We start from the raw sequence: 72,089 nt of genomic DNA on the forward strand, positions 1-72,089 counted from the left end.
CGCTAATGGTACTAAGAAATAGACACATGCACTTTTACATCAGATTAGTTAGGCAGAGGAGAAAGCTTGGCATTGCATTCGATTATAGTTGATCTACTGTTTTACAAAGGGTGGCAAAAACTTTGTGGCTTATCCAAACAAAGTAAAAGAACTATACATGCACCACTGTTCTGACCCAAATTGATGCAAACACACAAGCGTGGGCATTGACCAAAATATATTATGTGGTCCAATGTTTTACCAATATCACTTTTTTGTAACAAGTTTATGATCAAATAAATATTATGAGTTTCTTGATATGAATTGTTTACATTTTCTCAAATCCATAGTTTTTTGTTTTGTTTTTTTTTTAAACAATGTTTGCATCAGGCAACACTATCTAATACAGGGATCCCCAACCAGTGACTTTTGATGTTGCTCCCAGTGGCCTCAAAGTTGGTGCCCAATTTAATTTGTACTGCTAAACAGAGCCTCTAGTAGTCAGCCAATCTACATTGGGCTACTAATTAACCAATCTGAGACCTTATTGGTCACCTACTAGGAAAGTTTTTGTGCTTGTGTTACTCCCCAGCTTTTATTTTTTTTTTATTGAAATGTTGCTCACGGGTAAAATGTATGTATGGTTGATCATACACAATATCTGCAAAAACTAAATACATTTTCAGGTATTTGCCACACTTATTTTCTGCCAGCAACAACAGCATTTAAGCACATCATCAACATACAGGTCACAGTTTTGGCAATGTGAATATAATGGTTTAAAACATTTTTGAAGATAAAAAAAATAATGATCTAATTCAAAGAATGCTGAATCTACCAAGTTTTTAAATGTGTTCTAAAAAAAGATGCACTTTCCAAGTACCAAATCTTGATCAAGAGAATGTTCCTTGCTCTTCAGAATACCATCAACCAAAACATTTTAATAATCAAAAAAGCATTATATTAATACTAGAATGAAAACAGAAAATATATAAAATAAATGTATTCAGTGTGGTTCGATGCTGACACCTCTGTATGCAAACACATAAACAGAAACAAGAATTTATGCCAAAAGGGAACATTTCAGAAAACTAAGGAAGCAACATAGCCAATTGTACTGCATCTGTCATATCATCCTATTCATCGAAGCTCTTATATTAAATCTTCTCCATTTAGAGATAATGGGCACTAACAGCATCCTGGATGAACCATTTTGCTGAACAATGGAAGATTAATAATTTAAAGCTCATTCAAAAGAGATTGATAAAAACTATGAGGCAGCAAAAAGAAATCTAAATGAATGTGCAACAAGTAAAGATCTTGGACATTGACCTTTTTCTGGATATACAAACTGATCATTTAAGGGGTTGAAAAAAGACCAGAGTCCAAGTCCAAGTTCAACCCTTCCAAGTAAACCCAGCACATACAAACCTATACTGACCAATCTATACACTCACATACATAAACCCTATATACCAACATCAATACTAATTGTAGATTTTAGTATCACAATAGCCTTGGATACTATGCTTGTTCAAGAACTCATCCAAACTTCTCTCTTATAGGCATTAACAGAATCTGCCATCACAACATCATTAGGAAGGGCACTCCCCAACCTCACTGCCCTCACCATGAAAAACCTCCTACTAATCTAAAGGGGTGGCCTCTGGTGTGCTGATCATTTTTATAGAAAAAAAAAAAAAAGAACATCCCCTATCTGCCTATAATCCCCTCTAATGTACTTGTACAGAGTAATCATGTCCCTCACAAAAACCTTGACAGTCTAACCTCATAGTTTAAATCTTCCATCCCCTTTACCAGTTTAGTTGCACGTCTCTGCACTCTCTCCAGCTCATTAATATCTTTATTAAGGACTGGAGCCCAAAACTGCACTGCATACTCAAGGTGAGGCCTTACCAGGGACCTATAAAGAGGCAAAATGATGTTCTCATCCCTTGGGTACATACAAGACAGCACTTTATTTGCTTTAGTATCCACTGAAAGACATTGCCTGGAATTAGACAACTTGTTCTACAACAACTAAATCTCCAGATACTTCTCAATTTAGGATCACCCCAACACACTACCATTTAGTGTATAACTTGCGTTTATAATTTTTATACCAAAGTGCATAATTTTGCATTTTTTACCATTGAATCTCATTTTCCATTTTGCTGCCCAGTTTACCAAATTTGTCACATCGCTTTGCATTCTGCATGGAACATATAGTTTTGCACAATTTAGTATCATCAGCAAAAAAAGAAACAGTACTTTGTATGCCCATCTCCAGGTAAACAAGTTAAAAAGCAAAGTACCAAGGACTGCCCCCTGTAGTACTCCATTAACCCTGGCCCAATTAGAAAATGTTCCATTTACCACCACTCTTTGTAATCTATCCTTCAGCCAGTTTTCTATCCAATTACTAATTTTATGTTGTAGGCCAATATTCCTCAATTTTATCTTTCTTTCTGTGAGGTACTGTATCAAAAGTTTTAGCAAAGTCCAAGTAAATGACATCCACTGCCATCCAAGCATTGAGCTTTCGGCTCACCTCCTCATAAAAGACAACTAAATTAATCTGGCTGTGTACCTCCTTATAAAAGGCAGATGCCTTCATTAAAATGCTTTGCTAAAGTATTCACTTGGCAATTTTTGTTTTTTTACATTCCAACCTGTAATTTAAATGTTTCTTAATCTTATTTCATGTGATGAATCTGCACAAAATAGTCTAAGTTGGTGAAGTGAAATAAGAAAAATATATATAAAACAGAAAAATAAAAAACTGAAAATTGGCATGTGCATATGTATTCACCCCCTTTGCCATGAAGCCCCTAAGGTTGATGCCACACGTGGCGTTTTTTCTCAGCCTAAAAACGCTGCACAAGCCACACAGCCCCTGACTATGGTGTTTTTCAGCCTAGTACTGGTGACGTAGCAAATCCCGTTTCCATGGTGCTACTAGTGCGAAATAGTAAAAAATGCCACGTATTTCCGCTAGGTCTGCCAGCTGCCTTTGTGTATATATAGGAATAGCTTGCTGTGTCAATACTGGCATATTTCGGCCAACGCTTGAAAAATCCGTGCTAAGGCATTTTCTAGCGTATTTCCGCATTGTGTGGTTTGCTTCGAGACTTTTCAAGTTATTTCTATGGATGATGATATCGGGCGTTTTTCAGCTGCTGAGAGAATTAGAAAATACGCAGCGTAAAAACGCCACGTGTGGCATCAGCCTTAAAAGTCCTGGTACAACCAATTACCTTCAAAAGTCACATAATTAGTGAAATGAAGTCAATCTGTGTGCAATCTAAGTGTCATATGATCTGTCCGTATAAACACACCCTTTCTGAAAGGCCCCAGAGGCTTCAGTACTACTAAGCAAGAGGCATCACACCATGAAGACCAAGGAGCTCTCTAAAGAAGTCAGGGACAAAGTTGTTGAGAAGTACAAGTCAGGGTAGAGTTATAAAAAAAATATATTTCCTGCACCAGGCAGATCCAGATGCTGATTAGACACCACAACGCAAGGCAACGCAAAATATAATTTTTTGCCTAATAAAAGAAACCAAAATTCTAAGCAGCTTTGCAATATCCATTTATTACAAGTTTGTAATGGTTTTTGAGTTATTTGTTTATATAATTGCTATTAGAAGCAGTGTTTGCCTGTCCTTTTCTATTCTCTGCCCTGGTGGGGACTGACTGCTGAAACATTGTAACCCAAGCAGCAGACTGAGAGACCTGTATTGCTGGAGGAGACCGACCTTTGCAACATTGTTTAAAATGTAACAACCAGGAGTTCAGCAAATGCTGCTTTCAATAGCAATTACATTTACAAATAACGTTTAAAGCGCTACATGTTTTTAATTATTTTACATTGAAAAGTTGCTTAGAATTATGTTTTCTTTCATTACGCAAAAAAATATTTTTGGGGTTGACATGCCCTTTAAAGTGCACCAGCTATCCTATGTAATGACTTTACAATCATCTACAATGGGCTGATTTTCGATTTAGGGCAGGGGTACATGGGGAGATTAGTCGAGCTGCAACAAATCTCCATTGTTGTGGGCGACTAATCTCCCCGCAATGCCATCCCACCGGCTAGAATGTAAATTGCCGGTGGGATGGCATACGCGGCGCCGCGATTTGTCGAAGTCTCCAAAGTTGCCTTGAGAGGAAACAGGTATGGTGGTCTTTATTACATTGTCTGACTAAATATTGAAAAAAAACTACCTGCAAGAAGTTATTCACACTGAGAAAGCGCTTGGTAGATTTCTTAAAATTTGAGCACATTAATGGTAGTTTGGACTCCACAAGAGCGCAACTTTCTTAAGCAGACCTTTATTTAACCCCCCAACCAACCAGACTAGTGTGAGTGGTTAAGATTGCCCATTGGGGATCCTCTCATGACAGCCCTCCTCAGTGACTTCAGTTTGATGTAGAAAGAAATTTTCTGATACATTCTGGCCTTCTGCCAAATCTGATGATAAAAAGGAACCACCTCTAGAACCGAGAAAGCCAGCATTAGTGAAAAAAGCTTGGTAAAACAGGGAAAGGGAACTCTAATAGCTGGAGAGAAACTTGTACGAAAACAGACAAATTCTGAATCATAAATTAGACTTTGTTTCATTAAATATAAAAATTGGCACACAATTAAAACAGTTTATAAAGAACGTGATTGTGATACTAATATCTACAGTTAGTACTAGTGGTTGTATTTATAGTTTATGTATGTGAGTGTATAGATTGGTAGGTGTGGGTTAGGTGTGCTGGGTTTACTTGGATGGGTTGAACTTGATGGACACAGGTCTTTTTTCAACCCTATGTAACTATGTAACTATGTAACTATATTTAGAAAAGTGATGATCATAACTCTAGTACTGCCACTATTATTTCTATCTACAGCACTGTCCAACTGGTGGCCAGTGGCCCCCCCCACCTGTCTGGATGCTATGACTGCTTACCTTTGCGTAAACTTTAATTGGTATCAGTAAATCCCTATAACCATTCACCTCCCTCCCCACACACTACCCAAGTGAATGAAGAGGAATTCGCAAAACTTTTCTCTCACCTTACTACCTGCCCATTGATCCCATTCCTTCCTAACTCCTACGCAATGCCAACCCGTCATCTATTTAAAGTCTCACTCTCTACTGGAATCTTTCCCTACCAACTGACACATGCACTTGTAACCCCTATTCTTGTAACCCTCCAATCTTAGTAACCTCCAACCTATCTCTCTGCTCCCCTTCATCTCTAAACTGTTCAAGCGCCTAGTTTACAACTGACTGACGCTATTCCTCTCTGAAAATAACCTGCTGGTTCCCTTACAATCTGGATTTAGACAACACCACACAGAAACGGATCTAACCCAACTAACTAATGACCTCTTTATCAGCTAAAGCCAAAAACCCCTACTCACTACTAATACTTCTTGATCTCTCAGCTGCCTTTGACACTGTGGATCACCCTCTTCTCCTCCACTTTCTTGGCCTTTGTGACACTGCCTTCTCTTACATAGTAAGTTGGGTTGAAAAAAGACATACGTCCATCACGTTCAACCATAATGCCTATATATAACCTGCCTAACTACTAGTGGATCCAGAGGAAGGCAAAAAACCCCATCTGAAGCCTCTCTAATGTGTCGCAGAGGGGAAACAATTCCTTCCTGACTCCAAGATGTCAATCGGACCAGTCCCTGGATCTCCCATAACCCTGTATTCCCTCACTTGTACTGAGAGCTATCTCCCATACCCCTGTATTTCCTCTCTTGTACTGAGAGCTATCTCCCATAACCCTGTATTCCCTCACTTGCTAAGAATCCATCCAGCCCCCTCTTAAAGCTATATAATGTATCAGCCAGTACAACTGATTCGGGGAGGGAATTCCACAACTTCACAGCTCTCACAGTAAAAAATCCTTTCCGAACATTTAAACGGAACCTCCCTTCTTCTAAACGGAGTGGGTGCCCTTGTGTCCGTTGGAAGGACCTACTGGTGAATAAAACATTAGAAAGGTTATTATATGATCCCCTTATATATTTATACATAGTTATCATGTCACCTCTTAAGCGCCTCTTCTCCAGTGTAAACGGACCCAACTTGGCCAGTCTTTCTTCATAACTGAGACTTTCCATACCCTTTACCAGCTTAGTTGCCCTTCTCTGGACCCTCTCTAACTCAATCATGTCCTGTATGAGTCTTGGAGACCAGAACTGAACAGCATATTCTAGATGGGGCCTTACCAGTGCTCTGTAAAGGGGAAGAATAACCCCCTCCTCCCATGAATCTATACCCCTTTTAATACAGCTCAAAACCTTGTTTGCCCTTGCAGCTGCTGTCTGGCATTGCTTGCTACAGCCAAGTTTATTATCTACAAGGACTCCCAAGGTCCTTCTCCATTATGGATTTGCCTAGTGCAGTCCCATTAAGGGTTTAAGTGGCTTGCATATTTTTACATCCCAGGTGCATGACCTTACATTTATCCACATTAAATCTCATCTGCCACTTAGCTGCCCAGATTGCCAGTTGGCCAAGATCCTGCTGCAAAGGACACCACATCCTGGATAAAATTGACTGGTCTGCAGAGTTTTGTGTCATCTGCAAACACTGATACATTACTCATAATACCCTCCCCCAAGTCATTTATGAACAAATTAAACAAAAGTGGCCCCAGTACAGAACCCTGAGGGACCCCACTGAGAACCTTACTCCAAGTAGAGAATGTACCATTAACAACCACTCTCTGTACCCGATCCTGTAGCCAGTTTTCTATCCATGTGAAATGACTTCACTAAGACCAATAGACCTTAGTTTAGAAAGCAGTCATTTGTGGGAAACGGTATCAAATGCTTTGGCAAAATCCAAATAGATTATATCTACTGCATCCCCACTGTCCAGCTTCTTACTTACCTCATCATAAAAAGCAATTAAATTGGTCTGACATGACCTGTCCTTCATAAAGCCATGCTGATTACAGCTCATAATGGCATTCTCCAGTACATAATTTTGTATGTGATCCCTTAACAAGCTTTCAAATAACTTGCCCACCATGGATGTCAAACTCACAGGCCTATAATTGCCAGGCTGAGATCTTACTCCCTTTTTAAATATAGGAATGACATTCGCCTTCTTCCAATCCCTAGGTACCATACCTGATGAAAGAGAGTCAGAGAATATCAGAAACAAGGGCCACTGTAATTCTGACCTTAGCTCTCTCAGTACCCGAGGGTGTATTCCATCTGGCCCCGGTGCCTTGTTTACATTTATCTTGTGTAACCCGTTAAGCACCATATCCTGTGTCAACCACTGTGTACTCGAATAGATAAATCCTCTGCGCTCAGCCTTCCAAACTTCATGCATCAAACCCCCAGCAATAGAGCCGCACTCTCAGCCAACGTCCAATCGAAAAATATATATAGGAGGGAGCACGAGACAAAATGCAAAATTTCTGCAAAAAAAGTGTTTATTTTTATGCCATACACGACATGTTTCGGGCCCCTTTCGTGCCCTTTATCAAGTGTGATAAAGGGCACAAAAGGGGCCCGAAACATGTCGTGTAGGGCATAAAAATAAAAGCACTTTTTTTGCAGAAATTTTGCATTTTGTCTCGTGCCCCCCCCCCCATATATATTTTTCGATTCAACCACTGTGTAGTTGGAGCTGAGGCAACAGTGCAGCTATTGGGTGGGACTTGGCACTCTGGCTCCTCTACTGTATACACAGAAGAAAAGAACTGGTTAAGCCTTTTCTGTATCCGCTGTAAACATATTGTTACTATAACTCAATGGGGCCACACCCTCAACCTGCATCTTTTTACTATTAATATACTTAAAAAACTTTTTGATGCGCTCCTCATGTTCTATCTTTGCCTTCCGGATTGCTGTTTTACAACACTTGTTACAGTGTTTATATTCATTAAACGCAGCTACTGTCCCCTCTGACTTATATTTCTTAAAAGCTTTCCTTTTTTTTCCCTATTAACTTCTTTACCTCAGTGTTAAGCCACATAGGGCGATTCTTAACACTTCTACTTTTTCTTATTAATGGAATTGAGAACAGTAATGATTTAATATCATTTTAAATGACAACCATTTCTGCTCTGTGTTTTTATCAGAAAACATAATGCCCAATCTATGCCCTGAAGCGCTGCCCTTAAGGAGCTAAAATCTGCCTTCCTAAAATTTATTGTCTTTGTTGCCCCCGTGTAAATTTGTTTCCTGCACCAAACATCAAATGAAATAACATTATGGTCACTATTACCCAGGGGTTCAACCACTTGCACATTTGCTATACGTTCTGGGTCATTAGAGATCACTAGATCCAATATAGCATGGTTCCTGGTTGGCTCCTCAACAACTTGTGACATAAAGTTGTCATGCAGCAAGTTAATAAACTTGTTCCCATTTACTGTCCTGGCAGTACTATGGCACCAGTCAATATCAGGGTAATTAAAATCCCCCATTATAATCACTTGCCCCAAACTAGCAGCCTTTTCTATTTGCAACAGGAGCTGAGCCTCCTCCTATTCGCTTACATTAGGGGGTCTATAGCATACCCCTACAATTAATTTGGTAGATTCTTTACTATCTGTGAGAAGCTCAACCCATAAGGATTCAGCTCCCTCTGTTACCTCTTGGTTTTCATCTTACCGCTCAGATCGAACTTTCAGTGTTTCTTACAATGGAGCATCATCTTCTCCCTTGCTTCTTTCTGTCGGGGTTCCTCAAGGCTCTATCCTGGGCCTCTCTCTATACTTCCCTCACTTGGCAAACTAATCAATTCTTTTGGCTTTCAGTACCACCTCCATACTGATGTTACTCAGATCTTTCCTCTCCTAATTTCAACCATGAACTCATGTCTCTTCCTGCCTGTCCGCTACCCCTACTTGGATGTCCTAATTTTACCTTAAATTAGACCTCTCAGATCAAATTCCCACACGGTTGTAGTGCAAGAAAGATTGATTCTCTTTCTTGCACTACAACCGTGTGGGAACTTGATTGCTGGAAGGTTGACTTTGGACCTCCCTTCAGCCAATCCTAATTCTGCATGGTGTAGTGGAATTAAACTTTGACAGAAGCATCCAAGCACAAGCACAAACCCCCTTTCCAGCCAGAATTTCAAGGCCAACACCAAGGGTGTAGGGTTTATTTACCATTAGGTCTTTCCAGCAGACCTTGCATCCACTCCAATAAAAAGGGCTGTTTACAGTGGGAGCTGTAAAGTTGTGGAATTATTTCCCTGACCTGCTACCCAAACTGTGCACTTTTCAGTGGGTAGGTCCGCAATTCTTAAGAAACCTGAACAGCAGACACCATGGTGGCTGCAGTGCGCAGAGGGCCTGACAGGTCAAAATAGGATAAAAGGTTCCTGGATAATCAGTCTTCATGGCTAGTCTTAGCAAAGACATCTTACAGGTGAGGTATAACTCCGATTTCCCAGTTCCTAGTCAGGTACTAGTCCTGGTGTTAATGCTACCCACTGACTGAAGAAGCCTACTCCTACTTCTGGTACTAAAGACGGCCTTACACAGGCAGATTTGAGCTACCAAATCAGTCAGAAGGATCAGCCTAACTATGTATGAAGCCCTTCAACAGGGCTCTACCTGATGTCTGCCAAGGAGGTCCATTTCATTGTTTGCAACTCTGCCAGGATATGATTTGCAGAAATCAGCAAAAAGTTTCTTTCTTAATTTAGGATAACCTTTGTACTCTGAGATGACAGCCTGCTGGTGTGAACTATCCAAGTTGTCCCCTATAAGTCTGAGATCCAGGGTTCCTGGCTTACAGTCTAAAGGAGGGATTGTGTGTGTGTGTGTGGGGGGGGGGGGGGTCAGTTATTCAAAGGTCTCTTGGGTATGGCACTGCACACTCCCTGAAACATAAGACTTAAGTCCTAATTAAACAATGTTGAAAACCAGAGCTCTATGGCAGGACACACAGAACGCCTTTTCAGGAGTCCTTTGGATATACGTGTGCTGGCTTAACCACCCAGACATTGAAAGAATGAGCATTATAAAGAAATTCAAGTCATTGTGTGAGGCAATATAGCAGCTCCACAAATAAATTATATATTATATATATATATATATATATATATATATATATATATATATATATACACACACTTACCCTCAAGCTATGGATGAAGTAGGTTTCCTTCAATAGCTGGGCTGAATTCACCACGAGCATCTGGTAAATACCTTTTCACAGAGTGGTTAGACTGTTGCCAAAATGTATCCTTAGTAAACATCTTGGACACACCCTATAATCCATGTCAGTAAAATACAAGTGACACAAAATAGTACTAGTACTGTAGTAAGGCATTTTCAGAGCATTTCCCTATACACATCAAATTAGGGGTGCATATGAAAATAAATGGATTATCTGCCCAGCCACTACCATCCATGTGGTAAGTACACAAAGAACATTAGGCACACAAGTTATCTGAGAACATATGCTATATGGAATAAGTCATGCTGCTTTTGTTTATTTCTGTTCATTCATATTAATTCCTTCTTTAATTATTATATTTAGTTGTTAATCTAAAGGCCCCAAAGAACCATTCCCTTTAAAGGCAAAATTATCTTGTATAATGCTCTTATGAGGTAAGAAAATAGTTTCTTGAAATCCAGACAGTCAGTACATGGACACTTAAAAAGTGCACCAAAAAGGTTCATTTTCCCTTTTAGAATAATAAACAGCTGACATGAGTTACCAACAAGAAGGTATTTCTGAAGCATAAAACTTGTAAAGAAAACAAAACATAAAGCAAAGTCTGGGCAACACAGCAAGGAACTTAAGGTCAAAAGCATAGATGAAAGACATCACTAAGAAAAACAAGAAAAGAAGAAAGTGTAGAAATGGGAAAAAGAAGCAGACAAAATATGCTTGAAAGGTTATGTGCTGGAAAGTTGTTTATTTTATGGATTTCAATTCAGCACCCTACACATTTGGACAAATAAGAGGACCCAAATTATATTTTAAAAAGGTGTCATATGCAATGTAAATATATTACAAAAAGGGATCCAACACCTACATATCATATTTTTAGCTAAACTACTTTTTAATGCCTCAGGTGTATTGATGCATTATTAGCTGCAAAAACAAATATGATTCCATACTGTAGATGTATGCATTTTTAACATTGCTGATGCTGCAGTAGCAGGCAATGAGGGGTTAAGAAACGCATACCACCCCCAACCCCACCATTAGGAAACTAGGCTGATAATCAAAAATGGAAGAGCAAAGTTTATTTTTTTTTCTTTACTACCTGCATACAAAAAAAACATATTGCACATCAAACAACCAAAACAAAAATAAAAATACCATACTAATGACTAACATATGCAGTTTTTACAGGATAAACATTCTGGAAATTGATCTTTTCAGTAGTTAGGATTATGCCTTTGTGGACATGACTATGTTCAGTTTAGTGTTTATAGCTATGTTTGATTTTAAATACTGTACAGTTTAATAAATAAACCAAACAAAGCTCCAATTTAGAACAGTCACTGCCAGTTTCTCTGCAGAGTTTTTTTTCTGTTTTTCCAGTGATCTGCAGCTTTTCTTCAACAAACTTTTTTTAAAGGGGAGTAGAGAAAAAAAAGTTAAAATGACCATTTCCCAGACCTAACCAATGGAGAAATTACATTTCAGTGCAAAGTACTTTAGACTGCATTTTTCTAGTTTTCCTCAGGTGAAGAAGTGGTTGCATATTAAAAAATGTAACAAAAAGCAGCTAATGCTTTTAGAATGAATATTATGCAGGATCCCCCCCACCCCTATCAATGCCATATTTTGAAAACAAAACAACATTTCCTATAGCCAGCACTTTTTCATTTTTTTTTTTTAAATGTTTCGTATACTATCTCAAGGCACATCTGATGATGTATTTAGAACACAGTAGGTATCAACTTATGTTTAACGTGTCAGGATCCCTCCCCTTTCTGTATTCCATATGGAGGAACTGAAAGTGTGGTGTAAAGACTGGCGATCCTTAATCTATCTTTGGCAAGCTTGTACAAGCACTATTGTAAAATGTAATGTAAAGGAACTGTAAACTAGGAACTTCCATTTAAGACACCCCATTCAGTATGGCTTCTTGTTTACTTCCATCTTGACAGCTTGCTTTGTTTCTTTCTGTGGTCTGTGGCTTTGAAGCCTTGTCGGCAGAAGCAGCTCTTGGGCCATTAATGACTTTTTCTGAAGGTCCGTGCTCTTCAATGACATCCTTCACCTAGCACATGAAAATAGTAGCCGAGCCATCAGTATGTATTTAAGATATCCAACTGAGCAACTGCTGTGACAGAACTTCATATTCACATTTTAAAACATTGCAAAAGTCCTCACTACTTTTAAATGTATATAATATATATATAATTATATATACACACACAAAAATAAAATCACCAATTATCGTGTAAGTAACAATGTCTGCATCTCAAAAACCTGACGTTTTTATATAAATGTGATGACATATGCTACAATGATAATCTGAAAAGAACAGCATTAAATTTTATATTACCCCAAATCTACATTTCTGTTTACAGCAAAGGTCTGTCTTGTTACTATGCAAAGGTGCATGTCTGATACATATAATTTATATTAGTTAAATGTCATTAGCAGTAGTGACTTTTCTGCTCGAAAACCCCGCTCCCTGCAGTACTGATCTGCAATCGTCAGGTTCAAATTTCCTTCAGTATCGAGCAAACAGCAATTAAAGGGTGCAGGGCACTGCATGTTACTTACTTTCTTGCTACGATCACCTGCCATGAAAAGTAACTGAACCAGCCCAGACCTTAAATTTTATTAAATACTAGAACAGAGGGTAGTCGAAGAAACACCCAGATCCAAACTTGTGAAACCAAAGGAAAACGTTATTATTATTATATTAAGTTTTGCCTTAAACATTTTGTTCTGTATCTAGTACTTAATCTAATCACAGGTCTATAATAAAGTGCTAGGTACAGCACATACCTGCCTTTCAATAATAATCCTTTGATTTTCCAAAACTGGATCGGAGTGCCTGTTCTGATAGTCACAGCTTATCTGCTCTCCCCGTGCTGTAAGCTTGGGGCAGTGCACTTAGGCCCTCCACTCTACCAGTGAGACACCTTTAATATTACAGATTCCTAGTACTTACATTTTTTAAATATTTAAAATTATATTAAAATTCTGTAGGACTTTCGAAATAATGGCAGAAATGCATTTCATGGTTAAGCAAGTTTAGGATCTTAAAACCTATAATGCACAACTGATATGATTTTCAGCAACAGTAACTGGGAAAAAATGTTGCAGTTTCAAAGACTAATTCACATTACAGCTGAAAAGAAAATACATTTTAAACTCACCTTTTCTTTTTTGCCTTTTGCCAAAGGTTCTTTAGGTAGATTCCGCTGCCGGCTTTGAGATTCTGCTCTAGAAATATAGTCAGCCACTGTAACTGTTATGGAAAAGGATTAAAATGTTAATATATATATATATATATACATATATATATATTGCTATGGCAGAGCGGGTGTTTTATTTGATTGCTTATTTCAGTTGGTTGAGAAGTTCCTAAATCTACCCTGCTGCCCTCATTTACTTGAAATCACAATAATGGAGCCTTTCATCCAACAAAAATGTTCTACCCAGCATTATGCAGCTGAAAAGCAACAGTTCTAGCACTATCAAGCTTTTCCAATCCCAAAAGGAGAGAGGCAGTAGTGGCAGATTTGGGTAAATACCAGCAGAGAAACACCTTGTGTGTCATCTGCCATTAACAGAAACTGTATATTTTTAATGGTTCATGCAATGCTTAATTGAAAGCAAACTATATCTAGAATTATTTGCACACAGATGAACACTGCAGTACAGTAAAGACATTCAAATTTTGAAAGATTTAATATTAAAAGGAGTTAACATGACACTTATTGTTTAAGATAAAAAACAAAAACACAATTAGTATTGAGTTATTGTGGATATTATGAGAAATGTGACACACATGTCCGTATAAACCATAGTAGACTTTTTACCAGGGCACACTTTGCCAAGCAATGACAAAACAGTTTAGTAAAGGGACTGCAGCCATTTAAGAACCATTGTCTTGATTTGCACAATGACTTTCTACCACTTAAATAATTGCATAATACCTGCAATTTAAAAGCAGTGCAGTCTCATGCATGTTGCATTAGTTATCAATAGCTCCACCCACTTTAGTTACCTGGCTGTCTATCTTCTGCCTGACCCCTGAAGCGACGCCTGCGGCTACGATTGCGTCGCTGGGGTTTTTGCTCACTATCATCTGCAATAGTAAAGTTTATCAAAATCTTAACTGCTCTGAACCAAAGCACATCCTTCTAGTCAAGTTCTTGAAGTTTAAGAAGCAGTAATACATTATAGCTAAAATTTAAAAGAACAAGACACAAACACAATTGTGAATTATTTTTTGCAGCGAGAATGTCCGCAAAAGCTTTTTAAATATGGTATATTCAGAAATTGGCAATATTTATGTGCACACTCTGCGTCCGAGTTACGAATGAAAAAAAATATTCAGTAAACTGATTTTATATTAAAGGAATTTTTTTTTTTTTTACAGGCAGTACTTCTCTCAGATCTGTTAAAACATTGTAAAGCTAATGAGGGACAGCCTGAATTATCAGTTTATTAGTGGGACATGAATGCATTAAAGTATCTTACCTATAATGCACCTTCAATATACATTTGCATTAAAACATAATTATATATAACAAAATATATAATAGTCAACAAATATACATTTTCTCTATTGTTTCAGGTAAGTTATGTTTTCCTTATTATTTTAACTATAACTTTAAAAGTTAACATACATATCAACCGAAGCTTATAGATTCAGTAGATATGCATAGGTATTTATCGGTTTTTATTTATAGGCTTTGTTTTATTTGGTCTTTTCTGTTGGTATTTGTTGTTTGTCAATATATTCTCTCCATGGTAACCAGACTGCCAAATAATCATAATATTTATCCCTTATTAATGCTGTTAATTCTTTCATCAGGCACAGTTTCATTACTTTGAATCATTGTTCTCTGGTGAGGACTCTTGTGGGGACTTTGTTATACAGTTACATTTGATTAAAAGTAAATGCCACAAACATTCTGTATTCTCTAAACCTGTAACTGTTCATAACACTTGCAGTAACTGACCAGTACACATACCCAAGCCATTTTCATTAACTGATGCATTGTCTGACTCTGTCATTCCATCCATTAGTGAGGAATCCTCATCGGTCCTCCTCCTCCTTGATCTCCTTCGACGGTTTGTGTTGTGGTGAGACTCGCTTGCATCTGTGTCAGCAGTCTGGTCAGATTCTGTGTTGTCAAGTAGGCTGTATGGGTTGCTGTCAGGATCCTTAAGAACTGATAAAAATAATGCGTGTGATTTTTTTTATTTTTACATCCAATTTCTACTGAAATGTCTGCACATGCCTTGATATTTGTACAGTGTTTCACTAAAGGGACACTTTAACTATTCAGAAGTTAAAAAATGTAATAAGTTTAGCCTTGCTATATATTAATCCTTACAGTCCGCTACAGATGAGGACGTTGGGTGGAGCTTTACCGGTTTATTGCAAATGACAGGCCCTTGCACTTCCAAGGCTGCTTGTATTCTACTAGATCTTGAACCACTATAAAGTTAATGCACATTTCTTGGTGAGAGATTGGCAATTCAGTTTAAAATGTAACAAGCTAGCAAAGGCAGCTGTGTGTTAAAACTGGAAATATACAACACATTTATTACTATGTCTTTTAGGCCCTGTTGTGACTGCACACGGTGGTAGACTGTGGAAATATTACTATGGAGACATGGAGAGGGTCTGCTGTAATTCTAGAAAGCGTTATTGTGAAGCAAAGGCCTTCTCTGTGCCACTTTAGAACGGAGTCGGAAGGCTGGAGGTTAAAAAAAAAAAAAAAAAAACCACAAATATATATATATATATATCATGTTTTGTGCTTATATTCATAATGGGTCCTTTATAGGTTCTGTGCTTATATCCATATCATCGGTCCTTTATCATCTTTTATAAATGTTAGTGGCACCTAACAGCGCAATGCCACCATAGGTCCAGTCAGAGATGTGCCAGTATAAAATACAGAGTATGCTTAAGGTACATTATAAAAACTGCAGAACACTTGTGAAGAAAACATTAATAGAAAGGGGAAGAAATATCTTCATTGGGCATATAAATACAATAGTGGTTTACAAAGATTGCAGCCAGTAGCAGTTGTACTTGCTTTTTTAGTGACCCTCTATCATGTATGTTTGAATCCATTATTGTAACAAAGTAGACAAAAAATGCTGAAAGTGAATCCAAGAAACAGACCTAAAAGTAATAAAGTGAAGATGTCTTCTCTGATTCTCATGCAGTTTAATACAAGACCAAGAAATTAAATTACTAATTTAGTTGATCATCTCAACAAGTGAACCTTTTCAATTCACCTACAACATTGCAGCTATGTAAGATAAGCAAGGCCAAAGACAAAAAAACAACCCTGAGATTGTCCCCTACAAACCAGAAGAATTGATGACATTATATTATATATATTCATTCCATGTTTCATGATAAATCAAACATCAGTCTATAACTAAAAAAACCCAAAAGGCATCTCCTGTGGGAACCAAAACTATACAATAGCTGCTAAAACTATTTGAAAAAATTAGTATCAATAGTAATGTACCAGAGCTGATAGAAGACTTGCCACCCCTTGATCCTCCCCGACCGCGACCAGCAGATCCACTACGTCCTCTACCCCCAGGACGCCTTCGGCTGTCACGCTGTTGGCGGCTTTCACGCTCGTCTTCCCCAGCTAGTGACCAGTCACTCAGTTCCTCCTTTCTTTCTGATTCAGTCTCAGAAGGATTGGAGAGCTCAGAATTTGTACCTTTTCAAAGAATGAAGGGTAAGACATTATATGCAAGTGATCATAATGTTTTTTTAATCACATTTCTTATTTTAATGTTAGCTTTCTCTAGTTTACTCTCCTCTCTTTTCAATACATTTAATTCCTGAAGCAGCACAGAACTATGGCCAAGAATGCTAGTAGGATAAAACCAGTGCAATGTACCTACTTGCCACAGTAGAGGGGCTGGGGAAGATGTACATATACCATAACTTCAAGTTCTATGGCACATGGGTACCAGCGCAGAACATGTCCCATTGGCACAAAAAAATACATTGGTAGCCCGTGTGCTATAACACTTCCCCATTAGCACTGATCTAAACAATAAAAACTATAAAAAATGTATGACTGCTTTCTGACTCATGTACATAGGATGTACAAGATGCTATGTTGTGGCATTTACAATTATCTAGAAAACTTTCATGAATGTTTCTTTGGCAGAAGCAAGATCAGTAAGTCTCAGGATACAGCTGGAAATATTCACCACTTCCCCCAGATCCAACTTGTATGAATCACCGGATATTGATGGTACTATACAAAGCAACAATTGAGCAATCAACAGGTTATACAACTGGAGCTGGCTATACTAAGCTACACTGCTACACTTGGGAAAAAAAACAAGCTGTGAAGGTGGCCAATGGCACAGTGGCATTTTAAAATCACCGCAGATCCCTGTTTACTTGTGTCCTATGACAGATATGCATGTGAAGGGGAAACATGCAATCTATGGCAGACTTCTGGCCGCAAGGAACACTTACTTATGACTCTACCAATATAAAATGTATATGCCATTGCCCTAATTAATCATCATTGATTCATGAAGCACCAGCAAGGTATGCCATATATTACATCAATCTTTGACAAATGTCTTACAATAGTTTAACAAAGGACAAGCAAAGGCAAATTTACTGGGTGTCAATGTGTTAGACAGCACCCCACTGAACAACATTGCTAACTTGTTTGTGGTGGTGTTCCTGCCTATGTAAGATACTGTTTCCCCAGCGATCGTCTTCGGGTGTCCAAGACACCACACATGCGCAGTAAAAATTAGACTTCAACTTTAAAGTCGCAAACTTTACTCAACTGTGTATGCACGCTACCTGGATACCGCAAGGGATCACCAGGGCATTGTGCAAGATGGAGGAGCGGCACGCCAGACGAGCACCCTGGGATGGTGTGCTTTTCGGCAGACAGACACACCGGCCATGGTCTAAGGTTAGCAAGGATGTTCACTGGGGGGTGTCCAACATATTGGCACCCCAAAATATGGGATCAGAAGGTCTTGTGCAAAAAAGTTTACAATCTAAAGGGTTAGGGAACATTTAAAAACACAAATGTTTAGTCATTTATTAAAAGATCCGAACTAAAAAAAGTTGAACAAAAGGGAGAAACAAAAGCGTAAAAAAACCCTGAAAACCTCTTAAGCACGAAGCTAAGAAAAATCTTAGTTTAAAAAAAAAAAAAAATTTTTTTTACATTAGTAAATGCCCCCTTGATATATGGATTTTATACAATCTGTAGGTACAATACAAAAATTGCAATATATACACAGATTGTTGTTGTGGACAGTTTCTTCCTGTTTACAAGTATTCTTACCAATGGGGGTCTGTAAATAATACACTTACGCCTATTAGGGAGCACAGCATGTTTTTTTTATGTATTATACTTTCGCACCCAGACTATTGTTATTTAATCACTAAGAACAATTTTTTAAAAATTGCTTTAACCTACATTTTGTATATGTGTTTCAGTAGGTTGAAAACTCCAAAATCATTAATTGTAATCACTTTTTGCCCTTTCTGAAAGCTTTAAGGTGGGAAGGATTAGATGCTTGCTGTAGTCCAAGCTTCAGAATATGCATTTAGCTCAAAATCATAATAATCATAATAAAGAATAACCTGCACAGAATATTCCTTCACTATATTTGCATTAGTATCACAAAGATAACACTTCCTTTTTTGGGGCTGCTGATGGATTTTAGTAATTTGGTTTTTACATTAAGCATGCTTTTAAACCAAGCAATATTGCACCGTTCCTTAATTTTTATTCTCAAAAGCAGAAAAAATGCATTGCATTAAATACTCTGCATTTCAAGTAATGCTGATATCTAAAAGCATAGTTTAGAGACATTTAACTTTGAGTTGCTTGTGTAAATGGCTTATCAGATATGATAACATTTATTTAGACTTTTTTTTCAACATTTTTCTTAAACTCTGATATTAATTTAAAAAATACCCCGATTTACCAAGGTTGCAAGATGGTAAAGATTTCCCTGCATCCACCGTAGACTACCACTTTCCAGAAAAGGGCTAATGCAGTATGGTTAAAGTACGTTATCTCTGAACGTAAAATAAAATTTTAAGTTCTAAGATTTCAGTTCAGATACATAAAGGGAAGCTGTTGACAAAATTCTATTATAAGTAGCCAAAAGCAAAGTAATAACTACGTTTAACCAGGGCAAGGCATGCAATTAAACAATTTTCAGGAACAAATTAAAAATAAAATTTGTTAACGTCCCTTTAATACAAATTAACTGAATGCTTTTTTTTTCTCTAATATGTTAAACCACCTCCTCACAAATATACCTACCATAACCAGATGTATAATTTGGGCCCCGGCGGCCTCTGCCCCTCCCACTGTAGGACCTGCTTCCACGGACAGATGAAGCAGTGCTTTCATCAGTTGCATATCCTTTTTCTTTTTCTGTTCCTCTGCTAGAAGAAGGTCTGAAGCCCATACCAATCTGGCGAAGTTGCTCATCGATCTGTAGCCTTTCCATTCTAAGTTGCTCTACCTCCTGAAAACAGAAAAAAAAAATTAAAACAAAAGAAAAATTGTAATTCCATGAATTAATTGTTTCAAAACTAAATGGGACAAACTCACCTTTAAGTATGCAATGTGATATTCCAGAAGAACCTGTACATTACCAATGCTCTCTTTGGTTCCAACAAAAACAAATGGAACCATACCCTATAAAATAAATAGATTAAAAATAAGGAGACAGACATTTACTAACAAAAGATTGCAGAAAAATACCTATTTGCTAGACCACTTTTTATAAAAGTTAACATTTTGTGGCGGGTACTTGCAGTGTCAGACCAGAAAGCTGGAGCAAGCCTTCTCAATATGATAGCGCAGTTCGTTTGCCATAAACAAACTGTTTTCTATTATAACAAATGTAAAACGGTTGCTGGTGGGAATAGGCATTTTAACAGCTGTGATTCTCCTTCACAGGACTGCAGAAGGCAGAATTAACCATCTCACACAGCACTTTTCAGTTCTTGACCCAGTGGAGCTTCCATGACATTCAACTTCTTCAACTGTTAAACTGTTGTAACCCCAAACCAACTAGCAAAGATATTGATAATACTTACATCTTCACGGGGTAACTTTGTTTCGTTGTCTCCCTCGATTCTGACTCGAACGACTCCAGATTTATCAACAATTTCTTGAATGACTTTTCCATTTTTGCCAATTACTTTTCCTGGTCAAAAAATAATGTAATTGTTACCCTATTATAAAAATTTATCAGCAAAATGATCTTTCCCATAAAATATTTCTAATAAATCATGTTCTGCCCTGAACAAACTTACCTACAAGATTTCTAGGTACTTGAATGAAATCTTCCACAAACTCCAAGTAACTTCTGGCTTTTTTAACTGCTTCTGCACTCTTAAGAATGAAGAAAAAAAAAAAATACTAATTCTGCATGTTTTCGTTTTTTTCTTTTACAATATAGCCCGTGTGGTGCTGTAATGCAACAGTGGAGTTGCCCACAGCAACCAATCCAACCTTCGCTATTATATTCTAACTGGTAGTAGATTACTCAGTACTAATTGATGATTGGATTGCTATAGGCAACTGCTGTGGTTATTTAGCATCTGTGCATAAATGAACTGCAACAAAAGTAATTGTATTACACAACTCAGAAGAACCACATGTATTTGGTTCACACCTGTAGCAAAATGTATGCTTTTGCGAAGTCAGTTTTGCAATGCTTTTATAATATGAACCCAGTTTGAAAAATATTTTTAGAGAAAAGATTTAACAGTTACAAGACAAATATCTGCATACCAGAATGGTTTACAAGGAGAACAAAGTGCTTACATGCTATATCATTAACTTTGCCTGCCAAGGGCATATGTGCTACATGTTAAGCAAGGAAAGTGACAGCCTGCCAACAACATAGCACAAACATTTGAGTTTAGGACTACTTGAAAGTGTGCTTAACCCAGCAAAACACAGGCATGTAGTAGGTTTGAATTAGGGAATAACCAAATCCATAAATTCCCACCACAAAAGCTTTGTTTTGAATCTAGAAACCAAAACCAAAAGACAATCTGCATATACAAATTAACAAAATGCATAACAAAATTGCAGCATACTGGGGAGGGGGGGGGGGATATAAAAATTATGGAATATTAAATCCATAACTCAAATCCATAACTAAAGCTGGAGTTTGCTGCATCCTGAATTAAAACCACATACACAAGAAGGTACTTCATGCATACACATTTTAGCAAAATCAAGAGTTCTGATAAAAGGAACTTACCTCCCCATAAATTCGAAATGTGCCACTATCTTCATCTAACTCAATAGCAGTGATACCTGGAACCTTCCGAGCTTGTTGGATATTACTTCCGTGTGTCCCTATTGCCAGACCCATTAAATCTTCCCGGACAACAAATTCTTCATGAAATGCTGCTGCAAGCTGTTTTGTACACTAAATTGAAAGAAAAAAAAATGTATAAAAAGCTTTACTTAAATATAAAATGCAGGTCTAACAACTGGATTCTAGGAGGGTACATAGCCCTATACAAAACACCATCAAGAAAAAAAAACATTTAATGAAAATGCATTCAGTAAATAGTGCTGTTCTAGCAATCATGCATAACAAAACACATTTTTCAAATCAGCAAATTTTTTTTTTTATATTTAATTTTAAAATTTGACAAGAGGTTAGACATTCTTCGTTTACAAAGTGCCCCAGTCATGTGACTTGAGCTCTCTTTACTGCTGCACTGCACCTGCTGAAGGATTTAGTAGCCTATACTAATAGCACCTTATTTTTTCTATGCTGATCTCACTGCTCTGCTGTGGGTAAATAGCATGTGCTGGTAGAGGATCTGTCCTGTATTGCAATTCACATAGGGAACAATGCAAAGGTATTTTAAGGTACTCATGTTGGCAGCCCCATCTCGTCTGCTTCTGCCGTCAGTAAAATCTCAGGGTTGGCTACCATGGCAAAGCTCAACAAATCTCCAGAAAATGGCTTCCCATTGCCTAACATTTGTTTTACTACAAGTAAATCATATTACTCATGGTGATCTAGCGTAATTGCAAGAAAACGGAAGTTTCCTGTGTTTAAGCCAGATAACAGAGTAATAAATTCTAATGTTGGGCAATAGAAAGGCATTTATGAGAGATTTGTCATGCATGGTAGCACAGATTTACTGTTGGTGACTATATCGACTTATATGGGGTTAACTATTCAATGCCAACATCAATATTTAAAAAAAAAAAGATTTACTTGATAACACAAATTGAAAAACACCCATTTTAGCCTATTCTCACTGGAACCTGTATCCTTCACGACTTAGGTTGACCATACGTTGTAATATGCACATTATATAATGATTTGTTGGCAAGATCACCAAATGAACAGATTGAAAGATCTGGGTGATATTGGTTTAATTTGATCATTTGGCCCTAGGATCAAACAATCGAATTACAATAACTGAGATAGGAGCAGTCAGAGCAAGGACTGCATCAATAAGCCAATGCAGTCCCTGATCAGACAAACAAACAAATAAAAAAAATAAATAAACATTAAACCTTACTGATAGATACCTGCCCAATTTTCTGTTAGGGCCATCGGGGTCACCATACGTAGGCAGATAAGCTACAGAGTCAGTCTAAAGGACTCGAATCGGCTGCTAAAATACAGCCATGTATGGCCAATCTTTAGGCTAATGGCATACATAAAGGATGATATTTTTTTCTCTGCCTGCATTTTATACGTGTATCATTAGTATTTGAAGTTCCATCGGAGCATAGATTCTGGGATTTGAAGATTTACATAGTATTTCTATAGTGGGTGGTGTACAGGTTCCCTAGAAAGCATATGGACTTGAAGTCCCAGAATCCTTCACTGCACAATGGAAAAAAACCTAAAAGGCTATTATGGTTACTTTTAGATCTGAGGGAAGGGGAGAAAGAAAGAAAGTTCAATTTTTCAGATAGTATTGTGCAACTTTTATACATAGCCCCAACTGAATGAACTCACGTCAAAAAAGTTGGGTATATTCCTCCTTTTAGTAAATGCAAGACATAGATTGAATAAATTACATTGTACCTGGATAAGGTCAATTGTGTATTTGGTCTTTTTGGTTACAGCGAAAGGCAACTTACTTCTAAATGTTTTGTGGCCTCTTCATTTCTTGACATAAGCATCAGTTTGGTGCGAATACTTCTCAAATGCATGTCGCTCAATATGGTTACTCTCTTTACAGTTGATTCACATGCAGACTTAAAGAATGAACAAACAAGATTACTTTGTAAATCCAAAAAACAAGACAAAATGAAATCATGGTGCTTGCTTATACACAAACGGAATATATTTCTGTCCGTAGAAAATATATATATATTTTTTTATACAATGTAAAAACATTTCTCTGACATGCTGTTGATGCATGGGAGAGTCCAAAAGCCCCATATTTAGGACAGAGCAACACCTTTCTCACCAGGCCCACACCCCACACTGCAACTTTTACCTCTGGGTCACTCTGTCAATCATTTTATGCACTCATGCAAGCCCAACCCCACCAATGAGTCAGCATGGGTATATAAATGATTACAGCAGGCCGGGTTGGACTGGGTAAAAGTTGGGTCTGGGCCAGAAATGGTTGCTCACATGTCGATTTTTGTCGACAGACACACAACTGCTGTACAAAAAAAAAAAACCCAGAAAAATCAGCTGCTGTACAAAAAACAGAAAAATCAGATACCCTTAATAAGTGGTTACATTCCTTATTACTGAAACTCTGTAGCAACATTAAAATGTAACTATAGAACAATAAGGGTATTATATGCCAGAACACTGCATTAAAATGTTGCCATGAAAGCTAATATAATCACATACAGCATGTTGAATGCAAGGCAAAAATCTATGTGTCCACCTTTTACAAGTTCTATTCATTTTTTCCATATTATTGCTACCCATTAACTACCCAAAATTGCAGCACATGGGCTTATCAGTGTATTTAAGACATTAGCGTTTGAGTTTGTCATTCATTCGGGTGCAGGCACAGGTAGGAGGCATGTGGCACTATTTTCGTCAAGCGTTTTCGGCTTGTGGTAAATATACGCCAAACACCATGTCTGGCATTAGCCTAATTAACATGTTTTTCTGCAAAGCATTCATAATACACTCCTAATCATTCATATTGTAATCACCTGTACCAGCAGGTCAGACAATTAAATGGCTTGCAAAAGTATATAGATACCCATCATCAATCCTCTAATTCTACTGAACAAAAGTTACCTACGCTTAATTTTGTTCTCTGATACAGTATTTTTCTTTATGTTGCTCAGGTTTACCTACAACTTGCATCTCAGGACCCTTTCCCCCACCCCATATGAAAAAGTGACTTCAATGGCCCAGTCAAAGACAATCTCATTTTAATTAAAATTTTTATCTCAGTCTTTAAATATTCCACACATTTTTTTTTTTATCAGCAGTGTTGTTAAAATGGGCTAAATTCACTCAAAACAATGTGCAAAGCAGGTTCATATGTACTTCAAATGGCTTAGGTATGTCTTATTGCTGCCGTTTTTTTTTCCACATGTCTCTCATTCACCCAAATCTAACCATTAAAGGCATTTTATACAGCAAGCATGACAGTAGCAGTGACATTGCTATCTGAACTGAAAAAAATACAGCACAGTTTTTTATTTTTGGCACAGAAGGAATTTCATATGAAAACAACATCCTATACCTAAATGAAGAAATTAGACAAACTAAAAGGTAAGATCTTACCAGTATTATCAGCTGATTAGTTTCTGCATGAAAATAAACTCGGCAGGCTCCTACAGCTTTCTTGAATTCCTTATGCACGTTTTCATTAGAACACCTGGTACAGATGGTAATTAAATGGTAATTATTACCAAAAATTAAATTAAAAACAATTTGTCAGGTCAATATGTAACACTGCCTTACGAGGTCTGTACAGTAAAGGGATATTTCCCTCTTGGTGTTAAGGAATTTCCTAAATCAGAGTGCACAAATCATTTGATAAGCATACACATATTACATGGTTGATGCAAATGTCATTCTTTTCAACAGCAGCAAAATGGAGATCTGTAAGAATTACTATTGGAAAACTGCAAATATTCCAAATACAGAGAAGGTATGGGTGACACTAATGTTTCCAATACACTGCTGAAACAGAGACAGTAAAGTCAAAGTATAAGTGCAGGTGTATGTGACTTGTATAATGTCATTTCAAACAGCATGAACTTTTAATATTTTTCTTTTAAGAATTTTCTGTCCAGGAGTTTTAAGATTTTGCAACAGAAAACTTTTCAGATAGGACAACACTTTCAAAGAGGCATGAACCCTTTTATGTTAAAAAGCAGTCAAAGGATTATTAATTCAGTTCAGATTTAATACTGAAACTGTTTTTAGATTTCTGTACCTATGTGGAAAATCTGACTTTGCAAAATTCTACTCAAGTTACTCACGGTTCTCTTAAATCTTCAGGAACATCCACTGTACATTTGAAGAAGGAGCTCTTTGTTACACTTTTATTCTGGTTTCCAGGTCGCAGCCGTTCAAATGTTACAATTTCATTGTAGGTAGCATCACAAGCAGCATATTCAATAACATAAAACTAGAAAATAAACAGCAAGGCAAACCTATAAATGCCACACAGAATTTTGTCCCTAAAGAGTTTAATGAAAATTTAAAACCAGGAAAAGCAGCAGTCTGACAGGAATATAGTAGCAAACCAAAGTATACTTGCCACCTTTATCACCCATGTGAAATGTAACTTGTAATAACAATTATTACTGCTCAGGGTTGTGCAAGCAAACTATAGTTAGGTATTCTTTGCATTAGTAGGGTTTGTGCATGAATTGCTCATTTCAGGTGTGGACAGATCATTTTGACTGGGATTAAGTCAGGACTTTGTCTAGGCCAATCCAAAGAGTTAATTTTGCTTTTTCCTAGCCATTAAAAGAGAGGTGCCCCTCTCAAATGCACCAATTTGGGGTACCTGCGCACAAGCGATCCTTTTCCTCCTGTCTTCTTTCTTTGAGATCCCAGGGCCCATGCACTACAGAGAAAAAGCCAGCTTTTTTGTTAAAGCTTGGCTTTTCATTCTACTGCACATGCACAAGTGGCATGAAGAAAGTGGATCACTCACTTGTAGGTACCCCAGGCTGGTGCAGGATTCAGCTAACAGGCACACCAACCCGGGTATCAGGTAAGTGATTATAATCACTGGGTGGGTGCCTAGCATTTTGGCATCCCCCAGTGATTATACCTTTCCTTCTCCTTTATGCTATAGACTTACTTTTGGATATTGGTTCAGGCTTGACACCATCATTTTTGACTGTTTGTATGATGATCTTACTGTTGAATGCAGTTTGCTTTTTGCCACGCATAACGGGCCTGTGTTGTCCAGAGAGTCATTTCTGACTCATCATTTTGCAAATTTGACAAGAGAGATTAGATAGCATAGATAGATAGCACTTGTTCCCACCTTGCTTCCCTCCTACAAATACCATTTTTACACATTGTCTGACACCAACAGACTAGAAAGGCCTGCAATGTTTTGTGACTGCCTGTATGAATTGTCACTGTGCCCTTGGAGTCATTTTTACAGGTGGGGAAGATTCACTACTGTTCAGAGCATTAAACCATTTTTTAGACTGATAAGTATGATAATTTTGTAGCACAGTATACTTTTAGAAACTCTGTGGTGACTACTCTTGTGGTAAGATTCAATGTATGGGTTTATATAGGTTTAATCAGCTGAATGGAATTAAACCAAATCATATATTTTCACATGGGTGATATTGATGTTAATAACTTTGTTCCTTAAATAAACACAGTACTAATTTAATATTGTGTTATGTATTTATTCATGTCCATTCCCTTTGTCTAATATTACATTTTGGTTAAAGGAACAGTAACACCAAAAAATGAAAGTGTATAAAAGTAACTAAAATATAATGTGCTGCTGCCCTGCACTGGTAAAAGTTGTGTGTTTACTTCAGAAAGACTACTATAATTTATATAAATAAGATGCTATGTAGCCATGGGGGCAACCATTCAAAGAAGAAAAGGCACAGGCACATAGCAGATAACAGATAAAACACTATTGTATTCTACAGAACTTATCTGTTATCTGCTATGTAACCTGTGCCTTTTCTCCTTTTTTCCAGCTTGAATGGCTGCCCCCATGGCTACACAGCAGCTTATTATATAAATTATAGTAGTGTTACTGTAGCAAACACACCAGTTTTACAAGTGCAGGGCAACAGTGCATTATATTTTAATTTTTACTTTAAAGCTCTTTCATTTTTTAGTGTTACTGTTCCTTTAAAGATAATATGTAATAATAGGGAGGATAAATAAGTTTCACATCACGATAGATGATAGACAGAGCCAGTGCTCCATTTTAAGAACATCAGAAATCCTTGGAGCCTCAGAGAATGGCAACTCAAGGAAATTGTTCTACATGGCCCTTCAGAGGAATGCTGTATTTTTAAAGGAATGTTAAGTTCAGTCTCTCAAATGTCCTGGGATTGCTATGCTGAATAGGTGAACCACATCAGAACACAACTATTTACAAATGATGTATAGAAATAATGCCAAAATAAGCAACATTTACCTCTCCTTTCATCATTCGTACTTTTGCTAACCACCACCCACAAGGTTCTTGGTCATTGGCTCGGGAGTACACCTGGGTTAGAGAGAAAAAAATATATAATTCTTACATCCTGAGTATATTTACTATGCTTGATGGAAAAACAGCAAATCCTGACAAACAAAGATAATCTCTAAAAAAAAAAAAAACAAAAGCAAAAATTTAAGGGGAAACAGTTATCCAACAAGCTGTGCCATGGTGCGAATGGACACAAGGGTACAACACAAAATGCCGACTCCCCAGAGAAGTTTGTATGCATTCACACAATTCAATCATATTAGCTCAGACTCAACCACCACTGGCACACAGATTTTAAAATGAAGATGGTTGAACACAGCACAAATAAAACGCACTACAATAATATGCAGAATGTCTAGACTTTTACATGCATATCCATAAAGAAAATGTGTTTATACTTTGTATTTGAAGGTTATTGGTCCTTTATAAGACGCTAAACAGATTAATCTTCCAAACTTACCTCTACCTCATCTCCTTCAGTAATTTCCTTTTTAATATCTGGGAGAGGAGGCATCCGGACCTCATGGAAAGGCACCTGACGCTCTGGTTGCCAGCTGATGATTAGGGAAAAAATTAACTTGTGAATTTAAATAAACATTTTCTAGGTTTATTACAACACTCTTAATGAACAAGTGGAGGTATAAGATCTATTATCCAGAATACTCAGGATCAGGGGTTTTCTGGATAAGGGATCTTCCCATAATATATATTACCAAAAAAAAAAATACCTGCTAAAAAAAAAAAAAAAAAAAACTTTTAAACATTAAATAAACCCAATACGATTGTTCTGCCATCATTATGGATAATACCTTAGGATCAAGTACAAGACACTGTATTTTAATATAGAAAATGGAGATCATTTAAAGGGGACCTGTCACCCTAAGACATAATTCCAGATCCTTTTCTATCATGTTAGTTGAGAAAAATAAACTTTACTTACACTAAATAATTTAAATAGTCTTTCCTTCAGTCTTGGAATTAACAGTCACAGCAAGCAGGCAGATACCATTTTGCATACACTGTTATTAAGGCAAGCTTTGTATCACTCCAAAATCTTATGCATTTGCCATCTAAGTGATATCTAGGAAGCACTGAATGGTAAGTTTAATTGTAATTTAAAATCTGAGCTGTCAATCATATATTGCCTGCCCCACCTCTATGGCAGAAGCATAGAGGCAGGGCAAGCAATATATGATTGACAGCTCAGATTTTTAAATAAATTTATAATAGGTAAAACAGGTATAACAGGTAACAGATGATTTAATTAAAAAAAGAATGTGGGTTTCATTTTTAAGGGACTTTTAATATATAGCTTTTTGTGTGTGGATGACCGGTCCCCTTTAAAAATTAATTATTTGATTAAAATGGAGTCTATGGAAGATTGTCTTCCTGTAATTCAGAGATTTCTGGATATTAGGTATTAAATGCACTAAAAAGGCAGGCATGGTGCTATGGAATATATTACTTTATAAATATGTGCAATAAATAATAATAATAAAAAGTCCCACACAGCTGTGGGCCAAGTCAGCCGGTTGCCCTAGGCAAAGCGGCCAGCCACCTTGCACCCCCACCGTCGTGCTCTAGGCAGGTGTCTTCTGCCTACCTCTAGTTCTGGCCCTGGTCCCACACATTTTACCGGTACTGGGTACAGCAAAGGGAGAAGTAAAGGTATTGCCCAAAGGCCCCTGTAGGCACAACCCTCTATCTTTCAGGGGATGCACCTAGAATGCAGCACCCATGCCATGTACTGCAGGCCAATACTTGTGGATGGACTTGTGGAAGCATGTTTTGTAGCTAGAAAGTAGGGTTAGAGGCCTCTCAGATATCTTTTTATTTATTTGTATTTTTTTGTATATATTTTTATTGGCATAGATAAAGGTTTAAAAAATGGATACAAGCATTTGTATGAACAAGTAGAGCAAAATCTTCAGCTAAATTAGAGCCTTCACACCTCAGATATATGCTATGTAATATGCAATTTTGACTTTATCCAACCTTTAACAGTATGAATACCATATTTAACTATACTTACTTGTTTTCAAAAACAACTGTGAGGGAATCTTCATGTACATCTTTGACAAATCCCTAAAAGATAGATACACATAAGATATATTTTTAAGTAACTAATCATAAGTAATTAATTATCAAGTTGTAGCACTATCTTGTGATCCAAAATAGCCAATATTATGCCGTAAGAATAAATATTCCTTGTTTCACCTACTTTTAATGGGGCAGTATACGTTCTTGTTCAATAAAGAGGGTTTGTGATTTTACAATTGTTTAATTTTCACTGATTCCTGCAAATCATAATGGAAAAGTATTTTCTGATGTTTTTGACGATGGCACGGGAACCAATTTTACATGGGCGAAAAAACGTTCTGTGTGACATTATCCTTATTATAAATATAATGAAGAAACATGCTTATTTATAATTAAAACAATACATAGAATTCCTAAAGTTCTATTTACTTTGTTTATACTGAAAAAGGTTATAGATAGTCAGAAAACAAGTGCCCCTTAATTATAATTTAAAATCAAATTAAAATCTTGATGATAACTATATCCACAAGCCAGAAAGGGTTGTTTGCTGTGTGGCCACCATAATGCAAAACAGACTCTCAGCTTTAGGTCAAAGAAGAACTCAGTTTGATTTTCTTTGTAGGAGGGCTGAAAGCACTTACAGCTACAGGAAATGAATAGTCATTTCTCTAAGGTCAGTGCACTCTGTAGTGACAAATAGTGACTCATTTTTATCAGCTGCTCACTTGTTTTCTGACTACAGATTCCCTTTAAAAGAAATTTATATAATCTTTTTTTGTATTCTCTTACGCTAATTATCACACTAGGAGAGACTGCAGCTGACATCAGGCAGTCAAAACACTACTGACCACCTGTCATTGCTTCTCATATTAATCTATGGGAAATGCAGTGCACACACAGTGGAGACAGGAGGAACTCGGCAGATTAAGCAGAGGTCCGCCTGTCACTGGAATATATGAGAATTGCATTTTCAAGTACTACAGGTGATGAGGGGATATTCTGACTGTCCCAGTTTTTCTCTTGATGGATGTAGCAGTCAAAATTGTTCACATATGGAAGTTACTATCCTATTGATGAGTGTGGACAAAAAAAAAAAAAATCATAATTGCATTTGAATGTAGGACTGTAAGCTACCATGCTACTTTCTCAGTTGAAGTAGGCTCTCCAACATCCCAAGTTCTTTTCTATAGTATGGCACGCAAGATGTATTTCTAGCATTTTGCAGTGCCTAAGAACAGTGACAAAACATCTGAAATTGCTCCTTTGTGTTCAATATCAAACCCACTAAAGCATTTTTAGGTAACATGTGCCATATAGGGCTTTTATGCGCTTTCCACTAAACACAACGGAGGCAGCACTGGGAGAATTTAGCCATTTTCAGTGTTTTAAACACTAAAAAAACAAAATATGCCTTGGGTGCTATATAGACATATATTTTCCTTTCACTCTTAAATATCAATAGCATGTTCTTTTTAGGAAGTTTATGCATTGTGCCCAACCAATTCTCAGTATCTTGAGATTGCCTGCAGCTATTGAGGGATGTGGACATATGTAGTTCAAAAACATTCTGGCAGCTGTATGTTACACACTTTTATAATGAACGGGCAGATGCTCCAGATTGGATGGGGGGGTGGGTTGTGCAATTAAGTTTACCTTTGCGTCAACACGAGCATATATTTAAACTCTGTACATTCTGACAAACCGGACCCTAGTACCCTATTTTATTCCAGTCTTAATTAAAATCCTAAACCACTGTATGTAAAAGTCTGGCCAACTCTTTAAAAGTGCATTAACAATTTGTGTAAAACTTCACATGAAACACTATATAGCTGCAGGATTTAAACTAGTAAATCTAACAAACTTGAGTAGAAATTGGCAAGTCTTAAACAGGATATATGGTGTAAAAAAAGACTGTGCCAGGGCATTATACTCCTCTAAATATTGGAGTGTGCCGAGAAAAGTGTTTTGCACTGATTTATTGAAAACTTCTCCAAAAACCCTGCTAATCCCATCCACCTGTTCCACTTCCTGCTTACTCCCCACCTACAGTGCTTCTGTAGGGAATGTAAGGCTATAATGCCACACAAGGCGTAGGGCGGATATTTTCGGAAAGCGCAAAAGCGCTTGCTGAAAATTCCGCCCTACACCTCCTACATGTGCCTGATGCAAAGTCTCACGTTTTTGTGCGTATGTCGGCTACATGTGCCTGCACCCGAGCGTATCTCATTCATTCGGGTGCAGGCACATGTAAGAGGCATAGGGCGGAATTTTCAGCAAGCGCTTTTACGCTTGCCGAAAATATCCGCCCTACGCCTCGTGACATTAGCCTTAGGACATGCACATCCATAGCAGATCAATAGGGTGATCCAATAAAGGGCCCATTTTACAGTTAATGATCACTTTTGGCTCTGAGTGAAAGCTGACACATATATCATTCATTATAACCTACAAGATTAGAAGGATTTCCATTTACCTTATGTGTTCTCCTTTAAGCAATTATACCAATTACTACAGCAAGCCTGAAGGTGGCCATAAAAGCACAAATACCATTACCTGAGCGTGTTTATGCTGCAATTAATCTCGACAGATATCAATGTGCATTACATATCAGTCTGTGTGTGAATTGGGCAGGTTTGAAGACTTCCTGTTCCAATGGACCATGTGGGCCAGTGCATGATGCATCAGCAGATGAGGAAGTGCCAAAGAGCCATGCTCTTTGCATAAACGATTGACACAGAAAGGCAGGTAAATATAACTAAACATGTCAAAATTTTGGGAATTATTATAGATTCTTTTGCATTTCAAGGTTTGTAACTCTATTGTCTTGTGTTGTTTCTTTTAATGCCACAAAGCAAGAACAAAATCAGAATTTTACGTTGTTATGCTTATCACCAATTAACAGAATTATAAAAATAAAGCAGTGGCTCACCTCTAACTTTTAGTACATTGCAGAATCTCCTATCCCTAGCAACTTTGCAACTGGCTTTTTATAAATAGTTAAATAGTTTTTGAACAATGCATTCAAGGTGATCTTTCATGCCTGCGGGTAAACAATCTTTGTAACCACACAGTCAAAGGCTACTGCCAGATGTAAAAGGTTCTCAGCCTGCAATTAAATTCAGGCCAAAAATCCACCCCTATGGCTTGAAAAGTTTGCACATAGGTCAGTGCAATGGCACCAGGGAAAGGCACATTACAGTCGAACACAGCGAATTTCAGTACAACTATGCATTTTGGCACCAAAATCTGCTCCATGTGCCTGCACCCAGGCTGACAATGGCTCCAGGTGCAGGCACATCAAGAAGCTTTTTGAAGTGCAGGGGTGAATTCTAAGTCTGTATTTATCCACAAACCGAGAGTCCACCATGTCTGGCAGTATACTAAATGACTACAAGAGTAAATAAAAGAAAAATAAATGTCTGAAAAAAAAAAAAATAATCAATATCTTGGTGCAAGTTAAAAAAGAAAAATGAGAATTCACTGGCTTCAGGTATTCATGTTGCAAAAGGACATTAATTGGGTGGTACAAATGTAAAAATGGGCATTGGATGCGCATATTTTTAAATAAGGTAGCATTAATGTGGATAGGTGTACATAACATCATGTGAACCTATGTGAAGGGGTCATTTTACATGCAAGTGAGTGTTTAAAGGAAAATAAGACCTTGTATTTGCTGTACCAGTTAGGCTGTTTATGCAAACAGCTACATACAGCCTATTTTAATGTAGGATTAGCAGCAAAGATAGAAGCATCACTCACTTGGACTTGCCATAGTGGCACAGTTAATTGGCAAATTGCCTTAAAAATCCAAGGGAGTGCTGTGCCTATATTTGCTGCAAATCTGATGTATATTGACTACAGGAAACTGAAGAACCACATAAGTTTGGTGGAAGCGGTGTGCAGACAACACTATAAGAAATGAAACTACTACTTTAACAGACTTTAGGTTTAATTACACATACACAAGGGAAATTGTGTCTACTCCTGCTGAAGGAGGCCTGCTATGGGCACTTGAGGGAGATAAAGGTAAACTAAAGCCTATAAAACAATATGACTAGAAATTTTGTAATTTATATACTGAACTTCAACTGGCCATACATGCACTGATATAAGTTTGTACAATATTGGGACAGTGTGTGGGCTCAGAATTATTGTCCTGATTATTTTCGTATGATGGTGATCAATTGTTTAGTTGATCTGACAGGTTCAATGATTTGGGTTGGATATCGATAAAACAATAGTGTTTTTAACGATTTCCTTTAATTATATCTTAGTCAGTATCAAGTACAAGCACGTTTTAGAACAGTGAAAGAAAATCATTGTTTTAAAAATAGAATTTTATTAAAATATAGTCTACTTTTTTTCTACTGATTTGTGCAACTGATTGACAGCAATGAGTTTGACTGCAATCAGATGAAAACTGAATGAATCAGTTGGGGCCTGATTCACTAAGTAGTATTTCCAGGCTCAGCCTCTCGCTTTGTGTAGCTGCTTGTGCGAAAAATAAAACATTTTTAGAAGCTATCCCAGAGAAAAGTTGAATGCAAAAATAAGTTTTTCCACTTATAAACTGCAAAATGTGGTGTGAAAAGTAGCCCAAAAGTGTTTGCCAAAAATTGTTCAGCAAAAGGCAGACATGAAGTCATTTTAAAGCTTTACCCACCATAATCTGTACTTGGTATTGGCTGTAGCTATTTAAGCTTATGTCTTTGTTTCAAAAATACAGAAACTATCACTAGGATACAAGTCTTCTTTATAAAATGCTTAACAGCCTCTCCAAAGGTTTCCAGAGCAATATCTCCACACATTAGATACCTACCATACCAAGTGTAAAGTTTCAATGTAAAACATCATTTTAAACCGAAATACTAATGAGAAAGAATGTGGATTTGTTTGTTAATCCTTTAGATGGATATTAGTATGTAGCACAAGAAATATTATACTGTTTATTTAGATTATTAGGTTATTTAGATAGATTTACTTAAAGAGATTGCTACCTTTTACTTAATTTCATTTACATAGTTATTATATTCTATTTTTGCCAGTGAAAAGGAATTTTGGAGCGCTTAGTCACCCACAGTAGCAGAGACCTATTGCGGGCAACTAACTTACTCCGTGGGCCATCAGCCTACAGGATCAGAGCAGCGCAACATCTCCCATAAGTTGGCCATACATGTTAAGATCCACTCACTTGGCGAGGTTGCCAAGCAAGCGGATCTTCTCCCAATAACCCCATCTACAGGTGGGTGATATCCGGCGAATTCAGGCTGATACGGTTGTTTGGCCCTGGGGCCAAAAGATCGAATTAGAACAAAGGTAATAGGCACAGTTGGTTTTGGGACCACATCAACGAGCCCATGCAGTCCCCAACACGACTACATTTTTTAACCTGCCTGACCAATATCTGCCCGATTCCAGGCCAGATGTCAGTCGGACAGGCCCGTCGTTAGTGCCCCTACACAGGCTGATAAGCTGCCGAATCGGTCTAAGGGACCGATATCGGCAACTAGAATTGGCACGTGTATGGCCACCTTTACCTTGTTCCATTGTTAAGTGATGGATTCTGGGACTTGAAATCCCTCCACTTTCCATAGAGCTTGGTGCACAGATTATCTGAAAAGTAGAGTGACTTCATGTCCCAGAATCCATTACATCACAAACTGCAGCAGTCCAGAGTACTAATGCAGAGTACAAAGTGGCACGTCATCATCTTTTTTCTTTCTAAATCTTCTCTCCATTCTGGTCGCAAATGTGTAGTAAAGCACAAAGTGCTACTAGGAAGCAAAAGGCGGTCTTCTCACTTTACTATACATGCGCACTTGTCACGGTCCACTGAAAGAAATTAAAAAGATCATACCGCATGTGTGACATTAGGTTACACACTATAGAGCTGCTGTTCAGCTTCAAAGTGCAATTACATTGTAGTTCAATTAATGTAGATTGCTGGTGGGAAAACATACAGGTTTCTTTGGCTTGCTTTGGTCGCCAGAAGTTGCCTCACAAGAAAACCTGCAGTGAATTCAAAAAACTAAGTGACTTGTATGTTTTCCCAAAGGTGATTTACGTTATTGCCAGTCTGAAAGCATTTGGAGAAGGTTAGTCGCCTGTGCTAGAGATTAATCACAGGTTAATGAATCCTCTTGTCTGTTTAGTCCTACATCCCAAAGTAAAAGCTATTTCGCCTTTGCCTGTGCCATTGTGTTTTTGCACACAATTTGTAACTAGACTAATCTTATTTCAAAATTGTATCCCACAGAAACCAGTAAGCTTTGGTTAGTCAACTGCATAAAAAAAAAAAAAAAAAAAACTTGGTTCCTAAGCGACAGTACTCCAGAGTACACTACTTCACTCTAGACATCACCCTCAATAAAGCAGCTGCAACTATAAAATAAGCTCCTGAGGTGGATGGGGTCAAGACCATTTGTCACACAGGGCTCCTGTACCTATTAATCAGTACAGAAGCCCCATGCCAAAAATTCCTATAAACAGGCATTTAAAATAAGTCTACCCAAATTTGTATTGTTCCAGTATTGCTGTGGAAGCAATGAGAATGACACTAAGTACAAAAAACAGCCCATAGGGAAAAAGTGCAGGATATTAAAGGACAAGGAAAGGCTAAGTCACTTGGGGGTGCCAAAATGTTAGGTACCCCCAAGTGACTTTAATCGCTTACCTTGTACCCTGGGCTGGTGCCCCTGTTAGGAGAAAACAGCACCAGCCCGGGGTACCTGTGAGCGAGCGCTTCCTCCTTCGTTTTGCCGGGACCCCACGACAGGTGCATGCGCAGTAGAGTGAAAAGCCGACTTCTCTGTTAAAGTTCGGCTTTTCACTCGCCTGCGCATGCGAGCGAACAGGAAGGAGGAAGCGCTGCAGCTACCCTGGGCTGGTGCAGTTCTCTCCAAACAGGGGCACCAGCCCGGGGTAAAAGGTAAGTCACTTGGGGTGACTAACATTTTGGCAAACCCAAGTGACTTTGCCTTTCCTTTTCCTTTAAATCTTCACCATTGTTGGCAACTAATCTCCCTGACATGCCATCCCATTGGCAAGAATGTAAATGGTTGGTGGGATGGCATACGCTTTGCTTCCCAAAGTCATCTCGCAAGGAAACTTCAGGCGACTTCGGAAAACCAAAGCGACGCGTACCCCACCCCACCCATCCCACCGGCCATTTACATCCTTTCTGGTGGGATGGCACGTTGGGAAGATTAGTCACCCGCAATAGCAAAAACTAATCTCCCTGTGTCATTGCAATTGCCACAGCAATTCTATTTTAAAATTCCCATTGTTCTAAAGCTATATAAAGTTATCACTGGAAACTTCTTAGGGCTCTGGCACACGGGGGAGATTAGTCGCCCGCGATAAAACTCCCTGTTCGCGGGCGACTAATCTCCCCGAGTTGCCTACCCCTGCCATCCCACCGGCGAACATGTAAGTCGCCGGCGGGATGGCAGACGCGGCGGGGCGATTTCCGGAAATCGCCGAAAAAGACGAGGGAGTTAATCGCGGGCGACTAATCTCCCCCGTGTGCCAGAGCCCTTACCTGTACATGCGTGTATATAAACACAAATGTATACATGTACACTAAAGCTGGCAAAATGGTTGGTGTTAACTGGTCTTAAAGAGATACTGACACCAGAAATGAAACTTTTTTGTCATCTATTGTCTTAGCACAAGCTTTATAATTTTGCTGTCAGTGTACTGCCTGATCTAAACACCCATGTTCCTCTATAAGGGGGCTGCCATATTTGTGCAGCAGTAGTTCATTAGCATCAGAAGTTATAACTGACAGATTGAGAAGGAACAGTCGGGTTGGCAAAACAGGTTTAGGAGCTTCAATTACTTAGTTAGACATAACAGTAAAAAATGATCAACATGACCTATAGGTAACTTTTAATGCACATTAATGAAGAGTTGTTTTTCATGTCCGTATCACTTTAAGCCAACTACTGTATAATCATGTCACATCATGCTGAAGTTGTTTCAATGTTCATCCATCAATGAGGCAGGTGAATGGCCCTTGAGTAGGCAGCAGTGATTCCATATCCCTTAGAATCTCAAACCACCTTATCTCTGTGCCTAATAAATTACCCCAGTGAAAATTTACTATTACCTTATAGTCAAATCATACAGCACCCCTTAAGGCCCCCATACACGGGCCCTTGGACAAACTCGGCAGCTTATCTGCCCATGTAGGGGCAGAAACGAGCAGGCTGGCCGACCGATATCTGGCCTGAAATTGGCCAGATATCGATCGGCCAGGTTAGAAAATCCAGTCTGATCGGGGACCGCATCGGCTCGTTGATGCGGTCCCCGAACCGACTGCCCCATTGCCGCCTACATAATCCGGTCGGATCGGATTATTTATTTATTTTTTTTTTAACTTCAAGATCCGTGATATCGCCCACTTGTAGGTGGGGATATCGGGGGAAGATCCACTCGCTTGGCAATCTCGCCAAGCGAGCGGATCTTACCGTGTATGGGGACCTTTAGGACATGCAAGGCTTAGATTTAAAAAACAAAAAAAAAACCACATGAGAATTAGACCATTTGTGACAAGAAGCAGCTTGCTGTTATTCCCTAGAGGAACACTGCAACTAAAATGGCTGTAGGCTTGAAGTTGAATTACGTTTAAAAGTGTAAACTGAGAACAAATTAACATACTACAAAATAAACAGAAACCTGTATTAGTTCATGAATTTTCTGAATATGCCAAAGACTACATGAAGGAAACCCGGTTTATAAATAGAAAAGCGAGAGCATGTTTTAAATAGCTGACAATGCGCCTGAGAAAGGAGAATGACAGGGGCAGCTGCAATACTTTGTACTGAAACTCCTACCTCCCTGACGATATAATTTAGGTATTCTTCTAGACTCAGCAATCTATTCCTAATTTTGGTGGGTTCACAAGTGCCTTCAGTGGAATGTTGTACTTTACAATAATAGCAAATTTACCAGATATACAGAAAAACTACTAAGCATTTCAATTAATCTCATTAAAGAAAGTAGCTTCTAGTTTAGACTGGCATCTTGACTTGTTGTTTGAAACCTCACTTCACATAAGGTGAAATAATCTGACTGTTCACAATTAACCAAAACATTTAAAAAAAAAAAAACCCTACAGAGTTTTGAAATTGCATATGAATATGTCCTATTTTCACAAGGTACTAAGTGTCTCCTGCTAAAGCTTCATCAGCAGGAGTCTGCCATTTACTTATATTGGAGAAAGCTCTGCCCACGTTGGAGACCTAAGATGCCTGGCAGTTATAACATAAAAGTACAAAATTTCTCTCTGGGAGGACTGTGACAACCAAAGTAACCAATGTGCCATGAACCTTACAGATACAGGTTTTTGTATCAGTCTTGATAGCTTTAAGGTTACTTTGTTAATGTCACAAGTTTACATTACCAGACAAGAAAAGAACAGAACCCCTCACACTGCAGTTGCACCACTTAAAAGAAAGGATATTTTTTAAATGTACACCCTTGAAATCTACCAGCATATGCATTTACTATTATTGTATCATCTTACCTGAAGGGATAATAAAACGTAATTTTCCTAAAAAAGGCCATACACAACAGGTGAACAAAGCTGATTAAAACTTACGAACCGCTAACCACATATTGCATTACCATAGAGGGTCACCATAATACCATTGGCTGTGAACTAGAAACACAACTGTCCTTGTTTACCTATCCTATCTATATCTGAACAAACCCTGGTTAGATACTAATTGAAAACATGATAAAATTCTGGTATCACACATAAGCACCTTAGTGCCAGTTAGGTCAAGGATAAGCCAATGGGCAAACATTATCACCCTGCATTTCATGCCCACTGCTTCCAACAAGTGTCAGTCACGCTATCCGTAGACGGCAATAGGAGGCATCAACATAGATGCTTTAATGTGATTTTGAAAAGCTATGCAACACCACCCTTAAAAATAGTTAAGACAAATCTAACATCTAATGGAGGAACACTAAGCATGGATCTCTCCGCCTGTTATTGAACAGCGTGACACTTTTTGATTCTTGATAAATGCCACAGCTGGGGGACATGAAGTTGGACAATATTAATTACAGGTAAATCACATGGCAAGGCTGTGTAAATTATGAACATGAAACACAGCTTTTAGAGATATATTATAGTAACTTGTTACCTGTATAACAACTAGAACACAATAATGACTTTTAGCAATATGCTCTAGTCACAGATCAAGGAACAGCAATGATATAGTCTATGGCCTCAAAGGAGATTTGCATGCTTGAGGAGAGGGATAACAATAAAATGTGCTTATATGTCTTGAATCATGATTTTGAGTGCAGCTGGAGACAAATTGGATGGTTTGAAAGGACAATAATACATTTATTAATAAGTTAATTGTCCATTATTGCAATGTTTTAAGCAATAAACTATTTTTTACACCAACAAGCTGAACTTTGGGCAGCTAAGACACTGGTAGCAGGAAAAAGCGGATCTGTGAGGCCAAACAGCATACCTCCCTGTCCTTTCTCCCCAACCCCTTGGATGTTGCTCTCAGTGCCCCCAAACCAGGTAGTAATTTTTCAATTCCTGACTTGGGGGCAAGTTTTGGTTGAATACAAACAAGATTTACTACCAAATAAAGCCCCCTGTAAGCTGATAGTGTGCATAGAGGCTGCCTAATAGCCAATCTTAGCCCTTATTTGGCACCTCCATGAACTTTTATGATGCTTGTGTTGCTCCCCAAGTCTTATTACATTTGACTGTGGCTCACGATTAACAAAGGTTGGAGACTCCTGTTTTAATAGACAGTGGTAGAGCCTAACGCTTTAATATACAGTGCACACATGTCCATATATTTACAAACCAGACATGGATTCCGGTTGTTATGAATGGATATGAAATCCATGGACATACGAGCTGCTAAACTACAACTAGCTACAAATTTGCTGGTCAGCTCCAGCGGAAAGCTGTAACGCAAGGCATCACAGGCTGATTTCTAATGGTGCACCCAGGAGCTCAATACAATAACCTCCCCTGCCCATTTAAGTTGCGGCCTCCACCGGTCGCCGTCCCCCGGCCTTGAAACTGCCCCCTCCTTCTATTACCCTTAAACCCTTCTTTGCTACTGTCTTTCTAATGACGGAGCTATTACCCAGCCTCATTTAGTCTCAGCTTCTTGTGTTTTCCCTTGTCACTGGCCTCTAACTCCACTTTACCTTGTAGTAAGCTCCGTTAGAGCCGCGCACTTCCACCGCCAGGTCCTCCATGTTGGAAACGCAAAGGCCGATGGGAAGGATTTCTAGAAAGTTTCTGCGTCACCCGAGGAGGTAGGCAGAAAGAACCAAAAGGAGGGGACGGGTAAAAGGAAAGGGCGGGGAAATAAAAAGGGAAAAGAGAAGAGGTGTCAAGATAGCTATGAGCGGAAAGGGGGCGGGGATGCACTGTAGCGATAAGGAGTTTGATGGCAGCTGCGGATAAGTGATTGGTACATATACGGTAACAAAGGAGGAGGCAAATAAAGAGCGGGATAGTAGGCTTGGTGGCCTTGGGGTGACTAGTAGTAGGGTGGGATTGGTACAATTGTGTACTATAGGGGAAGGCAATGTAAGAGCTTGGCGGAGAGGGGTAAGCTTGGCTCCTGGCCAGCGTAGAAAGTTAGTGAGAGGGGAATGTGAGGAGGGGAATGTGGAGGATGGGTGAGAAACGAGAGAGGAGACTGGAGGCAGGGCGAAATAATAAAAAGGGAGGGGGGCCAAACTGATAGCCTGACAAGTGGTGAGCTGGGGAAGAGAAAGGCGAACACAAGTTCCCATTAAGTACAGTGCGTGTTTTTTCTAAATATAGCCTTATTGCAGCTAGGCCCTAAATAGAAGTCCGGCCTCACTCACAGGAGGGACAGCCTTCTCAAATGCTTTCAGGACAGCTGCATGGTACAGTGTCCCTAAAAGCATGATGCAGGTGTGCCCACATAGTGCCCCAGAACCCCCCTTGCCCACTACACAAAATCACTCCTATAACTTAGAGCAGTAAGTATACCAGTATTGAAAATGGCTCCAACAAACAACCTGGACAGTTTGTCCACTGCTCAAAAAGTGAATGAACCCACACAGCATTCAGTCACATGAAATATGTCTTTTACAAATATAAATAAGTGCAATTCTCAGTGTATGCTCCTTACTTCAAATTCCTCGTGTCCCAGATCAAATAAAGTTCAATAAATTACTTCAAAGTGCCCTCTTCTGCTTTAGACTTAAGGTGGCCATACACGGGCCGACTATAGCTGCCGATATCGGTCCCTTGGACCGATTCGGCAGCTAATCGGCCCGTGTATGGGGAGAGCAGATCGGCCTGGCCGACCGATATCTGGCCTGAAATTGGCCAGATCTCGATCGGCCAGGTTAGAAAATCTGGTCGGATCGGGGACCGCATCGGCTCGTTGATGCGGTCCCCGATCCGACTGCCCCATTGCCGCCCACATAATCCGATCGTCTGGCCCCAGGGCCAAACGATCGGATTATTATTTTTTTTTACCTAAATGGTCCCCGATATCGCCCACCCGTAGGTGGGGATATCGGGGGAAGATCCGCTCGCTTGGCGACATCGCCAAGCGAGCGGATCTGCTCGTGTATGGCCACCTTTAGCGATGAGGTCTTATGAGGAAAAGAAGAAAGAAAGAAAAAATATATATATATATAGTGTAATACTGTTATCACTTCACAATGTGCACTCTCATGTGCTTTTTAACACCAGTGATGACTTACTTATATCACCCTTTTGTGCCCAGTTGTGATATCGCTTTCCGATTGCCAATCTACTTACAGACCCCCTTGGGTTTATATGGCATCCAATTGGTTCGCTTGTAGTGCACGACTCTCTGCTTTCCCACCTCTTAATTTCAGGCAGTGTTAGGAACCACTTCACATAGGTAAATTTCCAACTTTAGGTTAACTCCACGACCTTTCTGTTTCCCTTCCCCTTCTGTGCATTTACTGTGGGATAAATGCATACGCCAAATGTGTAAAAACTTAAATACTTTAATATAAATAAAACTTCCCAATACACTCACAAACAGAGTATAGGATGCAGAGGAGGAGCACTATACAGGGCAGGACTGCTGAACCCAGGAACGACAGTGCAGGTCGGGAACAGGGAAAGAAAAAGGAGCAGCCACCTGAGCCATACCATTGACTCCTGACATGCGCATCCTATACTCTGTTTGTGAGTGTATTGGGAAGTTTTATTTATATTAAAGTATTTAAGTTTTTACACATATGGCGTATGCATTTATCCCACAGTAAATGCACAGAAGGGGAAGGGAAACAAAAAGGTCGTGGAATTAACCTAAAGTTGCTAAAGTTAGAAATTTACCTATGTGAAGTGGTTCCTAACACTGCCTGAAATTAAGAGGTGGGAAAGCAGAGAGTCGTGAGCTACAAGCGAACCAATTGGATGCCATATAAACCCAAGGGGGTCTGTAAGTAGATTGGCAATCTGAAAGGGATATCACAACTGGGCACAAAAGGGTGATATAAGTAAAAGTCATCACTGGTGTTAAAAAGCACATGAGAGTGCACATTGTGAAGTGATAACAGTATTACACTATATATTTTTTTTTTTTTCTTTCTTTCTTCTTTTCCTCATAAGACCTCATCGCTAAGTCTAAAGCAGAAGAGGGCACTTTGGAGTAATTTATTGAACATGAAATATGGCATCAGAAAATTTCACAAAGTACAAAAGATTTGAGTGTAATTGTGCATGTGCTAATTAACTATCCAAGCCATTATCAGCTGCATTTCAGATGTATATGCCTTTCTAGAACATTGTCCCCCCAAAGTTTTCTCATTGCATGGGTGAGGGACAAAACACTAGAAATTCCCCCCAGATTTGAGGTGAACAGGAATCACAGACTTGACAGGCTTATATGCTTTAGAAAAAAAATTATTCTGCACTTTGGAAATATGCCCTAATCATTATACAGGACAAATTCCATTAACTTTTAATGTGAGGAGATTTTTAGCAACAAAAAACATGCCAGTATGTACATAAGTACATTTATAACCCCTGGGCAGGGGCTCAAATCATTTGCTTAATAAATGCTTATATTTACTTGTTCCTGACTGTTGGGCTCATTTACTAACACTGCAGTTGACAAAAAGTTTATTGCAGACTGGTTGCCATTTACACTAGTACACTGGTGTAAAATTTTTCATGGTTGGTAAATGAAGCCTTTGTTTCAAGTAAATTCTAAACAGGTGTGCAGAGCAGTGCACTGCCCATCCAACAACTGAGCAAACTATCTCTATTCAGTTTTAACAGATGCAGGGTTGTTAATGAGCAAACACTGTGCCTTGTAACAAATGTTTAGTGTAAGAGATTTAGACTTGTAATGTGAATACTAATTATTCAGTGCAAATTAACTTGTGCTTGTGCAACAGAGTAAAAACACTTGTAAGATGGCTGTTTGGTGCTATGTTGCAAAGTTCCCTAGGGCATTGCATTTTAAAAATGGAGCACAGGCCTCCGTGTTTATAACATCCACTTCTTTTTTCCAATATGGTGACACCTCCTACATACAGTGGTGTGAAAAACTATTTGCCCCCTTCCTGATTTCTTATTCTTTTGCATGTTTGTCACACTTAAATGTTTCTGCTCATCAAAAACTGTTAACTATTAGTCAAAGATAACATAATTGAACACAAAATGCAGATTTTAAATGAAGGTTTACGTTATTAAGGGAGAAAAAAAACTCCAAATCTACATGCCCCTGTGTGAAAAAGTGATTGCCCCCCTTGTTAAAAAATAACTTAACTGTGGTTTATCACACCTGAGTTCAATTTCTGTAGTCACCCCCAGGCCTGATTACTGCCACACCTGTGCCAATCAAGAAATCACTTAAATAGGAGCTACCTGACACAGAGAAGTAGACCAAAAGCACCTCAAAAGCTAGACATCATGCCAAGATCCAAAGAAATTCAGGAACAAATGAGAACAAAAGTAATTGAGATCTATCAGTCTGGTAAAGGTTATAAAGCCATTTCTAAAGCTTTGGGACTCCAGCGAACCACAGTGAGAGCCATTATCCACAAATGGCAAAAACATGGAACAGTGGTGAACCTTCCCAGGAGTGGCCGGCCGACCAAAATTACTCCAAGAGCGCAGAGACAACTCATCCGAGAGGCCACAAAAGACCCCAGGACAACATCTAAAGAACTGCAGGCCTCACTTGCCTCAATTAAGGTCAGTGTTCACGACGCACCATAAGAAAGAGACTGGGCAAAAACGGCCTGCATGGCAGATTTCCAAGGTGCAAACCACTTTTAAGCAAAAAGAACATTAAGGCTCATCTCAATTTTGCTAAAAAACATCTCAATGATTGCCAAGACTTTTGGGAAAATACCTTGTGGACCGACGAGACAAAAGTTGAACTTTTTGGAAGGTGCGTGTCCCGTTACATCTGGCGTAAAAGTAACACAGCATTTCAGAAAAAGAACATCATACCAACAGTAAAATATGGTGGTGGTAGTGTGATGGTCTGGGGTTGTTTTGCTGCTTCAGGACCTGGAAGGCTTGCTGTGATAGATGGAACCATGAATTCTACTGTCTACCAAAAAATCCTGAAGGAGAATGTCCGGCCATCTGTTCGTCAACTCAAGCTGAAGCGATCTTGGGTGCTGCAGCAGGACAATGACCCAAAACACACCAGCAAATCCACCTCTGAATGGCTGAAGAAAAACAAAATGAAGACTTTGGAGTGGCCTAGTCAAAGTCCTGACCTGAATCCTATTGAGATGTTGTAGCATGACCTTAAAAAGGCGGTTCATCCTAGAAAACCCTCAAATAAAGCTGAATTACAATAATTCTGCAAAGATGAGTGGGCCAAAATTCCTCCAGAGTGCTGTAAAAGACTTGTTGCAAGTTATCGCAAACGCTCGATTGCAGTTATTGCTGCTAAGGGTGGCCCAACCAGTTATTAGGTTCAGGGGGCAATTACTTTTTCACACAGGGCCATGTAGGTTTGGATTTTTTTTCTCCCTAAATAATAAAAACCCTCATTTAAAAACTGCATTTTGTGTTTACTTGTGTTATCTTTGACTAATAGTTAAATGTGTTTGATGATCAGAAACATTTTGTGTGACAAACATGCAAAAGAATAAGAAATCAGGAAGGGGGCAAATAGTTTTTCACACCACTGTATATGTGCCCAGATTTGTATGGGCAGTTTCAACTGACTGGGCAAGTATGGCCAGTTGAGGGTCATCCTATGTAGGAATTAACTGTCTTTTACATTGCACATCCAAAGACTTGCCAAATTTTGCCATATTTATCTGCACAACATTGCCTAAATACTTTCTTACCTCAGGTCAGACACAATAAGAGACACAATCTCTTGTTATTTCTGGCCTTGACAACTGCAACTTAAGGTGGCCATACACGAGCGATTTCGCTCGTTGTGCGATGAACGATTATATCGACAAACGATCATATGGCGATCGAGTTCCCATACTATATGCCATCCACGGGCAACGATAATTCGCGAAAGATTTTGTCGCATCATTATCGTAAAATACCTACGATCGTACATCTACGTACGATCGATGTCGTTGACTTCCGCTGCTGGCAATCGTGACATGCGCAGAGAACAATCGTTGAAAGACAAATGTCTGACACTCACACCAACTGGCAGATTTTATCGTTAAACGACCAAAATTTTTAAACCTGGCCGATCGATTTTGGGGACGATAATGTCGGCTCGTTTTGTGGGCCGACGATCGTTCGTACACCACCAACTATACGATAACTTAACGATAGCATCGGATCGTTCGGGAATCGGTCGTTTGTAAGTAAAAAATCGGTCCGTGTATGGCCACCTTTACTCCTTGCAGGTGTTCTAACATATCCCCTTTTACAATTCCAATCTGTTCTAAATTCTGCTGCTAGACTTGTTCATCTTTCTTATCAGCCGTTTCCCTATGCATATCCCTTCACGGCCTCCCAGTCTCCTCTAGAATAAAATATAAATTACTAAGACTTGCATTCAAGGCCCTTAATAGTGAAGCCCCACCCTATACCTCAACTCAAAATATGCTCCTTCATGCAACTTACACTGTGCTGATTTTTGCCTCTCTTCTCTCATCATTTCTTCCCATTCCTGAATGCAAGACTTCTGTTGAGCTTCTGCCAGTCTCTGGAATTCACTGCCTTGAGCTGTCGGAGTGCCATAATGGCTCCGGGTGCAATCTAGTCAAGAAACTTTTAGGAGTGTAGAGGCGGATTCTCTGCCTGCGTATATCTACAGGAAGAGAATCCGCCATGTGTTGCATTAGCCTAAAGGATAATACAGTGTTGGCCCTTCCTGCTCCTGCCTGGCATTGCTTGCTCCAGCTTAGTTTATTATCCAAAAGTACCCTCAGGTCCTTCTCCATCAAGGATATTCTTAGTCCTATTGGTTACATTACATTTATTAAATATCGATTTGTCAATTTTAACAGGAGGGTCATTTCCCCCCAAAACACTGATAAAGTGGTGAGACGTTAAATGCGGTAAGCTCCCCTCTTATTGTGTGTGCACTCCCTTCAAATCTTTTGTGTATACTGTGTGATGTGCTTACATCCAGGGAGTCTGCACAACAATTACAATTACAAGTCGGATTAGTGTGGAGGTGTCGGTTTGATTTATTTTTGAACTATTGTTTTTATCCCTGTAGTGTGTGTCTTGTTAACATGCAAGCAGTTTGTTATTAGGAATACAATTATATAAAATATCACAAGATGGAATTTGTTCAGTGGAGTAGGGCATCCAGCAACAGACCTTTCAATGTAGTATACATGGCGAACATGCATTTCCTACACCCATTATTCTTTAGATCCTTCACTTTATGGGTTACACATGTGCCCATAGTTAGTAAATGAACCAAAACTTCATGTCTATCATCCTTGTTTTCCTTTTAGATTGAAACTTTTCATTTACAACCACCAGGGCCTTTTTTACCACCTCTATTAGTTTTACTTGTTACCTGTTAATATCCTTTTATTGTATGGTGCTGCAATATATGTAATAGTAATATATTTATTTGCATTAGAAATACAGTAGCTTTCAATTACATCTGACCCATGACTGATTCTGTTAATTACTGTAACATCCTAAATTGATCTTTTTATTTTAAAGCACTGAAAAGCATGTGGGGAAGTGCAGAAAAACAAGGTTCACTAAGCCAAACAAGTCAGCTGTTGGGAAAACAACAGCTTCACTTCTGCCTGATAACATGGTGGCGGGCGATTAGGATAGCTTGGTCGAAGCTTATTTCTTTTTGGACTTTTGTGATATGTTTATTAGGTGTTCAATTTATTGGTTTGATTCATGTTGTTTATACAATCTATACATTTCAGTTGGTAAAGAGGCTTTCCAGATGTTATAGTTTAACTGGATTGGAAAAATACTTTATTTATCTACTCACTACTAGATCTTTCAGGAATATAGGTGGCCATAACAAACAACAGGTCTGCCTAACCGTGATCTGACCTGAAATCAGGCAGGTCTCGATTGGACAGGTTTGATTCTTCCGTTGAATCGGGGACCACGTCACTCGTTGATACGCTGTTCTAATTCGATCTTTTGACCCCAGTATCACCCAAGTAGGTGGGGATATCGGGAGAAGTTCCAGTCGCTTGGCAACCTTGCCCAGCGAGCGGATCTTACCGTGTTTGGTCACCTTATGACCTGAAATGATAACCAACAGGCAGATCCTGGGATTAGTTGGGTGGTACAGATACACAGTTTGTTGATGGTCTCTGCAATCATAGTCCAGTTACTGGTTAGGTAAGAACAGTTTCATATCATTTGAAGGAAAGTGCCCCTTTTTACTGAGTGTTTAAAGTACTGAGGTTGAGTACTGGGATATATGTTGTATAACTGTTCCAGGGAATAACATGCTGTGTGTATTATGTAGAGCTGGATCATCTTTGGTGGGAGGGTAACCTACATCCACTTTTGTAGTCACAAGAGCCTCTTTCCTCTAAAACAGTGATTCTCAACCTCCCTAATGCCACAACCCTTTACTGCAGTTCCTCATGTTGTGGTGATCCCCAACCATAAAATTATTCCTAAGACCATCGAAAATATGTGTTTTCTAATGGTCTTAGGTGACCCCTGTGAAAGGGTTGTTCGACCCCCAAAAGGGTCCCGACCCACAGGCTGAGAACCGCTGCTCTGAAATTGTCTTCCAGGCCTTCTTTCCATTTCCATCACAATCGATAGGGGATCCTCAAAGTTAGGCAACCCCCCAGTAATTGTATTCACTTACCTGTGAATAAGAGGATCGCTCCCTAGTGCTCGCTGGAAGAACCCTGGACTGGTGAAGTTTCCTGCTAAAGGGATCACCAGCCTGGGATTCTACCAGTGAGCATAAGGGAGTGATCCTCTTATCCTCTCCTGCTTCTTCCCTCTTCTCTACCTCGGGGCCAACCCATGCGCACTAAACTAAAAGAGCTGGGGTTTTTTGCCCTGAATTTCCAAAGCTCTGCTGCAGAAAGCTGCATACTTTAGATTTCAAGGACAAAAATTCCACTAACAGAAGGTTTATCCCAGAAAATTGTACATTTTCAGAAAGAACAGATTCTGGGGAATCCAGAGTAGGTAGAACTGTCTGCTCCAAACTATCAAATCGCAATGCTTTCCTAAAGTTATTGGTTTTTATCAAAATTTGTGACATTTTTAAAAAATCGCTTCAAAGCTTCCAGTCTATAGTATGTCTACTCTCTACTATCTCCTACAGGTCCTAAAGTAACCAAATAAAACACCCTCAATTTGAACACCAGGGGTCCACTGAACAGTTTGATACACAATATGTATAGGTTTACCTATGGCATGTGGCATGTAGGGGCCCCAATGTGAACATACCCCCATATGATCTAACATTTCTGTCATTTCAGCTCCTGCAAAATCAACACATTTACATCATTATATGTGGGATAAAGCTAGTAAAAAGTACGCTCACCCCAGAAAGTCATATATTTTTGGAAAGTACATATTCCCCCGAATCTAAAATGGGTACCCGTGTCTTTCTACTCCAAAGTACCAAGCTTTTCTAAAGTTGCCAATTTTGATGACGTTTCCAAAAATCCCCTCAAAGCTTCCACTTTGCAGCATCTTATCTCCCACATAGCGTTAGGTACCAAGATGAAACACCTAAATTTGAAACACTAAATTTGAACGCCAGGGGTCCACTGAACAGTTTGATGTCTAATATGTATAGGTTTACCTAAGTATGTGGCATGTAGGGGCCCCAATGTGAACATACCCCAATATGATCTATCATTTCAGCTCCTGCAAAATCAACACATTTACATTATTTATGTGGGATAATGCTACAAAAAAGTACACTCACCCCAGAAAGCCATATATTTTTGGAAAGTACACATGCCCCCGAATCTATAATGGATACACATTTATTTTTGCTCCAATGTACCAAGCTGTAAAGCTTTCCTAAGTTTGCAGATTTATATGACATTTAGAAAATCGCATAAAAATGTTGCAATCTCTCACACTTTCTTGATAAAGATCAGATAAAGGCATATCACCCCAAACATGAACACCTAAGGTCTACTGAACAGTTTGGTATATCTATGCATATTGGGCATCAAAGTCTGTGGTATGTACTGACCCCAAAATGAAAATAGCGCATATGGATTTCTCACCTGCCAACTCAGCTTTTCCATACAGAGCCCCCTGTCAGCGTATTATGTGCCGTAACACCCCCTAACTATACAGAGACCCTATAGTTTTGGACATATAGTTTTGGAAAGTACACATTCTGACAAATCCAACATGGGTAGAGTCTTTTCTACACCAAAGTACCAATCTGAAAAGCTTTCCTAAATTTATTGGTTTTTATGACATTTCAGTAAATCGGCGCATTTATCTCACACAATTTCTTGCGTACAAAGGCAAATCACCCCAAATAGGAACACCAGAGGCCTACTGAACAGTTTGATGCCCAATATGCATAGATATACCAAAGTCTGTGGTATGTAAACGTTAAGCATCGCGTACCACATGATTTCCGCCATTTTGTGCAGTTCTGCAGAGATGCTTAAGATGGAGCGCTCAGAAGGTGCAGATATGCAATTACCTCCTGTGGAGCGACCAAATAAACCCTTGACGAGGAGTCACAGCAATATTGTACACAGTAGTGGCGGTAATAAACAAATGAATAACATGAAGGAGGCATGAGTGATCACAGATGCCAAAAACCAAACAACACAGTAAAAAAAAAAAAAGGTCACAATACACAAAACCCACAATTGAAAACAGAAAGGAACAAAGCAACTTCTACATCAGAGATTTAGCCCAAACCACCAAACATGCAAGTGTTAGTAAATGTTAATTGAAAATTGAAATATCTATTCATGTTAATGACAGCAGTGACAGTTCAGTTGTTAGTAAATATGACAGCACAAACTCAACATAAAAAAACAAAAACACATATGTGCACCTTCACATTTGGCCAACAGTGAGGACGAGACTACATTAGCAGACCAGATGTGTCTGATATTGAGGGCACAGATAAAGATTATCATCCAGAGGAAGCAAGTGAAGCTGGAAAGTGAGGAACTAGACAGTACAGTTATACAGAATATAAGGGAGAGGGATGGGAGTTAGTGAGGCCAGTTAGTAGCAAGTTGCAGTAGTTTAGTAGGGTTAGTGTCAGAGCATGCATTACTATTCTATTGATAACAGTGGGAAGAAAGGGATTCATTTGGGCAGCAATGAGCAGCAAAAAGTCACTATGTTGTGATGGGCTTGCTTATTGTAGCCAACACAATAAAAGCATTTTTTTTATATAAGTTCATGGTCCCTCACTCCTTATGGGGGTCACGTGCATAGATTGCTGGAACCACAATCAGGGTCTTTCTAAGAAGTTAACTTGTCAGATTTGTGAACAACACAGTTTTTTCCACTTGGGTGGCTTACATTTAATACTTGTACTGTACTACAGTATATTATATTTTTGTTTGTTTGCTCAAACTCCCCCCACCCCAGCTACAGCACTGGCGAATCAAAATCTCTATTAGCCAGTATCTAAGCACTGGGTGGAAACAAATCACAATCCATCAACCTTTAGGGCTCTGGCACACGGGGGAGATTAGTCGCCCGCGACAAAACTCCCTGTTCGCGGGCGACTAATCTCCCCGAGTTGCCATGACACGCCATCCCGCCGGCGAACATGTAAGTCGCCGGCGGGATGGCACACGCGGCGGGGCGATTTCGGGAAATCGCGGGATGGCGGGTCATGGCAACTCGGGGAGATTAGTCGCCCGCGAACAGGGAGTTTTGTCGCGGGCGACTAATCTCCCCCGTGTGCCAGAGCCCTTAGATTTATGTCAATAAATCAGGTTAGTGTGAGGCCAAGGGGTGGTAATACAGACATTGAACATTCAAAGCATTTTGATTATGCAAGCTTAACTGTACTGCTCCAAATAGATTAAATGGGCATGTCACCATAGGTTGCTTTTTGATATGATTTGAATAAGAGCAAGTAATGAATAAAATAGACCTTAATTTTTGTACTTCAGTTTAATTTATCCTGCGTTTTTAATTTCTCTTATTATTTTTAGTAATATTCTGTAGTTAAGACAGTCCACAATATTGCATCAGGTATGGAATGTTTGAAACTCAAAACTATGAGTATGGAGTATGTATAAGAAATTTGGCTTGTCACTGGAATATGGATACAGCATATGATGGTGTTGCTTTCTATTGTTGTAAAATGTATAAGTCATCACTGAAATATGTATAAATTATAATAGTGATGTGCAAATGATGCTAACTGGTTTTACTAGAGCACTTGTATCTGATTTACAATGGCAGGGCATTTAATTTGTGTGATGTCGAATGTGTGGTCCAGTCATTTCTTGTGCAAGTAGGCAAAAATATGTCACAGCCATATTTAAAAATATATAAAAAGAAAAAACTGACACCGCACAGTACTTTCAATGCAAAAAGAGTGTGTATTAAAAAAGCCATGTTATAGCCCACACAGTGACGTTTTGGAATACCCCATTCTCAAGCTACAGACACACTGTTGCCCACCTCTCTGCACAGGGCAAAAATCTAGATTACCAACTGCCACCAATGCCTTCTCAAAGAAGAAACAAAGCCTATATCTAGACCAGGGAAAGACCAAGGTGCAGCTATACAGAGGTATGCTCATCGCCATCATACCCTGAATATGCATCCATTATACCTTCCATTTCCCTACAAAGAAATATTTTTGATATGGAAGGTCCAGTGATTGCTCAAATCCAGTATACTGTAAATGGTTAATTTAATTGGAGACTGATCCATACAAGTAGATCAAGGCTTCCTCAGCAGACACACTGATGTCACTTTGCAGCCAAATTTAAATATAATTAGCGCTCCTTTGTTTGTTTTGATCACTCAAGCTGGCTCTTTGATTCCCAGATCCTTGCTAAGCCTTGCAGTTTGTCTTGCTGTTTTTGATTTGTTGCCTGGTTTTTGACGATGAATCTTAGCTGCCTTCCTTTGCCTGACCCTGACTTTGCCTCTGCCTGAAGCTTATTGTACTGCATTCTTTGTATCAGTCTTGACCATTTGCAGGATCCTTGTCAGCACCACAGCAGAAAGTTCTTGGGCCCCAAAATAGCGTTGGTGAAGACTAGTGTTGGTAGGGCATTCCTGCTACCTAAGAGGTTGGTACTAGCCGTCTACAGCTTCCTTATTCTACAGTCCGTAACACTATGTAGCAAAGTGTCAAGCTGTTCAGTGACCCAGGTGCAGCTGAGATTTTTGAATAACTTTATAACCATATGTAGTTTTAATAAAAAAAAAATTGTTTCAAGTTTAATTTGCAAAGTACTTTTATTATAGAGCTTTTTATGACCCTACCCCTCTCTCAATGGACATACACACAGGTCTTCAAATAAGTTCAAAGGCCTGCAGAGATTATTTTTTTTATACTGAATAGGTGCAAAGATTTATTTAAGGGTAAAGCCCCATGAGTCAGATTGTCAGCCTATGTATAAGCGAGGGCAGCTTAACCTAGCAACCTAGGTGCAGAGAAGCTGCGACAAGTGAGTCGCATAGTTTGTAGGAATAAACCAGACTATGGGGCTGATTTACTTACCCACGAACGGGTCGAATGGAGTCCGATTGCGTTTTTTTCGTAATGATCGGTACTTTGCGATTTTTTCGGATCCAATAAGATTTTTGCGTAAAAACGCGAGTTTTCCTATCCATTACGAAAGTTGCGTAAAAAGTTGCGCATTTTGCGTAGCGTTAAAACTTACGCGAAAAGTTGCGCATTTTTCGTAGCGTTAAGTTTTAACACTACGAAAAATGCGCAACTTTTCGTGTAAGTTTTAACGCTACGCAAAATGCGCAACTTTTTACGCAACTTTCGTAATGGATACGAAAAACTCGCGTTTTTACGCAAAAATCGTATTGGATCCGAAAAATTCGTACAGAATCCGAAAAAATCGCAAAACATACGAAAAAGTCGCAAAATATTCGTTTTCAAGTCGGAACTTTTCCAATTCGGGTCGGATTCGTGGGTTAGTAAATCAGCCCCATAGTGTAAAAACTGAGAAATTGGTGAAAGATATAACAAAAATAAAGAATAAAAATAAAGTAAAACAAATGTAAACAAAATATAACAAAAAAAACACCTACAGTGCACTGACAGGATACAGAAATACCGAAGAGAAAAAAAAAAGGAGGAAAGGTAAGTCAGCCAACGCAGGACCCAGGAGTAGTGCAACCACCAAATCGTATAGCAACATCTGCTTGCATTGAGTATGCTCACCCACTTCACTCATCCGACAGAGTAACAGTGGGTGAGCATACTCAATGCAAGCAGATGTCCTTAAACTAACAATTACTAATAGCCATGCAGTCATGCGCACCGGCCGATACCGAATTACATACGGTGCGAGTATTTCTATAATATTTCTGTATTGATTGTTCATTTATTTTGGATGCACGATATTTTGATTTTTGCAGCCTAACCCATGAAATCTCTGGACCTACAACAATTGAACTGAAAATGTGATAAAATTACTACAATGCAATACAATCAGATAATAAAAAAATCTTTATTGCCCAATGAATTCAATTGTTAGATCCCAAATCCACCTGCCTCACAGTTAAAGGGGCTTTCCACCCTTGAGTTAATATTCTGAGACAATTTGCAATTTGTCTTTATTTTTTATTATTTGTAGTTTTTTAGTTATTTCACTTATTGTTCGGCAGCTCTTCAGCAGTTATTTGGTTGCTACGATCCAATTGCCTTAGCAACCAGGGTGTGGTTTCAATGAAAGACCAATATATGAATAGGAGAGGACCTGAATAGAAAAATAAGTAATATAAAGTAACAATAACAATTAAGCTGTAGTTTCACAGAACAATAGTATTTTGGCTCAGGGGTCAGTGATCCCCATTCAAAAGCTACACAGAGTTTGAAGAAGAAGGCAAATAACTCAAGAACTATAAATAACAAATAATGAAGACTAATTAAAAAGTTGCTTAGAATTGGCATTCTATAACATACTAAGGGGCACATAAGTGCGAATTTTCTCCAATTAAAAGCACAATTGGAAAAAATTCGGACTAACCACAATAATTTCTGATGTGCGTTAATTGCATCATGGCCATATGAAAATATCGTAAACGGCGCAAAAAACTTTCTGACTTTGATCATTCTGTGCATATTTTTGGAAGCCTTCCATAGGACTCGATGGCACTGTGCAGCTCCAACCTGGCCCAAGGAAAGTCACGATACCGAAGCTTAAATGAATCTGAAACTTTCATACTCATTGCGAAAAATGTGATTTTGTCTCACAATTTGTTGCACAAATTGTCGCAAAGTACGAAAAAGTTGTGCAAATTCACAAATATATTGCAGGAAATATGCAAAATACGCAAAAAAAACGCATTCATACTTTAATGAATGTGCCTCTAAAAGTTAACTAAAAGGTAAACAATAATGCAAACAAGAACAATGCAGCTAAAAAACACCAACATGCAATAAAATTAACCAATCAATCAAATTACACAATGTGATCAAAAAAGGAGAAGAAAAAAGAAAGAAAAATTTCAAATAAAACTTGTGCATGTGCACTTGAGAAGTCCCCACCAATGCTGCCTGCCTAGTTCTGGCCCGAGGAAAGTTGTTTAAGTGTGCAAAAGAGTGCTAATGGGTGTTCATCGATATAAAATGCCTGAAAACCTGCAAGCCCTAGCATGTAGAAACTGTGGCACTAAAAGGGTTCAGGGTAAAGATCAGATTTAAAAATCATTAGGAAGATCATATGCAGTATAATGTCCTAGAAGATGAGATACAAATTGATACAAATGCATTTTAGGCAAACAAGAAAATATTTCATATCAACAAAACATGGTGAAAATGTAGCAAATGAATCATTATATGTTATTATGTTTGCTCTTTATTCAGACGTATTATAGTGACTGACATGAAGAATAAAGGTGTAGCATTAAAAAAGAGAGATGGACGAATTACCAAACACTTAGCTTAGCAGGGGGTACAAAGAAATAAATAAATACAGACATAGATAATTTATTTAAAAAGCACTTAGAAATGTTTACATGAAATGTAAATTTAAAGAATTTGAAATATGCACGTAGCCTGCTGAAACTGAGATATTTTCCCCAGACAAAAGCAGTGTTTGTTGTTGTTTTTTTTTACTTTATTATTTGCTAAAAGAGACACTATTTGGTGAAAAACCCTCCAATTTATATTCTTTACTGCCTTCAGTGTTGGAAGGAAACATAAAACCTGACACCATTTTCATTTGATTTAATCTTTTGAAACTATGCTGAAAGCTCTTCTAATGCTTTTAGAACAAAGAATTTGTAATAGTTTAAAAAAAAAAATGGATTCATATGTGGTTCCAAAAGACCTGATTAAAAAAACCTGAAACCCATAATCCTGGATGGTGATTGGCTTTAAAGGGAAAAAAAAACATTGGCTATATTTCCTTTTTCTATTAATGTGAATTTTGCCTTTATATCAGAATAAAATTGAAACTTTCAGGGTCATTTGCTCAGCATGAAGCAGAAAAAGTCCAATTAGGAGAGCCATTTTCATTTTTCCGTGTCACCAATGATGTTTCGCCACTTTATGCGCTTCTTTTTGTAACTGGCCATATCTGTGTCCTTGTATCATCAAGAGATAAAGTTCCTCTATGCCTAGGAGATGCTTTCATTTTTATTTAACCTTGATGTCTGCTGGAGATCAGAAATCAGAGGCTCAACTCAAGGTTAACAAATGGAGATAAAATGACTTCATTATGTCATGAATCGCTACTCCAAACCAGTTTCTATAATGTGAGGAGTTGTTTACATTCATAATATATAACAGATGTGTCTGTAAGTGCATGCTCATATGATGGGATTAACATTCCAGTCAGGTATAATAAGAGGACCAGCGTGCTCCACACTCACACAGCGTATTAGAATTTTAAAGTCAGAAATAAAAGACAAAACAAAAAGAAAAACTGAGATAAAATCAATGCATACCCAGTGTTATATAAATACAGGCATCCTCGCTCACTTAGGTCTTGAGAAGCCCTCAAATAATGGGGTCATGGCCCACTCCGTTTGATGATGTAGCCATACTGTTTTTTAAAAGTTCAAACCAGTAGTGGATACATTATTAAAAAGGACAAGAGGCACATTCAGGAAAAGTGCAATCTCTGTAAATGTATTTTAATTATCTGACATTTTCCTTACAGGTATTCCATTATATGGAAACCCATTATTCAGAAAGCTCCAAATTTTTGAAAGGCCATCTCCAATAGATTCTATTTTGATTAAATACTTTTTTTAATATAATTATTTTTTTTTCTGTAAGAATAAAATGGAATCTTGCATGTGATCCTAGCTGAGATATCATTAAGAGAGCTTATAGTGTGGGCTGCCATGTTCAGTCACATGTATGCACATAATGCCTATAATCCCCTCTAATGTATTAGTATTTAGTAGCCACCAAATGACATTGCTGTGAATTAGTCAACTTAATATCTACAAAAAACCCCAGATCCTTCTCCATTAAGGATACCCCCAACAAACTACCATTTAGTAGATAGCTCGCATTTATATTATTTCTACCAAAGTGCATAACTTTGTTTTCCAATGTTGTCAAATCGCTCTGCAAAGCGGCAGCATCCTACATGGAACTTATAGTTTTGTACAATTTAGTTTTGTCAGCACAAACAGTACTTTCTATGCCCACCTTCAGGTCATTAATAAACAAGTTAAAAAGCAAAGGACCAAGGACTGACCCCTGCGGTACTCCACTAACCACACTGGTCTAATTAGAAAATGTTCCATTTACCACCACTCTTTGTAATCTATCCTTCAGCCAGTTCTCTATCCAATTACAAATATTATGTTCTAGGCCAATATTCCTCAATTTGAGTATTAACCTTCTGTGAGGTACTGTATCAAACGCTTTAGCAAAGTCCAAGTAGATGACATCAACTGCCATTCCAGCATCGAGGTTCCTGCTCACCTCCTCATAAAAAGCGACTAAAATAGTCTGGCAAGATCTGTTACGCATAAAACCATGCTGGCACAAACATAGTACTGCAATGTATTCAAGTACCCTATCCCTTATTACCCCTTCCAAAAGCTTCCCTACTACTGATGTCAGACTAACAGGCCTATAGTTTTCAAGCTGAGAACGGGGTCCCTTTTTAAATAATGGCACCACATTAGCAATTCGCCGGTTTCTCTGCACCATGCCAGACCTCAATGAATCCTGGCTTGGCAATCACAGCGCTAAGCTCGTTTAATACCGCTCTGATAAAATGTAAACATTTCTCTGGACCCCAGTTGATCAAATAGGATTTGACAAACTCGAAACATGTTCTGTAGCTCCTATTCTTGCCCTTTCCTATGCTTCTTTGATTTTATTCTTTAGATTGATGCTTCGGGTGATTCATGTGGTCTCAAAGATTTTGTTCTAAAGATCCTCTTCACCTGGTAGCTTTCAATCTAAAAAAATAGTTCTGTTCAAAGAAGCTATGATGGGAAATCAATGACTAAAAATATCTATTTTTTAGGTTTCCCTAGTGGCAATCCTGCTTCTTTGCTACCATACTCTGCCCTGTTCCAACATTGTATGATGAATCTTTAGTGAGGTGCATGGGGCTGGACTTCATCAGGTATTTTTTTCAATAGGGATGTAATCCAGCAAAAAAGCTCAGAATGTCAGAATGCATAGTACTGAAACCTATTCTTACTTTGACATACTTGAACATACTTTTTGTTTGTTGGTAGATTACTTTGGGGTTCAGTGAATGATATGCACTCCCTGTGTGGTTCTTACTGTTGTATGTAGTTTCTAACAGATATTTAGCAGTTTATTTCTAAACACAGCAGCAAAATCTTTTAAGGCCTCTAGTCACATGGGGAGTAGAGGCTCTTGAATTTTACTCAATGCACCAAGCAGTAGCAAGGACGTTCTCTTGAATGCATAACCTTAATCATGGGAAACAGAGTAAGAGAATGGGAATAAAGTAATGAAGGAGGAAAAACAACAGGGCTCATTTACATTTACAGTGGCAGCTGCAAGTGCAGTTGTTCTAGTAAATCGTGTGCATGTTTGCTTTTTGACACTGGGGAACCCTGGAGCTACTGCCAGCCATAATGTGGTAATTCCAGGATTTCCACTGTAGGCTACGGTAATAAGAGCAAAAGACGTTCACCCAAAGAATTATGTGCAAACTTAATTTTGACAACAAATTCCGAAAATGATTCAGTCCCCGTTCTGGCAATTTCAGCCACAACTTGTGTAGAATTGTCAAAATGCACTCCCACAACTGAATTCATATGGACGTGTCATGTGCAAATCTGTACGTGGTCGCAATTATGATGGAATTGAGAGGAAAATGAATTGTGGGTAAAACATAGCAAATTCTGTCTGAAATTTTTTGTTTATATGCTACACTTGTGTTTCTAAATGACCCGTAATATAAAGAGCAATTTCAATGTTAATTCACTAAGACTGAATGATAGCATGGTAGAGCCCCAGTTGCCTGATTAACCCATTAAACTAATGTATTTGTATGGTAAGGCCCAGGTAGGCACAGTGCTGAAACACAGGAGAGTAAGGGGTATAAGCAGCCTTTTATAGACTTCGTAAACAGTAGGAGCACCATTGCACACCCGTGTCTCCAAAATATGTCAAGGCCTAAAAATTATATATATATACATTTATTTTTGGTGTATTAGGGCAGAAAGTAATATGACTAGTGTAACTGTTGTAAAGGCACACTTCTCTTAGACTTGTCAGGATTAAAAAGACAGAACTGTATGTGAAGTCACGGAGAAACCCAAACTCACTGGAAGTATTTGGAATTCTTTTTCTTAAACTTGATTTCCTTCAGTCTTAATGCACTAGACAACTAATTCTTATTTTAGGTGGTCAGAAAAACCATGAAAAGTTTCAGAAGCCAGATAGAATGACATGGTTCCCCAGTGTGGTGGATCTCTGCTGCTTTATAATGAGTTTTTGTGAAGAGACAGAAGCTGTCCAGTAATATCAAAGATTTTATGACAGGAATAAAGTAACATTTATTATCAAGTGAATCGTACTCCCAGAGGGAGGAAATTGTGCATAAAAATTGGTGTGTTTAAAGCTGCAGCGTATACCAAAACAAACAGCGGAGCACCAATGAGATAAAAAATCAGTCCTTTATTCCATATTTCATAAAAAGCACAAGTACATCCCTTTAGAGGACTTAGCGCTAAACGCGTTTCGTGGCCTCCCGCCACTTCCTCAGAAGCATCAGTGTCCTTAAAGGGGAGGGGGATTATATACCCATAACCTGCAACCCCAATTAGGCAGACTACACCCATTAACCCTTACCCTCCCCAAAATATAGCAAAATTACATAGAACAATATCAAAATAACAATAAGAACAATAGAGGGTTCTATTCTACTATTCTTCTGGTTCCGTGGTACTGTAAATGTAAGTATTTTTTATGGGCTGTGTATTGTTCTTATTGTTATTTTGATATTGTTCTATGTAATTTTGCTATATTTTGGGGAGGGTAAGGGTTAATGGGTGTAGTCTGCCTAATTGGGGTTGCAGGTTATGGGTATATAATCCCCCTCCCCTTTAAGGGGATGTACTTGTGCTTTTTAGCGTTAAGCGCTAAGTCCTCTAAAGGGATGTACTTGTGCTTTTTATGAAATAAGGAATAAAGGACTGATTTTTTATCTCAGTGGTGCTCCTCTGTTTGTTTTGGTATAATTTGTATCCAGGATCCATTTGGGAGAGGATCCGCGTGCAGCACACTGAGTAAGCGGTAAGTGCTCCCGTGTACTGTTTATTCTTTTTGCATAAAGCTTCAGCTTGAAATGTATGCTGGGAGACATAACCAGAAGGAAAAACACACATTTGTGAAATAAAACATTATAGCTCCTTTATTCAAATGGAAAGCCAGGTTAAAAGCAGATATTTGAAGCAAGGACCAAGTATCCCCCAGAAGGTCCATTGGAATTAATTAATTTGTCACAGAGTTTGATGATAGTTAGTCTCACAAAGGCTAATTATGGATTGGGTTCAGTTAGCAGAAGACTAAAAGATATAACAGAAGTAGCAAAGTTTGCAAGAGGTCTTGGAACCCATATTAACCAGTCAACAGGTAGCACTGATTTGTCACCTGGTTGAAAGCAATATAGAGACTTATAACCAGGCCTGGACTGGCAATCTGTGGATTCTGGCAAATGCCAGAGGGGCTGCTGTAACATGACATAGACATAGTCTTATTGGGCTGGTGGGGGGCCGTTTTGAAACCCAGACAGGGTCTGTTTATAACTATGAGTTACAAGATCTGGTGGGAAATTTGTTAATATTAATACATTACCCCATAAGGGCAGTGGCACACGGGGAGTTACCCCGGGCGACTAATCTCCCTGTGTGCCACTGCCCTAAGGGTTCCTGTGATTATATAGAGGGCCTGAGAGATAGACCAGATCCAGAGATTGTACCATAAAGGACCAGTAGCACAAATGGAAAGTTTCTGAATTTCTCCCTACAGCTATCAACCAGAACAGAGCAGTTTGATTGCCCCATGACATGAAATACAGTTGTTAACAAGATAAGAACAGTAGATAATGGGATAGTGCTTCTCCAGTGTCAAGTAATTACACTTTGATATCAAATTCTCATGTACCACTTGGTGTTGCCTTCCCGACCTTCAACCACCATTTAGGCCCATGTTGTGGGTCAGAATATTACTAAACACTGCTTTTTGCCATCTGGTCTAGCAACATGATCTTTCATGGTCTTACTGTACATGGCTGTAATCATCAATCATTGCCTGACTTTGCCTTGCAATTATACAGTACATACACTGTACATAATGGGGAACTATGGCACTGTCTCATGTAAAATGTCACACAAACTGTTTTTGGCACTCATATTACAAAGATCCATTTGACAGCTCTGGGGCATATGCTGAAAACATACCCCCTGCAGATATTTTGGTTACAAAAGCTAAGAAATGGAAAATATATATATATTTTTTTTCTCATCACAGGTCTACATTAAACAGTAACATTTAGCATCTGATCCACTGCTGCCACCTGGAGTCAAAAGAATATATCCATGAAACCAGGCTTTGCATTGATCTGGCTTCTAAAACCTTCTCTTTACTATAAATTAGTTGTAGGCACCACAGGCGGCAGTCAATTTGATGCAGCATTGCAACTAGCACACTAGCCTCTATACAACTATCATACCATTCCTGCTTCCCTGGAACTCATAGGGCAAAAGAAAAAAATAACCCCATGACTGTAAAGGTAGTGACAGTGCAGTAGTATTCACCAGGGTCTGTGCCTGTAGCTATAGCTAGGGAACTTTCCTGGAGACTGCCGTTAAGACAACTGGTTGAAGCTCCAGTACAATACTGTAGTAAGGAAAGCACCTAAAATGACATTTTTTTTGTTATATTGTGCCCTTCTATGTTTAATTTAAATTGCTGGATGGTTGCTGGGGTCATTGGCTCTGGCAACTACAAAAGGAATTAAAGGCAAAGCTAGATTTCTGTGTGCGGTTTGTGTTTTTCCCTTTATCTGAAGGGACACATGGAACAGTAGGAATATAAGACTGATGAGGGTAGTCTAGAAAGTTACTTAAGCTGGAAAATATATCACAGATGACATTTGCAAAATTATTTCTATTGGCCCTAAGGTTACCAACACATGGGGTTTTCGCTGCCACTGTCCTTTATTGGAAAACAGAGTTAAAGGAACAGAACAGTGTAAAAATGAAGCTGGGTAAAATAGATAGACTGCACAAATAAAAAAAACTTTTCAATATAGTTAGTTAGGCAAAAATGTAATTTATAAGGACTGGAGTGAGCAGATGTCCAACAAAATAACCAAAACTCTACTTCCTTCTTTACAGATCTCTAAGCTGTTAGCAGTCAGTAACCAATCAGTGATTTGAGGGGGGCCATATGGGACATAACTGTTTAATTAGTTTGCATTTGAATCTGACCTGCGCACTCACAAACTAACTGAGAAGTTATGTCCCATGTGGCCCCCCTAAATTCCCTGACTAACTAAGAGGTTAGAGGGCTGAAAGCAGGAATTAGTGTTCTGGCTATTATGTTAGACATCTGCCCGCTCCAGCCTTTACCTGAAATAATTAGTTCAGGTTAAATTGTCAAATTGTCTGAAATTGCATTCTCTACATTATATTAAAAGTTAATGTAAAGGTGAATAACCCCTTAAACACTAATCCTTATATCCTATATGGGTAGTACTGTTACTTTGGGTCCCCCCTAACCATTGGGCTTTCTGTGTTGTGTCTATCTTTCAGATTTAGGCTGCACCTTCACTATTCTCTTTGCTTTCAAATTTGAATTTCTGTGGGGGGAGCCATAAGGAAATCTAGTGCAGTGCTTACACAACACAAAATCTCTTAAAGAAACACTATACCCAATGCTGGTTTTATTCTGTAGAATCTGTCTTTAGGGGCTACAAGAAAATGTGAAAGTTTGTCCCTGAACTGGATAATTCATTTTAGTGACTCTTTAAAAGCATTTCTTTTATTGGAAAGCATATTGAGAGAAAACTCCACTTTCAAAAAAGAGTCAGGTTGATTGGCCCTCACAAAATTTACTGTTGTGTGTGAATATGATAGGGACTTTAGATTGTAAGCTCGAGTGGGACAGGGACTGATGTACACGATGATAATCTCTGTAAAGTGTTGCATAATATTTGTTATCTATCTTTCAGACTTTCGCTATCCAGAAAATCGTTATCCAGAAAGCTCCAAATTACAGGAAGGCCATCTTCCATAGTCTTCATTTTAATCAAATGACTATGATTTCCTCATTTTGTGTAATAATAAAACAGTACCCAGCACTTGATCCCAATTAAGGTACAATTAATCCATATTAGAGGCAAAACAAGCCTATTGTGTGTATTTCATGTTAAATGTTGGTGTTCCAAATTACTGAAAGATCCCTCATCCAGAAAAACCCTGGTCCCAAGCATTCTGGATAACAGGTCCAATACCGATATTTTCAAGCCAGTTTTGCTTATTTTAGTAGAAAACCTCTATACAGCACTAGATAAATTTTTTAGCAAATTCTATGGATCACACACATCCACTGCTACCCCAAGGTCTAGGCTTCAGCTTACCTCCTCATAGAAGGCTTGATCTATTGCAGATAAAACACATTGGCAAATACACAAAGGATTATGATTTTTATGCATTCCAATATTACTGCACAAGCAATGAGAAGTTGCCATTATTAGCCAGACATTAAAGAATCAGGGCAGATTAAGTAAAGTGGCTTGGCAACCACAGAGCTAATCTACTTTAGTACCCTGGGGTAAATACCTTGAGGTCCTGGACCTTTGTGTACTTTCAAATATTTTATTCTAGTCTAATATCATATTATAAATAACCCAGCTTGGGCAGTCTACCTACTAACGAAATTCCTCCATTCGATGTATTATTCACCCTCCACTTGACTTTTTCTGGTACCATGATTTATTTTACATACTCCAGGTGAGGCTTTTGAAATGGCAGACTTACATTCAACTCCCATGAATCAGTAAGACTCAGAACTTTGCCATGATGATCTTCGTAGTATCAGACAGGCATTGCTTGCTATGGGCAACTTGCCTACATGTGTTTCTGGGTTGTTCTGCATAAAGAATTCAGTCATTTTGATCCCACTGAAGGTTTACGTAGGCTCAACTGTTTAAATCTCAACTGCATAACCTTCTGTTCAATCCCCATTTTATTATTATTATTAACGTTTATTTATAAAGCGCCAACATATTCCGCAGCGCTGTACAATAAGTGGGTTACATACATTGGACATACAGAGTAACATATAAAGCAATCAATAACTGATACAGGAGGTGAAGAGAGCCCTGCCCAAAAGAGCTTACAATCTACAAGGAGAAAGGGTTGAGACACAGGGTGTGAGAATGGGCATGACCAGAGCTGTGAGAGGTGGGGCACAGGGTATTGCTAAACTAGATTAGGGTAGGCTTCTCTAAAAAAATGCGTTTTTAGAGATCTCTTGAAGGCAGAGAGATTGGGAGAAAGTCTGATAGTTTGTGGGAGCGAATTCCAGAGAAGGGGGGCAGCCCTTGCAAAGTCTTGAATGCGAGCGTGTGAGGAGGGAATGAGAGAGGAGTTGAGGAGCAGGTCAGTAGGGGGGTAACAAGCGGGTTGGATGGTACCTAGAGATGAGTTCAGAGATGTAGGGTGGGGCAGAGTTATGAACTGCTTTGAATGTGAGAGTCATTAGTTTGAATTTTATCCTGGATGGTAGGGGAAGCCAGTGCCGGGATTGGCAGAGCGGCATGGCAGAGGGATTGGCAGAGTGGCACAGCAGGGACTGGCAGAGTGGCACGGCAGGGGGATTGGCAGAGTGGCACGGCAGAGGGATTGGCAGAGCGGCACAGCAGAGGAGGAGCGGTTGGAGAGGTGTATGAGCCTGGCAGCAGTATTCATTATGGACTGGAGAGGGGAAAGTCTTTGGAGGGGAAGGCCAATTAATAGGGAGTTACAGTAGTCCAGGCGAGATATTATTAGAGAGTGAATAAGAATTTTGGCAGCATCTTGGGTGATAAATGATCGTATTTTTGAGATATTTCTTAGGTGAAAGTGACATGATTTGATAAGCGACTGGATATGAGGAGTGAAAGACAGGGCAGAATCAAGGATAACCCCAAGGCACCGGGCCTGGGGAGATGGGGTGATGGTAGAATTGTTAACCTGTATAGATACCTCAGGAACAATGTGGGCGTTGGATGGGGGTCATTAATAAACAGACTGAACTATGGGTCCCCAGATGTTGCAGAACTGCAACTTTTAGAAATTGTTGTCCTGCAACATATGGGTATGCAAGGCTAAAAAACTTTACAGGTTAGAGTATGCAGCACTGCCTATTCTCCGTACATCACCCTTCAGGCAGTTATATGTGGCATTACTACTGGAGATACAAGGCTTCATTTACTAATGCACTTGAAAGGTTTATCCACATCAATTAGTCCAATATGGTAATAATGTCCCACAGTCTATAATAAAATACTTCACTTATTTTGTTGTGTATCAGTATTTTAGATGCTTGCATTTACCTACGGCCTCATTTAAGTTCGCAGTGCAGTGAGTAAAGTGCAATTTCAAAGCAATATGCTATGTTTTCCCAGAATTCCAGCATAAATGTGGGCACAAAATGGCACTGAATTGGATGAAATTGCATTGAGCCCAGCACAACTGCACCCAATGTGGCACAATTCACGCAACTGCACTTTGTCGCAAATCTGGTGCTCCAGGCAAGCCGGCTGGCCAGCTTGGCCACCGCCCCCTCCTCTCCCATTGTGTTACCCTACCTTGACAGCGCGCATGCACTCGAAAAAGCGTGACGCCCGCGTTGTTAGCGGGGGCTGGTGGACTTGGGGGCGGGACAAGGGCACGGAATAGGGGAGTAGAAGAGGCATGTGCCTAGTGTCCCCTCAGAATTGCGCCTCTTCTGCCTACCCCTAGTTCCGGCCTGATCTACAGTTGTGACCTAAAGGCACTTCTAGAGTTTGCCCCACACCATGCACACAAAAATGCAGTTACATAAAAAAAAAACTTGCACCACAACTTGATTTGCCAAAATGCACATCCTATTGGTGTACAGCGTACAAGTTGAAGTGGATGCTGATTAGTGGGCATCTGCTATTATGCTGGAATTTTGGGTAAAAAACTTTACACTTTGGGTTAAGACATAGTTTTGTGTGTCCAAGTGTTGTACTTTGGACATTAGACTGCCTTTGTAAAAGAGACCTAATGCCCCCTGCACAGTTTTCATTATAGCATGATAGTCATGATGTAAACCGACCACCCTTCACTCCAGATAGAATAGGTTTGTCCATAGTCAGTCTCACATTTCACATAAATGGCCATATTGGCCCCAGCTCTTTTTGTATTTTTCACAGACATCACTTTGAATGGCCAGGTCTGATTTCATCATTTCAACAGCAAAACTATAAGTGCAACAGAAATATTTTATTTTAACAGATGGTAATCTAGGTATCGGTGAGAACCAACTCATTGCAGAGCAGTATTATCATATTTAATATATAATATAATAAATATATTATTATTATAATATATATAAATATATATTTGTGTCAAAGCCAGATGATGGGAAGGCAGCACTGTGATTCAGGGGTTAGCATTGGTGCTTTGTAGCACTGGGGTCCAGCGTTTTATTGCAGCTGGACAGCAAACTGCATAGTGTTTGTACATTCCCCCATGTTTCTGTAGTTTTTCCTGCTGGTGCCCTTAACTCTTATAGCCAGAAACTGATTATCTGGCTCCTTATGGAACAGTATTTGTGTCCACTGTTATTAAATAGGAAATCAATGAAAAACTTCAATGGGGTGTGGCCTAATGTGAATAATAAATTAGCGTCATTGTTTATTATATATTATTCAATAGTCAATGATGTAATGAAGTTTCAATCTCAAAGGTTCATAAACACTTCAATTCTAAGCTAGGAAACTGAGAAATATTTCACATCAGTTTGATAACCCTTCACTTGCTAAGCACTTAATTTCCCCTTATATTTCTCTTCAGAAGTGATCAATAGGATTTTCCCATGTACTCGGCATTAGCATTTTTATCTGGTCTCATTTTATTCATCTAGATGCCGTACCTGTTTGTGTTTGTTAAGTGTCCCCATCCATTCATATTTTCCTTAATCAACTTTAATGCCTTAGCTGGATTTTGCAAAAGGTACTCCATTTGGTGCAAGCCGTTGGCACACTGCAGAGGCTGCTCTTCTAATATAATGAAGCACCACTAGACAGGCCAGTCACTTGTGGCAGGTACCAAGGAAATTTCAATAAAGTAAACTCTTGGTATTATCAAAATTATACATTTGGGGCTGTTAGCATGGCCTAGAAAAAGATGAGGACAGGCTCATCTCATTAAAAGAGAAGAAATAGTGGAATTAGCTTGAATCTAATTACAAACCACACTATCTAATGTAAAAACATGACTGTTTTTTCACTCCCATTCATTTTGACTAGTAATTAGTTTTGGCCTCTAAAATGCCACCCTTTAATCATCCAAACACAGATGTGATTTGCCGTGCAATTTAATCTTGCTTTAATGAAGAACTAATGGACGCATTGCAAATTACTTTCCCCGTTGGAGAAAAATTCTATTTCCTGCTTTTCAAAAGATCAAGAGTATCTTGTGATAATAGCCTGAGCAGTCCTGGCAGCCTAGCTGTACAGAGCAAACAAGCTCTTTTACTCAACTCCCAATTCAATGGAGAAAAAGAGGCTACAATTAGCAACAAAGCAGGGGAAACGCAGCATTGCAGCCGAATCACTTTCTGTAGCTCAACCCCCGGCAACCACTGCCTTGTTAGCGCCAGGGCTAAAGTGTCAGGACGAACAATGTGCCGTGATAAATTACTCTCTTCAAACAGCTGCACTGCTAATTTTCAATTATACTCACAAATGGCTCTCAGATTGGAAGAAAATGGAGTGCATGGGGCGAACAGTAGCAGATTTTCATGTTTGTTTGATGGCGAGTTTGGAGGTGTGAACATTACATCTTGGAAAGTAACGGTGGTGTGAGGGATTTGGGCTTAAACTCTTGGAAGAGCTGTTGACTTTGCTTTTGATGTAAGATATTCCTTCCAATAACCCAAGGGGATATTTATTAGAGGCGCTAGTTAATTACTAACTATACCAGTGCTTAATAATATAATTAGTGGCTCACTGAAATACAAGTTGGTTTTGACCTAGCATATTCTAACAGAGGTTTATGGTTAAAAAACTTAAAGGAACAGCACTAATATCTTAAGGATGGCAATATATATTTATATATACACATATTTATATATTTTTTTTAATTGTCCTATTTTTGAGGCTATAATCCAAAGTGCTGATGCTGCCCACTTTACTCTGTATAACTAGCAGCAACCCAACTTCCTAAAAGGCTCCTGGGGGTAGAAAAAATTGCCACCCTCTCCAGATATCAGTTGCTAGGGATGGCACTTTTTCACAATTGTTGAACATAGCAGCATGTATTAACATCTTATTAAGATATTTTTTATGTGATTTTGAAGTGGCTCAGGCATAGTAATGCATAGTAATGCACTTTCATTACAGGTTTTTTACCTCAAAATCCTGAATTTCATTTCCCAGCAATATCAATGGTTGGCTCAGGGCACATGGGGAGAACAGTAGGACTAAACCCGACACATGCACTGGCAAAAGAATGGAAATCTAAGCCAACCACTTGCTTATAGGTATGTACCACTCACAGAATGCAGAAGACAGCATTGCCAAGGTTGCTGCCATAGGCAGCAAATATACTGTTCAACGAAAAAGGAATCAAATGTTGGTGGAGCATCTATGTACATTAGGCATATTGTAGAATCTTAGCAATCTGGGCTGCAGGGGGATGCCTAGTGCAGATAGGGTCAATTTGATACTGACACAATAAACTACTCTTCAAAATATGAATGTACATTAAAAGTCCCCTATATGTCATGTTGATTGTTTAGTATGATGTAAGAGCATCAGGAAATGCTTTTAAGGCAAAAATATAAAGCAATGTTGTAATATATTTAAAAAACAGGCACATGTAGGAGGCGTAGGGGGGAATTTTCAGCAAGAGCTTTTCCACTTGCCGAAAATATCCACCCTACGCCTCGTCTGGCATTAGCCTAATATTCCCTCTTAGTCAGGTAATTAAGTGGCAGCTGAGATCTGCCTGTAGAGGTAAATGGGGTGTGCTCTAAAGGGGTTCTCTTGTAGGTCTGGAGAGAAGACACAGTTCTGGCTGTTCCCAGAGTGTGAGCCTGGGTGGTTTTGGCTTTTCCTAGTGAGTGAGAGGAAGCCTGAGAGAAAACCAAGGGGCCCAAGGAGCCTATGACAGAAAGGGTGTCTAAGATTGAGAGACAGAGAACCAAGGGGCCTGAGTTCAAGAGCGAGTGCCAAGGTTGGTAATTGTGCCTGGAGAAAGGCAGTGTTTGGAGAAAGTGTAGCAGTGAAGCTGACTTGGAAGTAGGCTGTGTGGACGAGTGCCAGGGGGTTGGTTATTGTGCCTGAAGAAAGGCAGTGTTTGGAGAAAGTGTAGCAGTGAATCTGACTTGGAAGTAGGCTGTGTGGACGAGTGCCAGGGGGTTGGTTATTGTGCCTGAAGAAAGGCAGTGTTTGGAGAAAGTGTAGCAGTGAATCTGAATTGGAAGTAGGTTGTGTTGCCTGGCTGGTAAATTTGTGGTTGTCCAGAGTCTGAAAGAGGCCCTGGGGTAGTCAGGAAGACTACATTCTCCTGTGTGCGAGAGACTATTCTATATTTTAATGCAATATAAAGAGAAGCACCCTTGTTGCTGAGTGGAATAAAGTAAAGTCTTATCTTCCTGAATATTTGTGTCCCTGTCTCTTCTTTGCATAGGAAATCCAGTTGCCTACCATTTCAAAAGCTAATTTTCCCACAAAGGTTTGATAAGAAATGTAAATATTATGTAAATATATGTTCAGCAAGGCAGCATTTTAAAGAAAAGCACTTAAGGGACACTAGAGCTACCTCCAGATCCAGCATAGAGCCAGTTCCAGGGTTCTTAAACATCAATAGGTAGAGTAGCCCACTCTTCATCAGAAGGGCCAGAGTGGGCAAATTGGTAACCATGTAAATGCGCAGGAACATGTTTGGATGCAAGTACCTTAATGATATGTGTATCCCTCATGGCTTCTTATATGTGTGTTACATGTAACAAAAGCTCTTAAAGGAAGGAAAGTCATTCCTTTAATAGAATAGTAACCCCATTCCAACTATTTGCACTTGCACTTTGCACAGAATAAGTCCTATATTTGGGCACTGAACCCGGGTCTCTAGTGTCTTTTTATTTTGAATTTTTGTACCAGAAAAAGCTGTGATGACATCACACAACACCGACATAACATTGTGGCAATGGGTACCGAAACACCATCTTGGGAGAGAAGCGGAGGAGCACATCCGACATTACCCTAATTACTTAATATGTGGCACACAGAGACCTCAAAATATAAATATTGCATTATGGTATTCATGGTGGACACTTTGCTCTGCCCCAAAAAACACCACACACTGAGTCATGGAAACACTTATCAGTTGCACACACAACACACAAAATGATGCCACTACTTATTGCATTGAGAAGGCAGGTGTACAGGGTTCCTTGTGCTGGAGCAAGCTATGCTTTGCACTTTGTGCCTCAATGTAGGTACAGCTGGCAAATTGGGCACTGGACTTGTATAGATGATCCCAGTTGGGTGTAAATACATTGAGGCTTACATTTTAATTTCAATAATTCTGTTAATAGCAATCATGAATAACGCTGACTTTTTCAGTATGTTGCCTAATATATTTTTAGTGTACTCCAAAATGTCAGATCCTATTTGTCAGAAACTATACTGTGGTGAGTGAGGAAAGGTAAGGTGAGTCCTTCAGGCAGGGGCTGTTATAAGATGGAGGAGGCGTGGACAGGACATAGTGGGCGTCGACCAGATGGTAACAGCAAGGGATGGAGCGGGCGTAGATCAGATGGTAACAGCAAGGGACGGAGCGGGGGGGCGTAGATCAGATGGGAACAGCAAGGGACGGAGCGGGCGTAGATCAGATGGGAACAGCAAGGGACGGAGCGGGCG

General features: G+C 38.9%; 1 protein-coding gene across 3 annotated transcripts; it reads right to left on the bottom strand.

The window, feature by feature from the left end:
• Positions 1-10,861: 10,861 nt before the first annotated feature.
• Positions 10,862-41,421, bottom strand: fxr1 (FMR1 autosomal homolog 1). Of its 3 annotated transcripts, NM_001276497.1 has the most exon segments (17): positions 10,862-12,209; positions 13,324-13,415; positions 14,178-14,258; positions 15,151-15,351; positions 16,672-16,875; positions 19,483-19,690; positions 19,777-19,863; positions 20,268-20,377; positions 20,487-20,565; positions 21,446-21,616; positions 23,305-23,421; positions 24,932-25,025; positions 25,636-25,784; positions 27,792-27,863; positions 28,306-28,399; positions 29,878-29,930; positions 41,085-41,243. In NM_001276497.1, coding segments are annotated over 17 exon segments (2,025 nt in total). In that variant the 5' UTR covers positions 41,136-41,243; the 3' UTR covers positions 10,862-12,047.
• Positions 41,422-72,089: the final 30,668 nt, after the last annotated feature.

The sequence above is a fragment of the Xenopus tropicalis genome, chromosome 5 (genome assembly GCF_000004195.4).
Source record: "Xenopus tropicalis strain Nigerian chromosome 5, UCB_Xtro_10.0, whole genome shotgun sequence".
In the NCBI taxonomy this organism is placed as follows: domain Eukaryota; kingdom Metazoa; phylum Chordata; class Amphibia; order Anura; family Pipidae; genus Xenopus; species Xenopus tropicalis.

Coding starts and splice junctions, on each gene's coding strand:
- fxr1 (XM_018093918.2), bottom strand. CDS start 41,135: ATGGAGGACCTGGCGGTGGAAGTGCGCGGCTCTAACGGAGCTTACTAC. Junction 23,422..24,931: donor CTAATCAGCTGATAATACTG/GTAAGATCTTAC, acceptor TCATTCTTTAAG/TCTGCATGTGAATCAACTGT. Junction 19,864..20,267: donor CAAAGTTACCCCGTGAAGAT/GTAAGTATTATC, acceptor TTTATTTTATAG/GGTATGGTTCCATTTGTTTT.